General features: G+C 30.2%; 4 protein-coding genes across 9 annotated transcripts; 2 read left to right on the top strand and 2 right to left on the bottom strand.

The window, feature by feature from the left end:
• Positions 1-10508: 10508 nt before the first annotated feature.
• On the top strand, positions 10509-23633 carry LOC118043606 (probable RNA-dependent RNA polymerase 5). Of its 4 annotated transcripts, XM_035051631.2 has the most exons (20): positions 11977-12846; positions 12995-13157; positions 13232-13367; positions 13557-13631; positions 14030-14222; positions 14924-15119; positions 15216-15303; positions 15436-15579; positions 16312-16371; positions 16470-16541; positions 17672-17778; positions 18107-18255; positions 18641-18863; positions 19086-19132; positions 19235-19311; positions 20382-20527; positions 21065-21230; positions 22438-22582; positions 22738-22898; positions 23282-23633. In XM_035051631.2, the coding sequence occupies exons 1-20, from the start codon at positions 12834-12836 to the stop codon at positions 23516-23518; spliced, it is 2598 nt and encodes an 865-aa protein (XP_034907522.1). In that variant the 5' UTR covers positions 11977-12833; the 3' UTR covers positions 23519-23633. The 4 variants fall into 4 exon arrangements, with proteins under 4 accessions (XP_034907521.1, XP_034907520.1, XP_034907522.1 ...); XM_035051630.2 differs by lacking the exon at positions 11977-12846 and adding an exon at positions 10509-10752 and having other exon boundaries at positions 13030-13157; positions 19086-19311; XM_035051629.2 differs by lacking the exon at positions 11977-12846 and adding an exon at positions 10509-10752 and having other exon boundaries at positions 19086-19311.
• Positions 23634-34949: 11316 nt separating this feature from the next.
• LOC118043605 (cytochrome P450 78A7) lies at positions 34950-36907 on the bottom strand. Its single transcript, XM_035051627.2, has 2 exons — positions 35873-36907; positions 34950-35786 (listed from the first exon to the last, which is right to left on the bottom strand). Exons 1-2 carry the CDS (start codon positions 36860-36862, stop codon positions 35172-35174), a joined length of 1605 nt encoding a protein of 534 aa, XP_034907518.1. The 5' UTR covers positions 36863-36907; the 3' UTR covers positions 34950-35171.
• A 13480-nt stretch (positions 36908-50387) lies between these two features.
• On the top strand, positions 50388-54254 carry LOC118043604 (F-box/kelch-repeat protein SKIP6). Of its 3 annotated transcripts, XR_012170368.1 has the most exons (3): positions 50388-51586; positions 53194-53299; positions 53518-54254. XR_012170368.1 is itself a non-coding variant. In XM_035051626.2 (2 exons), the coding sequence occupies exon 1, from the start codon at positions 50474-50476 to the stop codon at positions 51563-51565; it is 1092 nt and encodes a 363-aa protein (XP_034907517.1). In that variant the 5' UTR covers positions 50388-50473; the 3' UTR covers positions 51566-51586; positions 53570-54254. The 3 variants fall into 3 exon arrangements, 2 of the variants coding, with proteins under 2 accessions (XP_034907517.1, XP_034907515.1); XM_035051626.2 differs by lacking the exon at positions 53194-53299 and having other exon boundaries at positions 53570-54254; XM_035051624.2 differs by lacking the exon at positions 53194-53299 and having other exon boundaries at positions 50389-51586; positions 53519-54254.
• A 1393-nt stretch (positions 54255-55647) lies between these two features.
• LOC118043603 (shikimate kinase, chloroplastic) lies at positions 55648-59981 on the bottom strand. Its single transcript, XM_035051623.2, has 12 exons — positions 59658-59981; positions 59296-59560; positions 58736-58797; positions 58460-58514; positions 58300-58372; positions 57799-57886; positions 57413-57495; positions 57171-57300; positions 57011-57089; positions 56800-56864; positions 56314-56597; positions 55648-56146 (listed from the first exon to the last, which is right to left on the bottom strand). The coding sequence occupies exons 2-11, from the start codon at positions 59513-59515 to the stop codon at positions 56568-56570; spliced, it is 885 nt and encodes a 294-aa protein (XP_034907514.1). The 5' UTR covers positions 59516-59560; positions 59658-59981; the 3' UTR covers positions 55648-56146; positions 56314-56567.
• Between the last annotated feature and the right edge of the window lie 10327 nt (positions 59982-70308).

Raw genomic sequence — 70308 nt, 5'->3', positions numbered from 1 at the left:
CACTTTACAATGTTTGGTTATGTCATGAAAAATGAGTTGAAAAATAACTTATTAATTTTTATTTTTCTCAAGTTTATTAAAATAATGATGAACAAATCTTACAAATTACAAAGTTGAATGAGAATGAAATTGAAAAAAATATAATTTTTATAAACTATCTCAAATAAAATAAATAATAATTAAAATAATAGAGATCAAATCTAAAAAATAAAAAAAATTAAAGATGAAGAAATTAAAATAATAATAATTAATATTTCATAAATTATTTCAAATAAAATAAGTAACAATAAAAAGAATGAGGATAAAATTTGACAAATAAATTTTTGTAATAAAAAATTATAAGGAAAAAGCAAATAATAATTATAAAAATAAGGATTAAAATTAATATAAAAATTAAATTTTAAGAGATGAAATTGAAAAATAAATATTCAAAACAATATATATATATATATGGCAATTAAAAGTTTGAGGACCAAATTTGATATAATTAGTAAATAATATGATATTTTTAAATTTTTCACAACTTTTAAAAAAGTATTTTCCGTCTAAATTTTTTAGAAAAATATTTTTTTAGAAACCAAATCAAAATTTTTTTTTTATTGAAAAAATTTTTTATTAATTAATTTTTTAACAATAAATAAACACAAAAAACTTTGAAAATTGATTTCAAAATAATAAACATAGCTGACTAACGGGGTGTTTGAGAGTGTGGTTGATTGTTTTTTCAAAGTGCTTTTCATTTAAAAAAAGCATGCCAATAATGTTTTTTTTATTTTTTAAAAATTATTTTTTGAGATTAAAACATTAAAATGATTTAAACAACATTCAAAAATATATTAATTTAAAATTAAAAAAAAAATAAAATTTCAAATTTTTTTCAAAATATTTTTAAAAAACACTTTACAAAACATGCCTTTAATGTCTAGCTGAATTACAATTACCAGGATTCAAAATCACAACGTGTGTAAATGTCGCCATTATTACGAAGGGCGACAATCAGTCCTCCTCTCAATCTAAACCTGTGCAAAATCCGACAGATATTGCGTGCAAAATATTTGTTTGATTTCAACACGAAAGCATGCATGAGAGAGAGATATATCATTCATTACCAGACAGCAAATAATTGCCATTTTCACATGGTTTTGTTCCTTCTTGGTCCCTGAGCTCAGATGGTCTCTGGCACCCTCTTAACCCTGAAGTAAACCGACGTCGTATACTAGCAGCTACCGGGCGTTTGCATGCTTTCTAGGCCTTAAACCTAGGTTGTTCTCAGCACAGATAATGACAGCAGCAACAGTGATAATTTCATGTGGAGTGTACTGATGAGATCGTACGGCCATTGTTGACGAATCTTTGGTTGTTCTACGCTCTGACAAACATGTGTACGTCCAGCGAAAGTCTTTTTTACTCGGAGACCTGGTTCGTTTTCAACTATCCCAGTTGAGTCTTAAATGCGTTGTCTTACATCCATAACAGAATACCACGGGTGTTTAGGAGATTAAAAAATGTAGCTATATAAAAAATATTATAGATGCAATTATTATATTGTAATCTTCACTACTACTACTACTGTTGTTGTTGTTGTTATATATTACCTACATAGTTAGAAATTTTTTTCTGCCTTGGACTATCAAGCAGATATACATAAATTATTTTTCAAGATCAATTATTAAATTATATATATAAATTTATCAAATTAACAATTAAATTTTAATACAAATTTAAAGTATTTAAAATTAAAAATAAATTGCACTATCGAAGTTGCACCCTTCCATATTTTATAGAATAAAATTTATTTATAATTAAATCTGAATCAATATCTTCAAAAAACTCTCATTCAATGTAAATTATCATAAAATATACTAAAAACCCATTTTTTTATTTAATTGCAAAACACAGTTTTAACATGTTTTATTGCTGAAAATGCTCGCTTTGTGGTGACAATGAAAATATACAAAGTCAAAATAAGATGAATCAACTTGTTAATCAAATGATAAAGCTGCGACTTATTTATTTCAACTAATCCTCGACATAATTCAGAAATGGTAGATATATTCTAAAAACTCTTATGATGAATTACATCAATCTAATAATACTCTATCTGAGATCTCAAATAATACATTTCATGTTCATTGAAATATTCAATATAAAATTTCTTAGCAAGCTAGCAAATAGCATCAACTTTAAATGATTAAAAGTTTTCTTTAGGTTCTAAAGCAGAGCTAAGTACAATGAGTTTCATTGTCTCATCACTAAATCTAGAATTTAATTATTCAACTAAAAATCTATCATTGAATTAAATATATAATAATAATAATGCTGGTAAACTGTTACTGATTTTTGTTATTGACATAAATGACCTGTAAGTCTTTTTATACGAAGCATTCATATATAGTATGTCAATCTCATATTACATATAAACAGATTGCACATATGCAAGGAGAAAATTAAATCTAACATCTCTCAAAGTTCAAAGCAATGTTTTATTAGTTGGTAAAAAATAAGATATAATTAATCAATTTTAAAGTTCACAAGTAGGAGTTCTTTATCCTTTTAAAGAAGACAATATTTTTTTTTCCTCATAAAAGATAGACTATTCATATCTAAAAAGATATTTGGACATTGTATTGATAATTAAAAACAATCATTATTGGCGAGCAATTAAAAGGTTGATTGATAAAAATGTTCTTACCTTTATTAAGAAATGGCTTAATTAAAACATAATAAAAATAAAAATAACATATAATAAAAATAATTATACTACAATAAACTCTGGAATAATTTAAGAGATGTTAAAGTTTATTTTTCAATAATTTCTTGTCTAATAATTTAATAAAAAAAAATATGCAATATATCAAAAACCAATTAACATATATATCATAAACACTTAATCAATTTAAGTAAAAATAATTAATAACAATTATATAGAGAATTTTTCACTTGAAATTGGCGATGAAAAAAAATTCTCTATCAGTTTCTTTCCAAATTTCACCTCAACTTTCAGCACCTAACCCTCTCGACATCCAAAACCCTTATCCTACCAGTATAAGCAAGGGCCAAATGACGAGAGAGGCTGCATAAATAAATAGTAAGACCTAGAATGTGCATGAGAGGATGATGCTGCAAAAATAGAAGTCTCACTGGAAGGGAAGGGTGAAAGAAGAGAAATTAGATGATGTTGTTGAAAAAAAAAAAACGGGTTGTTACACTGTGCTGTCAGGCTACTCAAAACATATCAGAGGCGGAGGTGGCTCAACAACCCGGCTTATCGCTATGATTTATTTTTTTACCTGGACTACAACCCACCTTAGCCTTGTACACCCCTCCACCCTTATATATATATATATATATATATATATATATATATATATATATATATATATATATATATATATATATATATATAGAAAAGGTTGGCTAACCAATAGTTCTAGCCTCCTAATTATTCTCAACTTGGTATCAGAACCTTTTGTCATCAGAACTCTTCTTTCCCACCCCCCTTTGCAGCCGGCCTTTTCTCTTCCTCTCTTAAATAGACTCTGTTATTGCTACTGCAGAATTCTCCCTTATTGCCGATTGTGCAACTTAGCCGGCCAGCCATTTACAAGCTCCTACTGATGGTGTCTTTCCTCCACAATAGCAGCATTCATTTGTGGGACACATTAATGACCCCTCATTGCAGGTTTCTGTCATTCCTCTGCACATTATAGGAACACAAACTCTAACTATCATTGCTCTACCAAACACCCACCAAGTTGCTTTGTTGAAACTTACAAACATAAATTATCTTTGTTGGCGAATACAGATGAAACCCTATCTTCTTGGTCAAGGGTTTTTCACTTCGTTGACAGCCTAGTGTCATATCTTCGATCTCATATTTCTGGCAGTTCTGCTGGTTCTTCCTTTACAATCAGCTTTTTTTTTCTTTGTTGGAAGCAACGTGATCAACTTATTTTGAGTGCATTACTCTCCTCTTTCTTCGTGGATGTGTTGCATCTCGTGGTAGATTATCATACCCCGCAATGTGTTTGACACATTCTTGAGAAAGCTCTTGCATCTCCGTCTAATTCTCACATCATGCAACTTTATCATTCTTTCAAGATTTTTGGCAAGGTGACTCATTGGTAAGTATAAACATGCAGTAATCCAAATCATTATTTGACGAATTGGTTACTTTTGGTATCCCCATATCCCTTGAAGACTTCAATTTATATATGTTTTGTGGCCTTCGTGGCGAATTCAAATACTTGGTAACGAGTTTTATAACCAAGACAAAACCGTTTTCGTATTCTGATCTTCATAACCACCTACTAATCAATGAATTTCTACACAATAACTCCTTTCATTCCATGAACGCCACTCCCTTTTTACTGTTTTCATCTCTACTGTTGCAGCCACCACAACTGCCCACACCACAGCCCTCAGCTCATCTTCCTATGTCTCATCACAACTCAAGTTTCAGTCGTAACAGGGGTCGTTTTTGTGCCAATTGGAGGCCAAACAATTGGCAGCAAAATAGACGCAACACAGGGGTTGGCTAGTGGTTTAGATAGCAGCATATCCACTGCCAATTGTGCTCCAGTTTTTGTCACACAACTTTTTATTGTCCATAATTTCACAGCAGTACCCAACAACCCTCTGCTCACCTTTGTTGTTAGGAATGTTTTTATTGCGACTTGGTTCCCCAATACCAGCACGAATCAACCCGTCACACTTGATCTTGTAACTCTGACTGATTCTGCACCTTATTTTAGTAATGATCATTTATATATTGATGACGGTAAGGGCCTTAACATATCATATATAAAACATACTATGTTACATTCCCCAAAACATATTTTTACAATATCTAATGGTCTTCATGATTATTTTGAATTTCACGGTTCTATGTTTTATGTCAAGGATCTCATCACTAAGAAAGTTTTCATTTTATGGTCAAAGTAATGATGATCTTTATTTCCTCTCTGAGTTTTCTGCCATATCAATTCCTCAAGCTTTTTGGTTTGTTTGCATCTCCACAACTGCTGACTTGTGGCATCGTTGTTTGGGTCATCCAAACCCTTACATTTTAAATTTGTTAGTTCATGGCAATAAAATTGTATGTACTTCTAGACGTTCTCTTTCTCAGTGTCAAGCTTTCCTATTATGTAAGTCATCATGTTTATCGTTGCGACCTACGAGTCACAAAACTATTGCCCCACTTAATTTAATATTAAATGATGTTTGGGTTCTTACCCCTATGTTTTCTTCTAATAGATTCTGTTACTTTGTTATATTTATCGATGCGTATACCAAACATATATGGTATTATCCGCATGTTGCCAAATCTGATGTGTTTTCCATCTTTCATCATTTTCAAATACTTGTTGAGTGCCAATTTTCACTTAAAATTAAATATGTTTAAACCGATTAGGGCGATGAATATTGTAAGTTAAATAAATTCTTTTAGATCATTAGTCTCACACCCGGACATCGCAGCCTACCTCTTCACAAACCTGCCCAAACAACACCTCTGTTCTACCCTCTGTCGCATCATAAATGACCCCCCACTTGCCATAGATTCTGACTTCATCACCGTCCAACCCTGCTATATTGGCACCATCTACTTGTTTTTCAAACGATCACTATGTAGATTTGTGTAATCCTCTCCTCGTATCCTTTCCAACAACCTCTAGGTACAAGCTCTTCTTCTCCACTCCCAACTGTTTATCAGCATCATATGGCCCTCCATCCTAGACAATATTGTCCACAACAACTACCATTGCCTCTGTTACCTCTTTTAATCGGGTAGTTTCTCCTCTTACTTATGAGCCACCTGTTTTTAATGATGCTAAAAGGTATGAGGTGTGGTATAGTGCTATATGCAAGGAAATTCAGGTCTCACTCATTAACAGAACTTGGATCTTGGTGTTGTTTCACCTTTTGATGAATATTGTTGGTAGTCAGTAGGTGTAAAGATTAAATGTAGAGCTGATGGCAACATTGAGTGGTATAAGACACCTCTAGTTGTTAGAGGTTTCACTTAGCAAGAAGGTATTGATTACTCTGAAACATATAGTCCTGTTATCAAACAAGTGACCGTCAAATTGGTCTTTTCCATTGCGGTTTTGTGTGATTGAAAAATTCATCAGTTTGATATCCATAATGCCTGTCTCAATGGTATTCTTGATGAATAGGTCTACATGAAATAACATTCAGGTTTTTGTTGATTCTACTTTTCCTCTCATGTGTGTAGATTGCATAAGTCTTTATATAGTTTAAAATAGGCTCCGCGGGCTTAGTACACTCATCTAAATGAGTTCCTGCTATATATTGGTTTTCATACCTCTAAAGGTGGATACCTCATTATTTATCTTCTCTGTTGGTGGTTATATTTGTTATCTTCTTGTCTATTACGAGTAGCAACTCCTTTCTGCTTCAAAACCTCATACAGCTACTGAGCTTATAATTTAAGCTTCGCGACTTGGGTGTCGTTCATTATTTTTTAGGTATTGAGGTTCAGTCTATTGATATGAGTCTTATGCTCTGACAACATAAATATACACTTGACATCCTCACTCAGGCTTGCATGTTATCTTGCAATACTCCTATCTTTACATCTAAAGCTACTATAATGCTAGATCCTTTGTTTTCTTATGCTACACAATCAATTATGGGTACTCTTCAATATCTCACTTTTACGAGACCAGATATTTGCTTTACTATTAATAAAGTATGTCAGTTTATGCATACTCCTACAAATTCTCATTGGATTGTCGTTAAATGCATCTTGCGTCATCTTAAAGGTACGACAACACATGGACTACATATTACTCGTAGTTCTTCATTTACATTCTATGGCTTTACAGATACAGATTATGCAGGTAGTATTGATGATAGAAAATATATGGGTGGTTATCTTGTGGTCTTTGGTCAGATGCTAATTTCATGGAAAATCGGGTAAGCAATGTACAATTGCTACCTTTTCTACTGAAGCTGGGTATAAAACCTTAGCCAATGGCATTGCCGAGGTTATTTGGCTTTAGTATTTCTTAACAAATCTTCAGATTTTATCTATTTTTGCTCCTATCATTTGGTGTAATAACCTTGATGCCGTTTATTTATCTGTGAATCATGTTTTCCATACTCACACAAAATATGTTGAAGTTGATTATCATTTTTTCCGCGATAGAGTTACGAAGAAGGAGATTTAGATTTGTTTTATTTCCTCTCAGGATCAACTTGCATATGTCTTTACTAAGCCACTTCCTACTACCTCATTTACTGCTTTTCATTTCAAGCTTCAGGTTAATCCTCCATCCTCAGCTTAGAGGGTATATTATAAAATGTACCTATATAGAAAATATTATAGATATACTTTTATATTATAATTTCCACTATTACTATTATATATTGCCCTACATATAGAGGTGAATATTTTTGGTTCGGTCCGGTCCGGTTTCGAGCCAAAATAAATAATTAAATTGAAATTATTTTTTTCAAGTTTTTGAACCGAACCGAATCGAAAACCTGTTTGAATTGACCATGTTCGGTTTGGTTTTTCCCTTTCAAACCAATTTAAACCAAAATTATTTCAATTAAGTTTTTTTCTTGGTGATTTTCACTGACCATATTTTTTCAGGAATTCTATTTTCATATTATTTTTGTTTTTTTCTTGGTTTTTTCATTGGCCATATGTTTCAAGGATTCTATTTTCATCTTGTTTCTATTTTTCACAGTTCCGTGCTTATTTTCTAAGAAATCTTGGCTTTCTCAACAAGCCATCAAAACAAAAGGAAATAACAAAATATATCTATTATTAAAATGTAAAACCATCAAAACATTATTATTTGAACAAAAGGAAACGAATTAAAAATAGTTTTCATAGATACTCACCATCCATCAGTGCCAAACTTGATTTTAAATTATTGTCCTCACAATACCAACATCAAGGAAAGCATAGAAAAGCCTTTTACTGGTTCAACATAATAATCTTCTTTGGTTACATATGTATGGAAAATTATACAATAATTACAGGATTACGTGAGAAATGAGAAGAGGATGGATAAAAAAATTAAAAGCAAAAGTGAAGAGATGTGTGTTTTTGATAGTAGGAATAAAACAATCAAAAGCAAAAGTGAAGAGGGGTGCCGCGCACCTTATATAGAAGAAACATGGAGCAGGAGCTTAACAATTGTGAAGCATAAAGGAAAATCAAATAGGAGAGATGCAAAGAGTAAAGGGAGAAGAGAGATGCAGAGAGCTTAAGGAGGGGGCAACTAGTTTTGTATTTAGGGAATGCTGATTTAGGTTTAAGGTTAGAAAAAAACATCCATATTTATACTTGTTTTTTTAAGTGCTGGCCTGATTGAACCGGTTCGGTTCAATTAATTTCAAACTTTGAAAACCAAAATCAAACCAAATCGAAATTTTTATTATTATTTTTTAAATAATTTAATTTAGTTTTTTTAGTTTAATTTTTTTTAATTTATTTTTCTCAATTTAATTGGTTATTTGATTTTTTACCAAACCTAGTCTACCCATGTAGTCTCCATCGTTATCATTAATTAATATAACACAACTTCCATTAGAAAAACAAAAACAAATCCTTTACATTCGCGATACAGAATCCAGCCAAAGGGTTCCAGCAAGTGCTTGAGTGGAAGTTTTGTTAAGGACTATATGTTTCTGTATTTTAAAAAATATTTTTTAAAATATTAAAATTTTTTGATTTTTTTATTAATTTTAAATTAATATATTTCTAATGTTTTTAAATCATTTTAATGTGCTTATATTAAAATAATTTTTTAAAAAAATAAAAAATACATTAATATGTATTTCTATAAAAAAAAATTATTTGAAATAAGCTATACGACAAAAGTACTTAATTAATTTGAAATGTGACTGTTGCGTGTAAAATACTTTTTAGATTTTTCTTCATTGATTGGTATAAATATTCTTTATATTGTAACATCAAACGTGTAGACTTAATTGTACGGATACATGTGAAAGTGTCGTCTCACGCTCCTGAAAAAGGAGGTCGGCAGTGCACGGGGCAATATCTACAGATAAAATAGAGTACGTTTTATTTTTTTTAAAAAAATATTTTTAAAATTAATATTTTATAATGTTTTTATATTATTTTAATGTATTGATAATAAAAAATAATTTTTAAAAAATTAAAAATATATTATTTTAATACATTTTAAAGTTAAAAACATTTTAAAAAAAGTACTCTTAAATTTAAAATATGTTTAATTTTATGTTTTAAAAGTGTTTTTAAAAAAAATAATTTTTTTTATTTTTTGTTTCAAATTAATATTTTTTTATATTTTCAGATTATTTTAATGTGCTGATATTAAAAATAACTTTTAAAAAGTAAAAACAATTATTTTAATATATTTCCAAACAAAATATACTTTAAAAAAACAATCATTACAATATTCTTAAACACCATTTTTATAATTTTAAAGAAAGTAATATTTTCTTGGGTAAATTACAAAATTGCTCTCACCTACTTATATTTTAGAATTAATATTTTATAGTTGGTATTATAGTTGTTAAAATCTGAGTTGACTCAGTAAAATTATATAATTTTATGAGTTAAAATGTATATAACTTCTAAAATCAAGTTAAAAACTCAAAATTAATTAAACTCGGTAAAATTAGTAAGGTGTTGTTTGATATTGTGGCTGCAGGTGAGGTTCACCCGCAACCACAAATATTGTTGCTTGGTATTGCAACAAATGTAATTATTTTTACTGATAGGATCCACCATCAATTGTCGCAGTGTCGTAGGTTTACCAAAATCACAAGAAGCAGCTCTTTGCTGCTTCTTGTGCAGAGAAAATACATGAACAGTGGAGATATTATTTATTGTTCTGGTCAGACCGGATCCGGTTCAAAGCTAAAAATACATTGAACTGGGTCCAATCCAGCAAAATAAAAAAAATTATTTTTTATTTTAATTGTGTTTTATTCAAAAAACTAGTGCCTTAAATTCGATTATTCAATGACACTACATAAATTAGACGTGGATCGCTTGATGACATAACATTTGCAGAAATTTGACTGCAATCCCAATTTTTATTTCATGATTATATTTTTATGATATTGTTGCACTCTTAAAAAATTTGTGAAAAACTGTAATCTTTGTCGGATGTATTTTATACGTGATAAAATTGTAAATAGTTTAATAGAATAATAAAAAATATTTTATATAAAGTATTATTTATATCATGATATAATAATAATAGTTAAATCTACAATATTTAAATTAAAAACCATCAATATTTATATATATATATTTTTAAATTATTTTATAACTTCAATTTCAAAAATATTTTTAACCAAACACATTAAATTACTTTTTATTCAATTTTAATTTTCAACCATAATTTTAACTAAACATATATTTTTTCAAACCAATTTTACCTAAAATTATCTTTTATAAAATATTTTTTTAAAAAAAATTATAACCACAATTATAATAACCTGTGGAAAATCAAACACAATCGGAACAATTTCAAGAGTTTGATAAAAATTAAAAAATTTGCGGAGCCCCCCTCTGCACCCCGGGTCCCCGACACTACACCCACAGTATCCCCTTTCCCCTTTGCTGAAATCTCAAATTCTCACTCTAGCAGACAATCAGCCGCTGTTAAAAAGTGAGAGATCGCGAGAAAGAGACGGAGTCGAAGAGGAGAGCAAACTCCCGTTGTTTGAGATTCAGACACATTATCTTGGCCTTCTCGCTTCAGATCAGCTAAAAAGGTATGTCATGTGATTTTCTCTCTTGTTTTTTACTACCGGTGTCTATGATCTCTATTGTGTCTGAATGCCTGATACCAGCTTTAAAATATGAATTCTAAAATATAATCATCATTTTAATCGCGATTTTCTCTGTTGTGATCTCATATTTTATATGTTCCTGACATGAATTGTGTATCACTTAAGATGATCTCAAAAATAATGAATTATAATGCCAGAAACAGAAAGATGAACAGATTCGAAATACAGGGAAACAATTATTGATGATTATTATAATTCTAGCAAGTTTGAGATGACCCTATTTATATTCCAGAGTAGCTGTTTTTTTAAATATTTTTAAAAAATTCAAAATATCTAAAACAAGAAGGGCATAAGAATCCTTAAAACATTAAAGCCTAGGCTAATTATAAAAAAAAAAATACAAGTTAAAATAATTAACTATATCAGAAAAAAAAATAAAGGTATTAAAATTCTTTATAAAAAGAAATTATATTTTTAAAAAATATTTTAAAAAAATAAAAATTAAAAATCTTGGGTTTTTTTCTGCAAAAATTATAACCCAAAATTGTAACGCCTGACCTAAGAGTAATATTTATATAACTTTAACAAACTAAACTAAATGGAAAAAATAACTCATTAAATCAGGTTAGCCAATCAACCTGAAAATTCATTAAAAAAAATTAAAAACAAAAAACTAAAACATATATAATATATAATATGAAAAGGTGGGGAAAACTAAAGCTAAAGTCACAAAACTCATATTAAAAAAATAAATTTAACAAAGATAATTTAAAAAAAGACATGTGGGGGCAGCCAAACAAAAATCATGTGAAGGAAACACTATAGTAATCCATAGTGTTTTTTTTTTTTTTTTGAAAAAACAAAACTAAGTTCTCAACCAACTTAATATAGAAAAAAAATTGAGATCTTATGATAACTAAATAAAATTTTTTTTTCACATTAACAAACTAAATTAAACAAAAAAAATTCATTAAAAGAAAAAAAACACAAAGAAAAAAGGAAAAAAAACAATAGGCAAAACGAAAAAAAAAGTTAAGTGTTTCCCTGTGCACAACGATATATTATATGTAAAAATAAAAGAAACAAAATGAGGAAAAAAAACAACACTGCTACAGTGAAAAACCCACGCATAAAAGAAAAAAAAACTGCTACAGTAAAAAAAATGAAAAAAAAAAGCCACATGGAAAAAACTGAAAAAAAAAAACTGAACAAGAAAACTGCACAGAAAAAAAAAACCTGCAAAAAAATATAGTTTTAGCTACAGTGAATTCCCACGTTTTAAAGTTGTTATTAATATACAGAAAAAAAATATAAATAAAAATTAAAGGTACTGGATTCCTTAAAAGAAAGTAAAAATGGTATAAAATTCTATTTAACAAGCATACAAGTTGGTGTCTTCTTGGATTGCCTTTTGGTCCGAAACCAAAGAACCAAAACTATGTTAAAATGCCTTAACGTTTCAATTTTAGCACGTGACATTTCAGATCACCACCTCTGACATCCACATCAGCTTCTATGAAGCTCTCTGGCACTCCAGCGGGTCTTCCCACACATGCCGGGTCATGTGTGATGGCCCACATAAATAACACGAATATCATTTCCAACCATAAAAAACAAAAATCTAAGATGCTCACTTACCGAGTGGAAAATCCAGCAACTCTCGCTCAAAGTTTCAAATAGCATTTTGCACTGCCGCTGCCCTTCGTTAGTAGATCAATAGAGAAGAATCCAATGGCAGAGATAAATAATGATAAAATAGTGCCATTGCCCTGTGTAGTGGAGGAACTGATAGCCAAAATCTGTAGGGAGCAGAATCGAAGGCCGCTAGAAACCAATACGAGGTTGACACTGGCTTCGTTAGGGGAAGAAGTTGCTTTAAATATTCTCTGGAGAATTTCTGGTCAAGAGATTAGAAAAAGTTTTGACGGTTTCGTTCTGCACTTGGCCAAACAGTTCTCTCCTAATATCAATGCTTCTTCTTCTTCTTCCCCCAAAACTCCTCCCTCTCCCCATCTCCTCAACAACCCCAGAATCGGAGCCCCATTACAACCACCCGTTTACTGATGAATTCTCAAAGTAATCTACTTTTTTTTTTTTTACATTTCGAAATGCTAATCATCATCACTGTTTAGAAAACTTTGTTGTCCGTGAAGGTCAAAGATGCAATTCAGGTTCTGGGTTGATTTTTTTTCTTGTTTTTCCTTCCGTGGGGGCAATAATATAGGTGATTCTGGTGCTCAATCTCCAATTTCATTGAAGCTTGAAGGTTCATCAACCATGGATTCACAGAGACAGAGAGGAAGTGAGTCTCCAACCAGTCAACATTTGGTGGCATTGGGAGAGCTTGAGTTTCGAAAAGCCTTTCTTATCCTAAGTTACCTTGGAGGGTAAGCTTTGTTTTGTGGTTTCTTGTGTTTTGTTAGCTGCTTGGTTGATAAATATATTCTCAAAATATCTACAGAAAAAATTTAGAAGAGGTGGTATCCGCGGATCAAATTAGGGGGTATAAGGATTTGCCAATGAGAACATTTGAGTCAAAAATTTGGGAAGCTTTTGGATGTAGGAGAGATTATATAAAGGAAGAAGATCGTGTCAAGGTAAATATGTTATAAAACTACCTGGGTTTTATGCTCTTTAATTTGTTTAATTTTGAAATTTGAATGATTTGCGTGCTGGAGTCGCGGGTATGTAGTGAATGTGTACGTATATATTGCTTATCTAGAATTGTAACTGATTATAATGCACTGTTTTTTTTTTTTTAATTATTATTTGTTGCTATACTGCAGTATCTTGATTGGGATTCTGGGAAAACACATATCTATCATTGCCATGTTGATCCGGATGGAAGTCATAGGTTCAAGGTTTGAATTTCTCCTTAATAACATGCTTATGCATGCATGATAAAGAGAACCATCAATTGTTTTACTCTACTGAAAAAAAAAAAAAAACTGCTGGTGAGTCATGATCAAAACTTTTCTATGCTGGAAATTTTGAATTTGGATGCTTTTTTTCCTTTCAACTTTATGCTTGTATTATCAATTCTATGAAATTCTCTCGTAGTTAGCCCTGTATCAATTCTTTTATTCCAGATGTTGATAACATGAAATGCTCCTTTCCAAGGGTTCGAAAACAATTATGTTATTTATTGTGATATCCTACTGTTGCTTATTGATTACTGAGAGAAACTACTGATGTGTTTGTACTGAAAGAAGACACAATTTTTGGGTTAGCATTGTCATATTCATTAAATTTATTTCAGGGACCTTACCTCTCCAAGCTGAGAAATGTCCTGCAAAGGACCTTGGGAGATGACAATATCTTGATGGTAAAGTTTGGGGAGGTAAAAGATGATAGAGATTCAGGGAGCAGTTCTCTGGATTATTATTTTTCCAAGTACAACAAGGTTCTTGGAGAAGGGATTCATGTTGGTTTGCGTTGTTACCGCTTTTTTGGTTAGTCTATAGATTGCTTCTTGTTTGATGAATATTGACTTTTGGATGACCCTTTTTGAGACACTGTGCATTCTATATTAATAACATACATTATACACTTGTAAGCGTAAGTTTAAGATAACTACCATAGGATATTTGTTCCTTGTGTGGGATAATTTACTTTGTACAATGCATTTACATAGATAATTGTCAAAATCACTATAAACGAACTTTTACTTTCCTATGTTGTTATACTCTTAAGTCCTTTCGGTGTAACGAGATACCAGTGCAAGTCAAATATTTTTCCTTTCTTGTTTATGTCCTTCAATGATAAGGCATTAGCTCATCATCTAATTATGATCTGTACCATGCATTTCAAGAACTGTTTGTCATTGGGCCTCAGTAATAGATAGCTAATGGAGTCTTGTACAAACTCATCTTCAAGAAAAAAAGATTGTTTTTGATCCATGCTCTCAGATCCATTGCAAAATTGATTAGTTTCAATTGTTTTGTAATGAAATTAAGTATTACAACCATTTGTATCATAGTTTCACTTCTAAAAGTAGATATGTGGGCAAAACTGTCACTTATATATGTCACGGTACTGTGGCAGGTGATATTGTGTCGTACATGGTCTTCTGAACATCTTTTGTTAGTTTTTGAATCCTTCTAGGATAATCATTTGGTTTAACTGACATTGGTTGTTGACCGTTGTTGACCAGTGTTTAAAGATGGAGGCAAAGAAGAAAAAAAGAAAGACCCAACCACTTCTCCTGTCAAGTGTTTTTTTGTCCGCATGGAGTCTGTTGCATCGATTGATAATCAAGATAATATCTTGAGTGGGAAAACAATCCGTCAAGCTAGATCTGTTTTTATGCATTTGGATAATTTGTCTAGTTTGTCCAACTATATGGCTAGGTTGGTGACACTATGATCTCCCCTCCCATATTTGAGAACCATATTTAAACATGCTCTGTTAGCAATTTGATATTAACATTCTTTGAAGAGACTCAGGTTTTCGCTGATTTTGTCAAAGACCATGAATCTGGAAGTTGATTTATCCTGTGTAGATATTAAGACAATAGATGATGAACCATGCCGGGTGCGATTTATATGTTGAATTTTTTTTTTCAAAACATGGCTTGTTATTTGCTAGGTATGTGTGGACATACACAGATTATTGCTTGTTTGTCTATTCAATTTGCTGTTCTTTTTTATGTTTTTGTTGTTGCAGGATAAACATGGTAATGTTGTTTACGGTTTAGATGGGAAACCTCTTATACATACAGATGGAACTGGGTTTATATCGCATGATTTGGCTTTGAAATGCCCAAAGAATCAATTCAAAGAAACTTGCCTCCGAGCTTCCAATATTGAGGTTTGTGGTTAAGAACTTGATTTCATTGTGCAATATGTTAAGTAAATTCTATTTAAAGGACAAGTATCATTTTCTCTAAATTAATATGAACATAGATGTTTGATGATCAAACTTTAGCTTTTATAATTGAATGTTTTGTTTTGTGTATATGGTAATCAGCCACTTTAAGTTTGACAATGATCCATTGATAATCAAAATTCAAACTCTAGGAAAAGAAATAGAAAGAAAATGGGTGAGTCAAAATAAATGAATATCTTCTCTTTATGTTTTCCACAAACTATTTTTCATTTAAGCTTGTTTCTAGTCATTGAAAATACTTCTTCCAACACAAGGGTAACCAGTGGAACTTTCACATTATTATTAGTAATCGCTGAATAATCGAGAGTAAGAACTATCTCATTGCTTCTACCATGTAGGAGCTCGCTAGAGGGGGGTTGGTTAAATAATTTAGATGTTTACGTGTTTGTTCACTATTTTCCTTTTATGATGTGTATGCTCGATCTCATTCCTCATATTTATAGCATTATGTTTACTTATGATTTATCCCATATGTTTTTTTTTCCTTTCCCTAGAACTGATACTGATTCTTTTTTGAGTATATAATTTATGGAGGCAATGTTTTACCTCTTTGCTGCTTTCTTCCATCCATATGTTGATGTTTTTGTTTGTTGTTTTTGGATAAACAGAAATTTCATGTTTTGGCTCATTTGTTTTTTTCCCCTTCACTGCTAGAGATTAAATGTTCATAATGGAGTCATGGAGCAATATCCAGAATGTCGCAATGGGGATCCAGTATGTGCATCTCAGTGATTGCTAGCTTCTTTGGTTTTAAAATTCTATTGTTTATTTGAGGACTTGGAATCAATTATCTTTTCATTTCTTTTTTCAAGCCTTTGCTGATCCAGTTTCGTCTCTTCAATAATGGTAGAGCTGTCAAGGGAACTTTCCTTGTGAATAAGAAGGTATAGTTTTGGAATTCTGTATTCCATTGAAATAATAATGAGTTGATTTTTTGGATTGATGTCCTCTCACATTCTTTTGCATCATGTTTTGTCATGTTCGTGAGATCTAAACTATTAAATTCAAAACAAATGGGCATTATTTTAATGCATGTTAAAATGATCATTATATTTTTTGCTTCACCAAATCTAGTTATTAAATTCAAAATTAATGGTGACATTTGGAAGATGATTGGTTATATTCCCTTAGGAACACGAGAGGATCCAAACATTACTTTTTTGTCCATATTTAAGGTTCATTGAAGTCAGTCTGGTACAATGATGATTTTAAAATTTTAGAGAATTTTCACATGTTGATACAGTTGATGTACTATCTCTGAATCATAGGAGGTTTCTAAAACTTTGAAGATTATTGGATCTTTACTTTGATGCATAGGAGTGATTGTAATTTCTCTTGTTTCAGTGAAGTAAGGACTTTTGATGTAAGATTATTAGGGTTGGAGAGGGATTTGATCCAAACAATCTATATGCAGGTGGACTTATTGTCCAAATGACTAGAAGTTTCTAAAGAAAAGTACATCATATGAAATCACATACTATCTATTTATCTACTTTGGGACAATAAATGTTTGGTTGAATAACTAACAATTATGGTTCCGTCACTGTCAGAATGGAACAATTTTCTTTGAGGCTGGAGGGGTACGAAGCTAAACTGATGACCTTGTGAACATGATGATTGCAAAGTTGAATATTATGCAATTTACATTCGCACTCCCCTTTTGAATGCTTTGATCTACTTGAATTTTCTGCCGCAAAATTATCCTTTCTCACCACTATTGCCTCCATTTCTGATCTAAATTGCATACAACAATACCTGCATCAGCAATGTAGTTTGGGTTGATATGACCTTTGAATTGAAATTGGTGGACCTTTATGCCAGATTTTTCTGTTATGACATGACATAATAAATCATTCACATCACTTCAAGAAGAAAGTTTTGAAATCCAATAACTGGTGGTTATTGATGGTCCCAGCCAGAGTTTGTGGATAACCTGGTTCCTATCTAGCTAATTTCTTTCTTGATCTTGTTTGTGTTTTTTGATATCTGATTATTATTTCCATGTATTTTATAGCTTACTCATCAAACTCTGCACATAAGGCCTACTATGATTAAGGTTAAGAAGGATCCAAAACTATCAAGTACTTTTTCAATAAATTCATTGGAGATAGTTGGAACCAGGTAGTTATGATTTTTGTTCTTTATTATTTCCTGCTTGTATGTTCTCTCAGTTGATGTTATGTTTTGGTTTCTAACTGAACAACAGAAGTACCATAATAATACAAATTTTTTTATTGTAAGTTACAAAACTTGATATTCTGTTCAGTAGTTTTTGCAATTATGTTTGAAAGAAGCTGCCAGCAAGTTGGAATGGCTTGGAAGCTTTGTGATGTATCTTGATAAATAAACTTACTGATATAGAGAGCTCAATGCTCTGCCTTTTTTGCCTTAACTATGATTTATCCAATGAAAGAAAAATGTGGTGACATTCTTACTTTCCATCTTGCAGCTCTCGACCAAAGAAAACATTCCTTTCAAAGAATTTAATTTCACTTCTTAGCTATGGTGGTGTTCCAGAAGAGTTTTTTATGGGAATATTGAATAATGCTCTGGAAGATGCCCATGGCATTCTCTCAAACAAAAATGCAGCTCTACGAGGTAGTTTCCTTGATAAGAAGTGTTTGTTTTAGGTTTTCCTTCTGATTCTGGTTTCTTCTTTGAAGATTAAACTGGTCAGCAATGCCATTGATTATACATCAACTTCTTCTGTTTTGCTACTTCTTTGTGGATCCTTGTCTGACCATTTCAGGAAGGATTTTTATGCTTTATTATCTTTATTTTATTTTCATGGATTTTACTCGTTTACGACTTAGTTTTAATCTTCCCAGGAGGTGGTTTATAATGACAATTCTGGTGTTCCTCCATTGAGTTGGTCATTCATTGATTTATTTATCTATATTTGTGTGTTAATTTATTTTTTATTCTTAATGTTTCCAACTCCTATTAAACAACTGTAACAAAAGTTTTTCTTTGCACTGATCAGTTGCCCTTAATTATGGGGATATGGATGATAACATTGTGGCAACAATGATTGGCTGTGGTATTCCACTAGAAGAACCGTATTTGCAGCATCGTTTGTCAATACTGATGAAGGAAGAAAAGAAGAGTCTGAAAGGAGGAAAAATACCTGTGCCTGAATCATATTACTTGATGGGGACAGCTGATCCAACTGGACTCTTGGAGAGTGATGAAGTTTGCATAATACTGTACGTTTGTTATTGGCATGTTTCTTTACTATTAATGTGACAAATATATACATACACATTAGCATTTAACAAGCCGGATTTGAAAGTCACAAGATTTGTTCTATGCCTGGTTATTATGTATGTGCGTAGTTTACCCCTACACACACCCCCATAGTTGCAATTTTGGATTGAAGTTATCAATGTAATTATGAGATGCTTTCTTTCTTGATGGAAAACATGCAGAGATTGTGGACAGATTTCAGGGGAGGTATTAGTCTATCGGAATCCAGGTTTACATTTTGGAGATATACATATTTTAAAGGCTACATATGTAAGGGAGTTGGAAGATTTTGTTGGAAACGCTAAGTATGCTATATTTTTCCCATGCAAAGGACCACGGTCTTTGGCAGATGAGATGTCGGGTGGTGATTTTGATGGTGACATGTTTTTTGTATCAAGAAATCCTCAGGTCAGTGTTATTTTCTTGGTCTCTAGATGAAACTAAGCGTATTGGAAGAATATCCCTTTTACTTATTTATTTTATTCCATTTAGGAGGAAAACAAAAAAAAAATTGCTTTGTGTGTGTTTGGGAGATGTTTTTAGGAGTCAGGTTCTTCAGCCATACTCTTATTTCCATTTATTTGTGTAAGTTTAGTTATTCCTTTATTCTGGAACATCTTATTACCCCATTTGGGTATTCATCTCATGTTCAGGTAGTGCTTTCAAAAAACGAGTTGGTAGTTTATTATCTCATCTCTTTCAAGTGACGTCGAACTTTCAGGACCTATTCAGTAGCAGAAACTGAGGCTATTAATAGGATCTCTTTTTCAAGTTACCAAATTTGGAAAACTTATTTAAGATGCTTTCTCAGTTTCAATTGTTTCACAAATGAAGAACAAGGATGTGATATGCTAGGATTATTTTGTTGTTTGGCCTTTTCATACTTGATTAATGTTGTTTTTTTTATTATATAAATATAATAAAATTTCTTTTTTTTAACGAGTTAATGATTAGAAGAATTTTTTGAGAATATTATTTAAGTATAAAGTTAAAATGATATGCAAATAGGAAAAAAAGATTTAGAGCATTGTTTCTTGACTATTCTCTCAATTTTCTATTGAAACAACTATGACATAGACGGCTTTTTTAAATGAAAATTTTGTTTCCACTTCATTTTAACTTTTTACTAGTGTCTCTGAGGAATAATTATAGTTAGTGTCTGTTAAAGTTACAAACTATCACTGCTTTTATAGTGATAACCTACTGGCAACTGGCAAATAAAACCTCTAGAAACTGTTGCTTTTAATTTGTTAACGCTACCGTGTTTACTGATGATGGAACCTCTTTACGTATATTTTCCTTCACTCCTTAAGGTGCATCTCTTTGAGACTCCTTCATGTGCTTGAGTTTTATTTCATACCAGTGATCAACTGAGAACTGTTTGTATGTCTTTGAAAGTTCAGTCTTGTGTAAATAAATTTTTAAGTTCTGTCTTGTATAGTCCAAAATTAATCATTTGCACTCTGTTATCTCTACAGCTTCTGGAAAACTTTAAACAAATGGAACCTTGGACACCTTCTACTTCAACCCCTAATGTGCCTAACAGAGAACCAAGTGAATTCTCTGACGAGGAGTTGGAGGTTGAGCTTTTCAAACTATTTTTGAGGAACAGGTTTCAGCCAAGGTAGACAATTGATTGCATAATATGATAATCCTTTGCAACCAGCCAGCCACAATGCTTCATTTTTGTCCATCACATGTCTCTTGTTTTTATTGTTGATCGGAAAAAAACAATTTTTTTTTTGAGTTAGGATGCTACACTTGTGCCCTCTAATCTCAATATATGAATTTATTTATTGATAGAAAATTACATTAGTGATGTAATGTTGATATTGTACCTTATTTCTTGAGTTATATGGGTTGTTTACCCTTTTGAAGAGGTCCAAGTCTCAAACATTTCTTGCTCTGGGGTTTGAAAATTTGTTTTCATACTTGTATGAAAGATGAAAATCTACTATGCTAGCTTAGGTTAGAGTACCCGGTCCTAAGCCTGGATAAAAGAGTAGGGTTGGGGTAGGTTTACAGCCAGCGTAAAACTGTCATTTCTATGGTATGGATCCTTTTGATCGAAACTTGTATGAAATATGAAGGCATGTAATCTATTTTAGTTATGTAGCTTCATCACTAAGTTCAATGCTTCAAAGCTTTTGTCTACTTTCAGTTCCACTGTAGGGGTGGCAGCGGATAGCTGGCTGGCAATGATGGACCGGCTTCTAACATTGGGAAATGATTGCGCAGAAGAGATAGCTTGTCTGAAGGAAAATATCAAACTGCTGATTGATATATACTATGATGCTCTAGATGCTCCAAAGAAAGGTGGAAGAAGGGTTAGTTTTCCAACCTTACTGGCTGTCAAATGTACACTAACTAAAGTTTTCTTATTTCTTCTAAACTGGATGAAATGAATTATGGGTTAAATTTACTTTGTCCCAATATTTTTGTGAACATGGCAAAGGAGATTGAATTCCCTGATGCCTTATCTGCAAGCATTTTGAACTTCTAAGTTTCTGCTTCTTGATATAATATGAAGATCAGCTTTTCTGATTTCATGTGCTTTAAAATATTATTTAGTTCCAATTGCATATTCATTCTCTGGAATCTGCACATGGCATTGAGGGTTGTGGCATTAAAGATGGTTGATGACTTTTTGAAGACTTTTGTTTTATCATCTGAACACTTGAGCTCTACAATTATTGGACCAAACATTGATATTTGGTTAAATTAAGTATACTTGTGATAGTTAATACAGTGAAAACGGAAATTTACATTTGAAAGTGAGTGACTTGTAAACAAATAAAATTACAGCTCAATTCCTTATATTTAGTTGAACTTAGTTTCTTCTTTAACCAGTGCCAAATTTATGTGTTTCATTCTAGCTCCGCACTAGGTAGCTATTATTTATATCCTTCTGAATATATTTCCACACTTTGAGGACACTTGAAGTTCATGGAATAGCCTGACAAATCAAAGTCCTTGCCCGCACTTGAGAATAATGTTTGAGATCTGCTTTCTGCAATTTTTTGGGATCTTTTAACCTCTGTATATCAAGCTCTTCTCGTCTACCGTTTAGTTAATCATTAGCAGGGGGGGCTACCTTGCTGGAATGAAACTAATCGCTAGATGTGGTTTTCCTTACTGGCTGGCACTTGGCGGTACTCAAAGGAGATGGACGGATCTTAACTCCGCACATTTTAGCACTTGTGATTGTTTCTTTTCCTTTGATGTAAATCATAAAAATTACTATAAATTTTTTTTGGTGGTTGAGGAATAAAAAGCACTGAATATATGCAGAATGGCTATTCTTCAAATGAGCAAATAAAATGCAGATTACCAAATACTCAGCCATTTGAAGGGATTTGATGTGTAGTGGTCACAAAGTTTATGTTCTTGGTGATTATGTGTATGGATAAAGATTGTTCTAATTTGCATTACTCCTGAGGAATCTAGTTTGGGGTGGTTTCTTTGATGATATTCAATTTGAAGTAATTTATTAATATTTTGAAATCAACAAGACTCTTTCCTCCTTTTAAACAGATTGAAGTTCCAGAAGGCTTGAAGGCAGAGCTGTTCCCACATTTTATGGAAAAAAACGAAAAGAAAACCTATCGATCTACTTCCATATTGGGAAAAATTTATGATAAAGTGAAAGCATACGAAGACATGGATCTGTCATCAAATGGTGAGGGTTTTATGAGTCTAAAGATTGAAGCTATGAACCTCATGTGGCGGTTGAAATTCTCAGGACATGAAAAATATTTGAAGATTTTTTCTTTTTTAGCATCTACAAACATTATCATTAAAATGAGTTCTATTGATGCTTTTTCAATCTGTTAGATGTTTGGAAACTCCCTTGCTTTGATGATGAAGTTCACGAGCTGTACCTTGTGAAGTGGAAGGAACTCTATGGTCAATACAGGAAGGAGATGTGCAATGCTCTAAAGGCCGGTGAAGAGAGGAACGACAAGGCTAATGAAGTCATAAGAAAATACAAGGAGGTCAGTGTATTATTTCTTATTAATCCTTTCCTATTGAAACAGTTTTTATAATTTTTATTTCCTTCAAATCAAATTTATAGCTTTTCTTCATTAGTAATAATATTTGTTTTTTAAATTTATTAATAATAATAAAAATAATAATATTAAACTTTCATAAACCAAGTTCTTATAATTTTTAATGTTACCCTTCAAATTAAGTCTATGGTGTCTTTTCAATAATAATACATTTTTTTTAAATTTAACAACAACAATATCACCTTGTGATATGTCATGTCAGACCCAGACACGGGTCTACAGACCCAGGCGCGCGGGTCTAGCTCGAGTGCCTAGGGTCTGGCAGACATGCATCCACAGCTTCACTGACTTGTCATCATCTCATATAGTTCTTATATGAAGCTGCGGAATTTAACTTGAGCAAACGAAGAGATGAGGAAATCTTTGAGGAGGCCATGGCTCTATATCAGGTTTCTTACAATCATGCCAAGAGCCAAGGAGTTGTCGGAAACTGCAGTTTTGCCTGGAGAGTCGCAGGTGTAGCTCTCTGCACGCTCTACGTTTTGAAGAATCAGGGTGAAAGACCTATGATATGTTCACCAGCTGCTCTGAAAGGGATTTTGTAGTAATTTAGCATAAAGATTTATGGCGATATAATGGATTTGTGTATTGTACAGGAATGCGATATGTTACAGCCTAACACGTGCTCAGTCATTTATCTCATCAGTAAATTATGTGAAAGTTTGTCTAGGGTTTCATCACCCCATTTTGATGAGTTCATCAAGATCATCATCTGTTTTTTTTCCCCAATACTAATCACGAGGATGCAAATGCTGTTAATGTTGGGGTTTTTTTTATAATATATATATATATATATATATATATACACACAATAAAAATAATAAATTAATTTTGTTTTTTTGAATACGACATTGTTACATGGATCTCAAGGTATTTGTTGCCATCATCCCTGTCTTTAGTTAATTAATAAAAGGAAAATTAGTGGAAATCTTTGTTTATAAATATGTGTACTGCTTGCTACTCATTCAATGGGATTTCAAAACTTGGTCATAGCCTACTTGGAGAACCAGGATCCTTCGAAGTACCCTGCTTACTGTTATAATTTTTATTTTTATTTTAATTAATATTTTTTAGCATTTTTAAATTATACTAATATTAAAAATTAAAATAAATTTTAAAAACTAAAATAATATATTATTTTAATATATTTTAAAATAAAAATCACTTTAACCAGAGAGGCTGTGGCTACAGCCTTACGTGCCGGAGTTCACACATGTTGCCGTCGTCGTCAATGTCAATTGACATGTGGTGATCAAAGAATTAACATGTGTCCTCAATATTCTTGTTAAAATGATAACTAACTAGTCGTGATGGCCAATTAATATATTAACCTCATATCTGTTTTTGAGTTTCTTTTTAAAATTGATGGAATTTAGTCTCATAATTTTATTTCATTTCCTTTCAATGGAGTTTCCATTATCTAAGATCCTAGTTCATGGGTTGAATAGGGAAATCTAAATTAACTAGAGTTTTTTTATTGTTTTTTTTTTAAATTGGATTTATTATTTTATTTTCGCTCTTCTATAATAGATTGTTTGATATTTAAGTTTTGTTATTTTATTTAATTTTTTTCTGGGTGGTTATTTTGTTTCTCACAACTAGGTCATATATTTAGTAAGATAGTTTAGTGGTCTCAACTTATTTTTTTAATTTTTTTTTTTTTAATTTCACTTTTCCACATTTTATTTGTTGGAAATTGGTATTTAAATTTTATTTTTATTTTACTTTCTATGAAATTATCACATTTTTATTTAATTTTTATTTCGTTATCAAATATTGGGAGTATACCCACCTTTCTAATTTCGTTAAAATTTTGAATTTAGAAATCTAATATTAGGTTTGAAAGCACTTAAAAGTATCATCTACATAAGTTTAATTGATTGAGTGTTTGGTATTCTCAAAGAGTTTTTTAAAAGTGTTTTTCACTTGAAAATAATTTTTTTATATCAACGAATCAAAATAATTAAAAATACTATAAAAATAATTTAATATATATTAAAGTCAAACATACTTTTAAAAATATGTAAATACAATTCCAAATACAAAAACAAATGATGCAACAATCCTAGTTATGCCTTCAATAAGTTGTTCCATTTTTATACATTTTTAGGTAGAAGCAAATGGTGTAACTCAATTAGTTAGATCCTGGATTTGCTTCCCAGATGTTAACTGTTCGAGTGCCATAAATTTCAGGATCACTGGAGGTTTACTTGATTATTAACTTTAGAGTCCTAGAAGATTATTCAATGTACATGTAAGTTGGCCTGAATATCCATGATTACAAAAAAAAAAAAATTGCAATGTAGAGAAAAAATAGAGAAATTCAATAAATCTTAATTGCTTATATATGGACCCCAAAAAATACCGCCCATATAAATTAACTAAAACTTAAATACCAAACTTATATAACAAGCACAAGATTAAACATAAAACTAAGATATTTCAAATACAAACTTAATGTAAATAGTATAAACAAGTAAATTAACACCTGATAAGTTAAATTCCACACTTACATATTGAACACACAATTAAACAAAAAAAATAAAATAATTAAACATGAACAATTAATATAAGCTCTTTAAGCCAAGACCTCCTCCTAGTACACGATGTTTTCATAAACATTCTTCTCCGATCAACATCTTTAAACCAATCATCTTAAACATGTGCCAGACATCCTTTGCAGCAAACACTTGAATTTTTAGATGGTATATATAACATCTAGCAAACCTTAATACTAATAATTTCCTTGCTAGCTATTTGTTTCATATTTTTGCCCAATATCTTAAAATAATTTCTCATCCGTCGCATTCCAATTTGTTAGATTAAACTTTAAAGCTAGGTGTACCATTTGGATTAAAAGTGAGAAAAAAACGAACAAGTTCATTAAATCGAGAAAACAAAATTTTCTTTATAAAAATTGAATTATAAAAAAGAAACGATTAGAATATTAAAAAAATAATATCTGGCTCGGTTTGTTTTTGGTTTTATAAGTCTGAAACTGAAAAACTTCAACTGAACAGGTTTAGTTAAAACTAAACCGATCCAAACTGAAAAACGAATCGAATCGAAACCAAGCCCGTCAGAGAGAAAAAAAAAACCCAAAAAATAATATATTTTTTTGTTTTTAATTTAAAATAACTGAACATAACCGAAACCGGTCGGTTGGAACCAGTTTTGGTTTGATTTTTAATATTTTACAAAATTTTAATTTTATTATTTTTTCAAGTAAAAATCAAATTGAATAAAAAATAATCACTTCTAATTCGAATCATTTTGAAATATCTAGTATAAAATTTGCTAAAAAATAATCCTCGACCATTTCATAACTTCTCCATTATGATCATTATTTGTCCTCCCACCTGAACAACAAACATTGAAAAAAAGGAAAGAATACCAAGGTGCCACATTTAATCAAACAATTCATGTGAAGACTTATAAGAAAATAATAAAACTATTAATTTATTTTCAAATAAATGGCGTGGTGCCTTATGTCATTCACGCCATTCCTACTTGCTTACAATGTGATAAGAGGATTTTGGCTAGAGAATATGCTTCTTAATCGCAATGTCTAGTTGTCTTCTAGCATACAGCCAATAAAATAGCTTAAGAGTATAAGTAGCATCAAACTGCTACTGACATTTCTACCAAGTTTAGTGGGACACCTCTTATAGATACAACAAATCTATTTAATTCAAAGAGGCATATGTAAAATAACAAAAAAAAATAATAATAAGAAATAAAACTATAAATTGACCAATATCAACTTCATAGAAAAATAGATATTTCACCTAGCACGAAAAACATTGTTAAAGAATAATATAAATTATATATATTATAATTTTGTCTAAAATTGACTAATATTAACTTCATAAAAAAATAGATATTTTACCGAGCACGAAAGCATTATTAGAGAATAATATAAATTATACATTAGAATCTCATATAAAAGTTTAAGCTATTGAGTTAAGATGGTTCCTTAACATGGTATCAGGACTTTAATAACCAAGTGGTCACGAGTTCAAATCTCATCATCCTTATTTATTTAATAAAAATTAAACACAAGGTAATATGGACATGTGAAAGTTTCAAGTCTAAAGAGTTTCCACTTGAAAGGGTGTTATAGAATAATATAAATCATATTCTGAAACCTCAATTAACAATTTAAACTATTAAGTTGAGATGGTTCTTTGATAAGCATACCAAAAAGTAAAATAAGTTGACCATTTATTTATGTTTTTTTCTCTTTTCCTATAATACCCAACTAAATAGGCTTTTGCAAATTTTTCATCTATTCTTTAAATAAAACTACAAAAGATAATACATTTTTTTTCTATAAACAAAAGAGAAAGTGCACAAAGTTATTGAAATATTTATCTGCTCGTTTATTTAATACAATAATTAAATCAAGATTTATGATGTATTTTTAACTATTGTTCTGTCTAACACAACTAAATCTCTTTCTAGATCTATATTCATCGCAACAAATGCATCCATAATGATAGTTATATAATTTGTTTAGAGAAGATTTTTATCTAGTTATAACATAGTCATGATTGTGTAATATCAAATAATAAATTTTTTATTTATAAATTAGATGAAAATATATTTTTTTAATTCATAAAGCATTAAAAAAAAAACATAAAATTACAGTTTTATATAAAATAATTGATCAATTGTATAACTTTATCTAACTAACTGTCTAGCTGGATTACAATTATCAGGATTCAAAATCACAACGTGTGTAAATGTCGCCATTATTACGAAGGGCGACAATCAGTCCTCCTCTCGATCCGAACCCGTGCAAAATCCGACAGATATTGCATGCAATATTTTTGTTTGATTTCAACACGAAAGCATGCATGAGAGAGAGATATATCATTCATGACGAGACAGCAAATAATTGCTATTTTCACGTGGTTTTGTTCCTTCTCTGAGCTCAGATGGTCTCTGGCACCCTCTTAACCCTGACGTAAACCGACGCCGTATACTAGCAGCTACCGGGCATTTGCATGCTTTCTAGGCCTTAAACCTAGGTTTGTGCTCAGCACAGATAACGCCTGTAGCAACAGTGATAATTTCATGTGGAGTGTAGTGATGAGATCGTACGGCCATTGTTGACGAATCTTTGATTCTTCTACGCTCTGACAGACATGTGTACAGTGTAGGTCCAGCGAAAGATCTTTTTTTTACTCGGCGAGCGAGCCAGCCACCAACCTCGTTCGATCTCAACGAGCTGCTCGTCTCCACTAACTAGCTGGCTGGTGCGTGGTTTGACCTGGTTCGATTTCAACTATCCCAGTTGCGTCTTAAATGCCTTGTCTTATATCCACTACAGAATATTAAGCAGCACGAGTGTCGAGATAAAATATAAGCAGCACGTCGTGATGAGATATGCATTACGAGTAGGTATATATGTTTGTTTTTATGTTTTAAAAATATTTTTAAAAAAAATTTAAATTTTTTTTATTTTTTATTTACTTCAAATTAATATATTTTTAGTATTTTTAAATTATTTTAATGTGCTTATATTAAAAATAATTTTTAAAAATAAAATATATATCATTAACATGTATTTTAACATAAAAAATTATTTAAAAAGTAACTACAACTACATTAACAAACAAGCAACACAAGTGTTGAGATAAACTGGCAGAGTGTTGAGATAAAATATCAAGCAGCGTGATGTTGAAATAAGTGTTTATTAAAGTGTTTTTTAAAAAAAAAAATATTAAAATAATATATTTTTAATTTTTAAGATTTATTTTAATGTGAGTAAGATAGAATGATATAAAATTACCAAAAATAATATTAATTTAAAGTAAAATACTGTTAAAATAAAAAAAACAAAGATACTCTAGAAATAGTAATTTAGGCTATCTATAGATGATTCCCCCTTGCACGGCCGACCAATGAGTTTGGTTGCTGACCAAATCAATCATATTATAAAGTAAGTTGTTTAGGTTTATCTAGGATGTAACGAAAGATTCTTGAAAAAATTTTAAAAAAAAATTACAAGGAGCGTGGCATGATATTTTCACATGTATCCGTACAATTAAGTATACACGTACACCAATCAATGAAGAAAGATCTGAAAAGTATTCTACACGCAACAATCACATTTCAAATCAATTAAGTACGATTGTCTTAACAAGCTCCCCCCAAGCACTTGAATTGTAAAGGATTTGTTTTTTGTTTTTTTTTTTTAATGGGAGTAGTGTTATATTAATTAATGAAATCCGTTGACTTTTACTTCAAAATTGATTCCTTGCTTTTTTTTTTATTTTTTATTATTATTATTTAAAGGGTTGGGATATCAGTAAATTTTTTAAAGTATATTTTATTTTCAAATATATTAAAATAATATTTTTTATTTTTTAAAAATAATTTTTAAATTTAATATATTAAAATTATTTTAAAATATAAAAATATATAAAATAAATTAATTTTCAAGAATAGCTTGATAAGTATATCTGCGAGATAACAAAGCAACGAAAAACACAACTAACGACAACTCAGAACAATCAAACTTAAAGCCTTATTTTTTAAAGTGTTTTTTTTTAAATAAAATTTTTTATTTTTTCTTTACTTCAAATTAATATATTTTTTAGTATTTTCAAATCATTTTGATGTGCTGATGTCAAAAATAATTTTGTTTTTTTTTTTAAATCATGATTTTAATGAATTTTCTAGCGAAAAGTACTTTAAAAAGAAACTGAACGAAATTATCAAAACCTCCTTCTAATTTTGAAGAAACTAACCTTTTTGTCTGGGATAAATTACAAAATTGCTCTCGTCTTATACGCTTATACTAGATAGGTTACCCGCGCGTTGCCACAGGTTAGTTCTAGAAACGCGCGCTGCTTTTAATTGTAAGACAATTGAAAGAAAAAAAAAGTATTTTCTAAGCATGATCGCCACGTCTTGATCTACGTCTACTTGAATCTGATAAACATGTCAGACCTATGTTATTTTGAATTTGACTAACTGTAACGTCCATGCTTTATGAACTTGGCTAGCATCAATTCTAAGTGTCTTGGGTACGCCAACCATGCCACACCCCATGTTTTTTAGGTTTGACAAGTATGTCAAACCACTTTCCTTGTCTTTCATAAGAAAAGCATTGCAAATATAACGCATAATAGCAACAATAACATTGACCCGCATGCAAGTTTGTAATGGATCTACATTTCAAATATAGTACGAATGACAAAATAAAATCATTTCCAACAAAATAAAATTAAACTTGGAGTATCTTTTAAGACTATGATGAAGTACTAAATAAAAATGAAGTGTGTTGGTATGATCAACGCACATGGACAAGTCACGCATCTAAGTTTAGAAAGCCAACGATCTTGTATTATTTTTCTTGTTGTTAGAATTTACACAAAAAATAACTAATTGTGAGCAAGACTAAAGAATTTTTTTTTCTTGAGACGCAAAATTCAAATAAATAAACAAGGGATTAAATATAATAACATGATGTGTTTAAGCCACGTTTAAGAAAGTAAATGAAACACATATTGAAGACAATGAAAAATTAAGATGTTGAGCTGCATTGATTAAGTAATAAAACACATGTTAAAGGACAATGACAACACCTCCAAATTTAAGGAGTAGGCATGTGTGTTTTCTTCGACGATAAAAGTGCACAACTTGGGATCTTGATAATGATTATTGTATTTAAAATAAGAAATAATTGATCAACTGCTTGAAATATGATTAATAAACCTTGAAACCAAGCTCATATATTTTAAACTTAATCGGTATCTTGGATCTGACAAACATATTAAGCTTATATTACTTGGATTTTATAAATATGTCAACTCATTTTAATGTGGCCTTAGCTTTTTTGATGCATTTTGGACTTAACAATCTATAAAATTCAGTAGTTTTAAATCTAACCAACATGTCATATTCACGTCATGCGGATTTGGCTGATTTTCAAATCCATAAATAGTGGCAATCAAAACATTTTTGAAAAGAAATAAAGCAATAAAATCCTTGATAGATAACACAAGCAACAAGAATCCAAAACAGTTGTCTAATCTCATATTTGTATAAAAGCTTAAAAATAATTACTCTTAGGACAAAAGGAAATAATTAATAGCTTAAACGGAGGCATAGAAAACAGAAATAAAATTTAAAATATTTTTTTTTAGAATAATAAAAAAGATTTGAACAAATTCAAACTAACCAATTATTAATAATTAAAATCCTTAAGGAATTAAAAAAAAAAAAAACATTCTTTGAGTTTTAGCTAATTATAGGGGGCGAAACACACCTATTAATAATTACCTTAGGAAAAAAAAAAAGCAAAAATGAAATAAAATTATTGGAAAGGGTATAAAAAGAGTAATTAAAATCCAATAGAAAAAAAAATAAAACAAGAAGGGCATTAAAATTCTGAAAACATTAAAACCAAGGCTAATTATAAAAAATAAAATACAAGTTAAAATAATTAACTATATCGGAATAAAAACTAAATGTATTAAAATTCTTTATAAAAAGATATCTTATAAAAGACAACATCAAATATTTAACTAGTAGTTACATGACCCGTGTGATGCTGTAGGTTATTTTTTTTACATAAAAAAAATATAAAAAGAAAAACTAAGATTTAAAAGTGTTAGGTTTTTCTACAAAGCTATATCCAAAAGTCTTGGGTTTGGATGTAACGCTTGATTTAAAAGAGTAATATTTATAATATTAATAATAACATTAAACTTGCATGACCCAAATTTAATGTGAGTCTGATTATAACACTGGACCCAAGAGCATTGGATGTGGGTCTGGCTATAAAGTTGTATTATAAAAGTGTAATAATTAAATATATTAATTTAAAAAAAAAAAAAACCAACATGAAGAAAAAAAACTAACGAAGAAAAAGAAAAAAAAATCTGAATTAATTGGGTTAACCCTTCAAACCAATTTAACCCGTCAAACCATAGGATTCGTGTTATTAAAGTTCGATAACTGAATAGAAAAAAAAATTAACGAGTTTATTTCCAAAATTAACTGGAGTTAACCCCTCAAACTAAGTTAACCCACCAAGCCTAGGATACATGTTATAAAAGTCTGATAATTAAATAGAAAAAAAAATTAACATTAACAAACCAAAACTAAAAAAAAAATTAATTAAAAAAAATTCAGGTTAACTTGTCAAACCATGTTAACCCATCAAACTCAAGATCCGTATCATGAAAGTCTCATAATTAAATAAAAAAAAAATTAACATTAACAAACTAAATCAAACAAAAAAAATTCATTAAAAAAACAAAAATAAATAAAAATGAAAAAAAGAAGAAGATAGTTCTATAATTTAATATAAAAAAAACCATAAAGGCATAAAAAACAAAAAAAAATAATAAAAATAAAAACAGGAAAAAAAACGGAAAAAAAAAAACAGTTAAGAGTTTCACTGTGCACTGTGTGCACTGTGAAACACTGATATATAAAAGGCACGGGAAAGCTACAGTACTTTTCCCACGCCTGTTACTAATGAGGAAAAAAGAAAAAAAATCTGAATCAATTGAGTTAATTCATCAAATCAGATTAACCCATCAAACCTGAAATTCACATCATGAAAGTTTGATAACTAAATAGAAAAAAAAATCAACGGGTTAAACAAAAAAAAATTAACAAACAAAACGAAACGAAAAAAACTGATTAAAAAGAAAAAAAAAAAAAAAAAGAGAATTCTGGGTTGACCTATCAAACCCGAGATCCATATCATAAAAATTTAATAACTAAATAAATATTTTTTTTCACATCAACAAACTAAATTAAACAAAAAAAATTTCATTAAAAGCAAAAAAAAAAAAAACCATAAAGGCATAAAAAAAAAAAAAACAGGAAAAAAAAAAGTTAAGAGTTTCACTGATATATTGCAGAACCAATCTTCACTTTTCAACCTCCCTAATAGAATATAATAATAATAATGTGGAAAAAACTAAAAGGATACGTGGGAAACAGAAAAAATAAAAACAAAAGGTTGTATAGGGAAAGCTACCGTGCTTTCCCATGCATCTTAAAATATTTTATAATATATATAAAAAATATTAATAAAAATTAAAGGTACTGGAATTCTTCAAAGGAAGAAAACAAAAATGGTATAAAATTCTATATATATATATTGGTGTCTTTTGGATTGCCTGTTGGTCCGAAACCAAACAACCAAAACTATTTAATATGCCTTAACGTTTCAATTTAGCACGTTACATTTCGGGACTTCAAATATTCAAATAGCTTGTGTATTTTTGTCATAGTGTCAATTAACTAATACTCTAAAACGTTTGGGTACAATACTATAGTTTCCCACATGTTTTTTTTTTTAATCCCCCCCCCCCATGTTTTTTCTTCAAAATTATCTTCTTCTTTTTTTCATTTCATTGTTTTTATGTTTTTTTTTTCAAATTATTTTTATCGATTTTATTTTTTATTTACTATTGAACTAGTTGAAAATTTAGTTTTATAGTTTTTTTTTTCTTTGAAACATTGTCGATTGCTACAGTGTTTTTCCACGTAATTTTTTTTGCCACAATGTTTTTTTCTAAAGTTATCTTTGTTGATTTTTTTTTTAATATTGAGATGGTTAAAAATTTAGATTTGTAGCTTTTTTTTTTTTAAAAAACATTGTATATTGTTACAGTATTTCCTCACATGGTTTTTATGTTTGTTTTTTATGATCGCTTCCAAAATTATCCACAACTGTTTATTTTTTTTAATATTAAGTTAGTTGAGAATTATAACTATAGTTGTTTCCATAAAACATTATGGATTACTATTTTGTTTTCTACATAGTTTTTTTTTTCTTTTGTTTTTTTTTATATGATTTTTTTTAAATTTGTCTTTGTTGCTTCTATTTTTGTAATATTAAATCGGTCAAGAATTTAACTTTATATATATTTTTTTAAAACAGTGGATTACTACAGTCATTACTCATATTATTTTTTTTTTGTTATGATTTTTTTTAAAATTATTTTGTTAATTTTATTTTTTTAGTGTTGAGTTTTTTGAAAATTACAAATATATATTTCCTCACAAAAACACTCTAGATTACTAGAGTGTTCATTTTTTTTTTTTTTTTTTCAAAAATGATCTTTTTACCTTTTGTTTTTTTTTATTATGTATTTTTTCTAAAATTATCTTTGTATTTTTTTCTTAAAAATATTATAAATTGCAAGTCTTTCCCCATATCATTTTTTATTGTGTTATTGTTTCTTTCATAATTTTTCATAAATATGTCATAAACCTGCACTGCCGGGCATGTCATCTAGGTTAATACAATAAAAATTACTTTTGAAAGTATAATATATTTAAAAATATAAAAAAATAAGTTTTATTATCTTTAAAAATTTATATCTCCATTAACACTTCAAAAAAATTTAATTTGTTTTGAAAAACATTAAACTAAAAATAAAGATAAGAAAGTATAGAAATTTGAATGAAGAAAGATAGAGGAGAGACTACAAACATCAATCTTCCAATTTCACTGATTACGGCAACAACTTCATACTCCTAGTAGAATATCATAATATAATATTATTGGTTCCTATAGTATTTTTTTATATAATGTCATTTCTTGTTTGATTTTTTTTTAAAATTATTTTTATTAATTTTATTTTTTTAATATTAAATTGATTAAAAATTACAAATATATTTCATCACAAGATATTTAGAATACTCCATTTTATTTTCTTTTATTTTTTTCTAAAATTATGTAAGTATGTTTTTTTTTTTTAAATATTGTATATTGCAATAGTCCTTTCCCGCTTGCCCAGGCATAACATTATTTTAATACAATAAAAAATACTTTTGAAAATATAATATATTTAAAAATATATCAAAATAAATTTTATTATCTTTAAAAAATCATTTCTCCGGTAACACATCAAAACAATTCAATTTTTTTTTTTAAATAAAACTGAAAAAATTATAAGAAAACATAGAAATTTGAATGAAGAAAGATAAGAGGAGAGACACTACAAACATCCAATTTCATTGATAACGGCGACAACTTCGGACTCCTAGTAGAATATCACAAAATTGGCGCCATTTAAAGAGTTACATAATACCGAACAGAAAACATAGCCATACTGATAGAAATAATCATAACATATAATAGTAGGGGAGAATAGTCAGTATACAGCTAATTATAATAGAAGTCCGCAAACCCTACACGGGAAAAGCCCTAGATACTTAGTTGTTCATCTGCAAAGCCACAGCATGAAGAGGATACTTCATCTCACAAGACAGCTTCAAGACCTCACTGAGATCCACTGGGTGCTCACCATCGTGAACCCACTTGAAATGGTGCACTAACTTTGCCACCCACAGGGTCACGGTGACTAACCCTAAGTTCTTGCCAGGACACACCCTACGCCCGGCCCCGAACGGTGCCAGCCTCAGATCACCACCTCTCACATCCACTTCAGCTTCTATGAACCTCTCTGGCTTGAACTCCAGCGGGTCTTCCCACACATGCGGGTCATGTGTGATGGCCCACATGTTGACCATGGCAGTGGTGTCGGCGGGGATGACCATTCCATTGCTGAGCTGGACGTCCGAGCTGCACAACCTGGCCCAGGATAACAGTGGGCCCGGTGGGTGGACCCTGAGAGCCTCTTTCACGACCGCCTGCAAATAAGGTAGTTTTGCCACTTCAGAGTCGGTCAACTCAGACAAGCTCCTGTCCTTCACAGCCATGTCAAGTTCCCTACGGAGCTTTTCTTGAACCTCAGTGTGCAAGACCAACTCGGCCATGACCCACTCTGTTAACAGCGCAGTTGTATCTGTCCCTCTAAATATCATTTCCTGCAAGAACAAACTCCGTGAGTCAGAAAACTTTCAAAAAAATATCGGTTAGTAATGGCTCTTGATGCATAGTAAAGGACACGCACCCATAAGACAGCAACCATATCATCATCTTGAAGTTTCTCTTCACCTTCCAAAGACAGAAGAACATCAACAAAATCACCATCATCACCAACTTTTCCCGGCTCACCGAGTCTATGCTCTTCGATTATGTCCTTGACGAGCTTCCTAACTCGAGGAACGAGTTCCGAGCAACGCTTTTGTATACGAAACGGGTCGTAAAAGTAGTTGAGCCATGTCAAATAGTCACACCAGTTGAAAGCACCTAATAGCTCAAATCCTTCGCGGACCATGTCTCTCAGCTCCTCAAGCTCTTGCCTATCTTGCGACATGTCGTATATCTTTCCAAAAACACTTCCCATGATGTTGTTCAACGAGGCAAACTGCAGGTGTTTTCTTAGAGTGACAAAACCGTTGAGTCTTTGTTCGTTCGTAATGTTACGCAGCATGGTCGTACATTCTAGCTGGCGAAGAGATTCATGGGCTAAAATGCGCCGTGGAGAAAATAAGTGAGTGGAAGCTATTCTCCTTAGTAGCCTCCAGTAAGTGCCACTAGGCGCAAAGCCTATGGCTCGGCTAAACATGAGACTTTTAGCCGACTGTTTAATAGGGCGGTCTGCAAAGGAGGGGGAGGTCAAGATTTCTCGGGCAATATGAGGGTCAGAAGCCACAACAACGGGGGTGGAGCCGAGGCTGAATGCCATGAGCTGAGTGTTGGCTCGGCTCCAAGCCATGGAAGCAAGAGTGCGGTGAGCCAAGCCACGGCTCAAAGTGAAAAGGCTACCAAAGACTGGCAAGCCTCGAGGTCCAGGAATGGAGCGGTGACCTTTTCGGTTTCTGCCATTTTTCCATGCAATACCACCCACAGCAAAAGCCCATGTCAAAAAAGCAAGCGACACGAAGGCCATAGCGAGAGAGAACAAAATAAAGCCATCTAAAACACTTTTGGAACCTAGAAATGCTGGAAGAGTGAATACCCACCAGCTTGTGTCTTTTGTTACCAAATTCAGTTCCATTTTGCAAGCAAAAGTTCAAGAACTGAAGGATGGATGAAAAGAGTTTTCTTTGACACCAAGCAGGAAGCTAGGGGGGTATATAAGCGTGTTGGAGAAGGATGTTGTGGTCCTTTGGACAAATTAGGAAATTAACATAAAAAAATTATAAAAAATAACGATTTAACACAGTATAAACAAGTTTATGGTAAAATGGCATATTTTTTATTTTTATGGTTAAGAATCATAATATTTAATTGGGGTCATAGTTTTGGCTGGTCGCGTTATACTGCGGGTTAATTTTTTTATATAAAAAATATAAATAGCTGAAAATTAAGAGTTTTATGTTTTTTTGTAAAAAACTATACCTAAAAATTTTGAGTCTATTGCAATACTTGATCCAAAAATAATATTTATAATATTAATAATAATAATATTAAGCTTACATGATTAAAATTTAAATGAGTTTGGCTGCAACATTAGATCCAAGAGCCTTAAAATATAATAAAACAATAGAAAAAAATTTAATATTACAGAATGAAATTAAACAAAAAAAATTAATTGAAAAGAAAAAAATAACAAAGCAAAGCACTATTTCAATGAATAGTTTTTTGTGAGGAGGGACACAACAAAATCTCCTCATGAAATCATAATAATCTAATGAAAGGTAAACAATCTGAATCAACTGGGTTAACCCGTCAAATCAGGTTAACCCATCAAACCTGGGATTCGTGTCATGAAAATATGATAATTAAATAGAAAAAAATATTTAATATTAATGAACTAAATTAAAAAAAAAAGATTAATTAAAAAGGAAAAAAACAAAGAAAAAAAGCCTACATGAAGAAAAAAAAAAACAAATCTAAATCAATTGTGTTAACCCGTCAAACCTGGTATCCATGTTATGAAAGTTTGATAATTAAATAGAAAAAATTTAATATTAATAAACTAAAGTAAAAAAAATTAATAAAAAAACTTAAAACAAAGAAAACAACCATAAAAAGAAACTAAAGGCATCAGCTTTTTTACTGTGGATTGCAATGTGCAATCTATAGTAAAAAGCTTGAAAAAAAAAAAAAAAAGAAGGTATAGGTTAATTTTTTTTTCTTGCATAAAAAAATATCAAAAAGGCTAAGATTTAAGAGTGTTGGGTTTTTCTGCAAATATATACCTAAGAGCCTTAGGTCTAGCTACAACGCTTGACTCAAGAGTAATATTTATAATATTAATAATAATATTAAACCTACATGACTCAAGTTTAAGTGAGTCTAATTGTAACATCAGACCCTAGAGCCTTGGATGTTGGTCTGTCAGTAAAGTCATGTCATAAAAGTGTGATAATTGAAAAGAAAAAAACAAAGAAAAAAAAACCTTTGGGAAGAAAAAAAACTAATGAAGAAAAAGAAAAAAAATCTGAATTAACTTGGTTAATCCTTCAAATCAGGTTAACCCATCAAACCTGGGATTCGTGTCATGAAAGTTTGATAACTAATAGAAAAAAAAAATTGACGGGTTAACGTATTTGACAGGTTAACCCATCAAACCCGGGATATGTGTCATGAAGGTCTGATAATTAAATACAAAAAAATTCAACATTAACAAACTAAACTAAATGAAAAAAATTAATTAAAATTAAAAAAGCAAAAAAATAATTCCAGGTTAACTCGTCAAACCACGTTAACCCGTCAAACCCAGGATCCGTGTCATGAAAGTCTGATAACTAAATAATAAAAAATTAACATTAACAAACTAAATTAAACAAAAAAAATCATTAAAAGAAAAAAAAATGAAGAAAAAAGAAAAAAAAAACCCGAAAGGCATAAAAAAGAAAATAAAAGAAAAGAAAAGGATAACTCAACCTTTTTACTGTGGACTGCACTATGCAGTCCAAAACCAGGTTAACCTGTCAAACCTGGGATACGTATCATGAAAGTTTGATAATTCAATAAAAAGAAATGTAACATTAAAAAACTAAACTAAACGAAAAAAACTAATTAAAATGAAAAAAAGCAAAAAACAAAAATCCTAGTTAACTCGTCAAATCAGGTTAACCCATCAAACTCGGGATACGTATCATAAAAGTCTAATAACTAAATAAATTTTTTTTTATATTAACAAACTAAATTAAAAAAAAATTCATTAAAAGAAAAACAAACTTGAAAGGCATAAAAAAATGGGGAAAAAAAACAGCTAAAAAAAAAAAAGATAGCTCAACGTTTCACTGTGCAGTGCATTGTGAAACACTGAGTAGTTTTAGTTTATTAGATAATATATAATTGATAATAATGATTTTAATTAAATATTTCATTTCTTGTTACAAATAATAAAGATTACTTCAGAAAGTTTTTATATTACATAAAAAAAAATATTTATATCTAGTATTTATATAGTGGAATTTGATATGAAAAAGTAACCAACAAAGAATAAATAGTGGGCTCGTGCACACAAGGTTGAGCCAAGCAAGAGGAAAACCTCTGATTCCACTCCTCCCTGCACGCGAGGCAACCCCTATACTCTCTAAATCTTTTGTCTACTAAAACCACAATTTTTGAAACACTTGGAATTAATTTTCTAACAGTCATAAAATCCTAACAACTCTTTTATTTTAATTTTTTTTTTGTTAACAACTATAATTCTTTAATTCCCTAACATGTTTTTAATTCTCTAATTTATTTTATGCCTCAATGTTACATGTTAGTAGCCCGTATATACCATGCACTTTTATAGTTAAAGTGTGTTAAAAAACTGTAGTATTATTTTTTTGTGTTTGCAAAGCTTGCTGGTATTTCTTTTCGATCTTAGTTTGGTTGTTTTTGTAACCCTCATTTTATACACATTTATTAAACCTAGACTGGCACGTCAACTCAGGACCTGGTCAACTCGGTGGTTGGACCGATCTGGGTTTGTAAAAAGACCTTCTGGTACAACAATCCAGCAAAACCCAGTTGACCCATGAAGTCAAAAGCAAAAAAAACATATAAGATTTTTAGGTGTGCACACACACAGTAAGCGACAATTGAAGTTATGCCAATATGTCCCCTTTTCCCCTTAATTTCTTGGTTTTATTTTGAAAATTTCTCCTTAAATTATTTAATAAGACACTATTTGAAATGACATAACCTACTTCTTTTCCTTGCTGTTTTTTTAGAAAGTCTACATCTTATCAAGTATCAATCCTTATGGCGACCTTGACGAACTCGGACAAGACCCAGTGTTTTTCTTTTCAAATATAGTTTTTCTCCTATGCCCTTTTTTTCATTTTTTTTATTTGGATATTAAAAATATTTTAAAGTTCATTATATAAATATTAAAAAAATATTTTATTTTTTTAAATATGGGATTTAAAACCTTTTAGTATATATACTCTATGTTCACAAGAAAAAAAGTTATGTTTTTTCAATGTGGGATATAAAAAATTTGGTTTAAATACTTTAACTTAAAAGGATAACATAATATTTTTTTAATGTGGGATTTGAAGCACTTTAATATATATACTCTATGTTCACAATAAAAAAAGTTATTTTTTCAATGTGGGATTTGAAGCCTTTTAGTACATATACTCTATGTTTAGAAGAAAAAAAGTTATGTTTTTTTTAATATAGGATAAAAAAAATCTTTGATTTAAATACTTCAACTTAAAAGGATAACATAATATCTTTTCAATAAGGAATAAAAAAAAAATTTAAAATATTCTTTTAAACTTCATTATTTAAAACATGTATAACCAATATTCATATGATTTCTTTCTTAATTTTTTCATATAAAATATTAAAACTTTAAATATATACTTTTTAATTTTTCCGTGTTGATCCATTAAACCTAGAATGCAGCCCTTTGGCCGGGTCAACCCTCGAGCCGGGTTTGATAACTATGGTTTTAGAGGAGGAACTTGTTAAATCCTAAAGGATAGCCTTGTGTTGAGGAAACATCCTTAAAGATAATGTTTGTACATGCCTCAAGTTATATTTTGTTTATGTTTATTGTATTTTATCACAACATTTATCAATCGTGATATTAATTAAAAGTTGTGGCTCTCAACCGCGACAACAATTAAATATCGCGGTTTTGAACCGTAACATTAATTAAATCCAAGTAGTCATCGCAACCATTCCATAAAAAAAACTAGCAACAAATTTTCTTGCATCTAAATCTAACAAAAAATAGTTCTAATGGAATTTATTATTTAGTTTGTTAATCTGACATTTAATTTAGTTAATGATTTTAATAAGTAAAAAAAAATAAATTTTAAACAAAATTTAGGCAAAGTTTTTCCCAAACAGAAATTATACCTAAAATTTTATCCCGCTTAAAAAGACTTGCAAAAAACTACAATAATCAAACTCAAAAAATTCTTACATTGCATAATTACAAGTAGCCCCAATAGGATCTTAGAGAATAATCATGTTGCAATATTACAAGGATTTTCTATACTAGTGTGATTCCATTTAACTATGTAAAAAACTCGAGTTACTTAAGGCACTTGAGTTAGCCTCTATCTTACCATGATATTAGAGAGATATTTGAATTAAAAAGTAGATCAAATAATGAATTTTATTGATTAGTGCAAGTTAGAATAGAAAAAAAAAAAACAAGTTGTTCAATAATGTATAATGGATAGACATATAAGAAAAGATATTTTATTTGTAACTTTTTGGTTAAAAGTCCTGAAGGGACATATTTTTTTTTTTTTCATAAATGGATACCTTTAATATGTCCAAGATTGTTGATAAAGTATTTGAGATGGTGGATGCTATTCTGGAGAGGATTGAGGAGAAAAAATTTGTGCAAATTTGCAAATAATCATCAATAATGCTACAAATCATAAGGAACAAGACACCATGTGTTAATGGAAAAGAGAAAGATATTGATTTGAACACTATGTGTCTGCCATTGTATCGACTTGATATTTGAAATATTTGATAAGAATCTTGTAAGTTATAAATTTAAATTTCTTATTCAGGTTCATATAAAAACAAAGAAATTATTTGCACCTAAAAAATGAATAACATGGTATTTGTAACGTGTAATCTAAAATTAAAAGCAAACCAAGTCAAAAATCAAGTTGGTGATTTTGGTGTAGTTTTATATGATCTTTTATCTCATGATGATTGGATAATTAAAGGAGAAAAGCATGATGGTTCATCAAACTTTGATTTGGTCGGTGTCATTGATAGTGCAATACGAAGAAAAAAAATAATAAATAAGATAAAAGTGATGAAGAAAATTTTTCTAATGATAAACCATTTCGAGATGAAAATTATGGAAAATATGAAAAATTAGACTAATAATTAAGTTTAACAAGTTAATGTTTGAATTTGAAAAGTTTTTAAAAATCCAATAATGGTTTAGGTTGCAATTAAAAACTTAATTGAAAAGAGAAAGAAAAAGAAAACGGCTTGATTTGGCTCAATTGGTGAATATGATCAAATTAAAAAGTTAATTAGGAGCTTAATTAAAAAATAAATTCAACATTAGGAGTCAAAAGGGTTAAAATTGCATAAATTTACGGTCAAATGATGAATTGTAACAATAGATTAAATCTTGGTGTCTAATTGATTTAATTAGGAACACAATTGAAAAGAAAAATGAGATTTAAAAAAAAAATTGATCTAAAATGCATAATTTTAAAAACCAAGGACTACACTGGAACAAGCCCCTAAATTCAGGGCTTTGATTAGTTCATTCAGGGATTGAATTGAAAAGAAGATCTAAAATTAAAACCCTAATTGAATAAAAATTGAAATATCCAAAAAGAAAAGGATTGTAGTGAAAAAGTTATAAAATTCCAGAACCAAATTGAATTATTAACCTCTCCAAAAACGACGTTGTTTTTATAAGCTGAAACCAAAAAGAAAAAAGAAAAAGAAGAATAAAAGGGAGCAAGCGAAACGACGTCGTACCACCTGAAAAACTCGCTGGAATGCATTTCTCCAGCCCTTTTTTCAAGCAATCTTCAGCCACAGTCCTCAGTTATGATTGATCTCCAGATACGATACAATCACATTGAAAATGATTTTCAACATTCCAGCTATATTTTTAACGTGGAAGATTATGTGTGAACGCCCCAAATCACTCCCCAGATCCTTGCAAAGCATCAACCTTTAAAGATTATTCTGAAACGTTCCATGGCTTTAATGTGATGATTTGAGTGATTGCTGCCCTGGATTCCTTCTTTTTTTGTGCCTATAAATAGTAAAGATGAGAAGAAGGAAATAAACGTACGGAGACACAGAGGTTAGAGGGGAGAAGAAAAACAGTGCTAGTAAAGAAAAGAAACAGAAGCATTCATGCTGTTTGAGAAAAAAAAAAAAAAAAGACAGCAGAAAACTGTCCCTCTTGTTGCAGTAGCATTAGTGCCATAACGGGAAAGATTTTTTTTGAGATCTACAATAATATTGAACATTCTCGCTGTAGCAGCAGCAACATTACTAAGAATAAGAGTTTTTGAAGTATGTTCAAAAGGTTCTACAAGCCAAAAAGGGGTGACAGCAGCAGAAGTTCATCATCAAATTCTAGATCGTAACAGCAAGTTGTTGATTCCACTTTTGCTTCTCTTATCCTGGACTGTAGGTACCCAGGAAACACAACAAACCTACTTGTTCTTTACTAATGCATATAGCCTTACATTTTGCTTGCTTGCTGGTGTTTTAATATTTTCATTTCCCGTGAAGATTGCCACGAGACAAAAAAAGATAGAAAACTAAAGCTATTGCAAATGTTGTTTTAATCTTCTGTTTAGCTGAAATCATGAAAATGTAGACGAAATTATGCAAAATCAATGCTTGGGTACAGTTGTTGGAAACACAGGTGTCATTCCCATCTGCAGATTTTCTGAGGAGTTTTGAGTGATTTTCTTTTGGATTGCATCTTCCTAGATAAGATTCTTCTTTTGACCTTCAATGACAAAGTTGATGATCATTACATACCCTCTCAAACTCCCGGTTCAATTCGGAAGAAAGCATTTCTATAAACCTTCTCAGCTAAACCAGTTGCATCATGTACGTTTAGCCTTAATGCCTTATCCCATGTTGCCTTGCTTTTGAAATTACGATGTCATAATGATTAATGAGCATATTTGTTATCAAATTAAAAATGTGATTTATTTATTTTTTAGATTAAAATTTTATTGGAATTTAATCTCAACATATGCTATTTAATATAAAATATTAACATAATTTAAACAAGTTACAAGTAAATAAAAAATTAATCATAAAAAATTCTTAGTTTACATGTTTTGGTAAAATTAAAAATTCTCTTAAAACTTCTATCCCATATAGAAAAAAAAAAAAACAAAATTTTCTTGTTGTTTATGAAGTGAAAATTTAGAAAGTTAAAATTATAGTCAAAGATTACCTAAATTTGTAGAGGAGATATGTCTTAAGTGAAGTGAGCTTTAAGTGAAGTGGGCTTTAGACTTAAATTTACATGTGTAGCTTAAGATTAAGTTTGAATTAATTGTAAAACTAAAATTTGGACTTGGGCATGGACTAAGAATAATTATTTCTTTTAGCATATGAATGTTAACAGTCTATTCCAAAAGTATTTTATGGTGGCTAATCAAAAGTTGAATAATATGAATAAATTATTTAATATTTTAGCTTTCAAAATTCACTAAAAAAAGGGGGGGGGGAAGCTTCCAAAATTTACTATAAAAAGGTCAACTTATATTTTTGTGTTTTTTTTATGCTTTGATTTTCATTCCAAATTTAAAGCCATGTTATTGAGGGATATTTGAATTACATAATTTTTAGTTCAAAGACCTTGATTGGAAGTGCATCTAAACCAAAATGGTGATGTTGAAATCTTAGGAGCTATATTATAAACATTATATTTACACAAATGAGAAGTAGTAATTAAACCTTAAGGACAAAGAACTCATATTTGACAACAACAAAAGTTATATTTTAAACACTTTTTTTTTTAATTTAAACATAGTTATTTTTATTATTAGCATGCATTCTAGGACTTTAATTTTACATCAATTGCAAGTATTATATAGTCCATTGAAAATCTCATTATAGTTTTCTATAAATTGTTTTTCATCTACTTGTTATAATCCCTTATCCAACCTAATTATACAATAACAACATAACTTATTAAAATCACAACCACAATAATAAATACTTAATAAAAAAATATATGATGCATTATAAAGGAACAACAAATATCTTAATTACATAATGTTAATTTTACTATACAATGATGTTTTACATATAAAATCAGTTCAAAATCTTTTTCTTCAGAATCCTCCTCGTCTTCATCTTCATCATCGTCATGTCTATTAACATATTCTTCATTTAATTAAAGCTGGTTAATCTCATTAACTTTATTATGTCTATTGGTACTTAATATATCATATCAACATCAATATAAATATGCCCAGTAACATGAAATTTGAATTTTCTCCTAACTCAATAAATAGAGTAATTCGATATGGATCAATTAACTCATCTAATTGAAATACATCGTCTCTCATTGTTACTTTATCATTACCATCTTTAACAACTTTGAAACGACTTCTAAGTTTAGTTTTCATAACGAAAAACCAATCGACTCTATTACTATCATTTGTAAAGGAATGAATATATGTATAATACACTTGTTGGTACTGTTTGGTAAAAACAAAAACATTATTTATGTTGCCAAGTCTATCTTTTTTTATTAATTTTAACCAAACCATGGTGGTAAGAATCTACTATAATTCCTCTATTGGTATCATATCAATATCATTTAAATAAAAAGATTGTATTGTATGCCTTATGATATTGCAACTCAATCACATCTTCTAATTTACAATAATAATTAACATCAAACTCATTCGAAGTTGATTCTTTAACAGAAACCCTACTAATATAAGTATTTTCACCCCCACCATACTCTTCAATATGAAAGACATATCCATTAATGAAATATTTGTTATAACATATATCTCTCTTTATGATATAATCAAAGTAAAGGTTAAACAAGGAAATTTGGATTCTAGTATAATTGTGCATATTGTCTAGTTTTATATTATCAAACACAACTCTCAATTCAACCATTAAGTTGGGCTAAAATTATACTAGGAGTTTTCAGATATATTGTTGTACATTAGGTTTAACTTTCAGCTCGATCCAATGGTTGGATTGAAAATTATACATTGGGTTAAAATTTTAGATCAATTGAAGTTCATGAATGTCTTGTGATACAGGTTAGTAGAAGCAATAATATATATATATATTTTTTTTTTTTTTCAACTTTTTATTTGGAAAGAATTCTTTTTCTTGTAATACAAGAATATTCAATAACTTGTTTTTAGGAGTTTTCTAGTTGTAAAAGATCTTTAATAAGCAATAACATGGTTTCCAAGTGTGACAATGATTTCTTTAATATTCTAAAGTTCTTTTCTTATAAGGATTCTTATCTATTCTAACTACACAAGAAAGAAAAAAATGGGTTGGTGGTTTTTAATTTTTTTATATAAGAATTTCTTATTCATCCTAGTTACATAAAAAAAAAAAGGGTCAATGATATTTAATTACAAAATATTTTAAGAGTTTCCATATTCTATAAGGAATCTAAAGAGTAACAACTATTACAAAAATTTTCATGGGGTTTGTATCCTTTCTTTGTATAGTTAGGATAGATAAATAATCTTTATAATAAGAAAAAAGATTTTGGAATATTAAATGAATCCTTGCCACCCTTAAAAATTATGTTGTTGCCCACTAAAAATTCTTGTAGAACTATGAAACTCCAAAAAATAAGTTGTTTAATGTCCTTGCATTATAAGAAAAAAAAAAAAGTATCTCCAAATAGAAAGTCTACAAGTCAAAAGAAAACAAATAACAAAATCTATATTGCATCTATTGTCTTATATTATAAGACCTTTTAAACTTCAATTGAATTAAAATTTTAACCTAATGTATAAAAATATGTCTAGAAACTCCTAGTAAAATTTCAGCTTATCTGAATTCAATGTTTGACAAATATCTTCTTGTTGTTGCATTATTTGACAATCACCATCCAAGATGGAAAAATATTGATAAATTCTTACTCGAAGACACTTCACCATCACTATCATATCTTGGGATGCGGTTGATTCTTGTTCTTAAATGAGACTTAGAATAATGTAAGATATATGTTGAAATCTCTTCAATAATATAAGATTCACATATCAAAGCCTCAACATGCATCTTATTTTTAACCATTTTCTTAAAGTTAAATGTCTCTACTTGGAAGTAAATAAAGATTCAATAACCAAATGTTTTTTTTTTTAAATATAGATGATTATTTAGGATGCATATAATCTATAACCTCTTGAATGGATACATTCATTTATAGGTTGATGCTCCATTGAGTTGACAAAAAAAAGAGGAAAGATCATTTTAAGTTTATAGATTATCTCATCAACGTTCATTTTAAGTTGCTCTATGTGTTGGATATGCAACTTATTTGAGCAAATATCTCTAAAAAATTACTAGTATCCTTGAATGCATCTTATATCTCTTTTAGACTTTTCATTTCATTCAATCTTTATTCCTCTAAATTCACCAATCTAATTATTTTCAAGGCATATTTATTAGAAAATTATGGACTCTTAAGTCATTTGTAAATAAGAAATTATGTATTCTTGTATAAGATAAATATGGTTTTGGGCTTTGTGACACAATTTTTACCAATTCCATATAACATGGGTCTAACATGCTTGCTAGACCCAAGATAATGGACTTAGGCATATTGGGTCGTCATCTTGGGTCTAGTGTAGTTACCAAACCCATGGTACTTAGGTCTGGCATGAGCACTTAAACTTAGCATGGTTGCCAGACCCAAGGCTATTGGATTTGGAATGGTTGTCAGACCCAAATACCTTGGGTATGACACCTAGAATTTGCATAATTTTTGTGAGCCAAGCAAAGTAATGGTTTTGACGAAGATCAAAATACTCGTGCAAATGTGTTTAATGGTCTTAGGACATATAACTAATAATTTCTTGTGAACTTATGATGAATTGTTAAGAAAAAAACAACAAATACCTCTGTTAAACACTGTTGAATTTTAATAAATAGATGCAAAATTTAAGCTAAACTATGTTATGTCAATACCAATTGTTCTTTGCAATTCAACATTAATCTTGCAAAATATCACAAAAGTAAGGTAATGATTTATCCATAATGAGCTAATAAATGCCAGGAAAAGAGTTTCTAGATCATGGTAAAAACAAAGCAGTGTTGAGGCAAATAACAAACTAAAAATTTCTTTTCAAAAGTGAGAGTCAAAATCCATTTTGAGCTAGTTGCCCTGCGTGAATCAAGTAAGCCAGGCCAAGACGTCGAACCTATGAATTGTATTGTAGACTCCACTGTGATTATAATTTGTTTTTTTAATCTACATTTTCTTGAATCACATGATATCAAAAGTAGATGATTGTAAAATCAAACATTAACTCAATACCAAGATGTTTTTTTAGATCACGATAATCTCATAAAAGACAAAATGAAACCAATTATGAAATTGAATTTTCAATTAATCTAGTATTTAAGGATGAATATAACATTAAATGATGAATTATAACCATTATTACTATAACAATTACTATTATTATCGTTATTATTATCATTACTAATATTGTCATTATTATTACAGCTACCACCATTACTACTATCAGCAATAAGTAATGTCATAATTGTTATTAGTATTATTATTGTGATCACTGTCATTATTATTATTATCATTGTTGTTGTTTATATTATTGTTATAATTATTATCACCGTTACTTTAACTAATATTATCATTATTTTTTTTCTTATTACTATCATAATAATTATTATTACTACTGTTATAACCATAATTATTGTTGTTGTTGTCGCCTTCGCTCCACAACGACATTTTGTTTTATGTCACTATGCTAAACTTAGTTCATGTTTATGCTCAATATGTAAGATAACATAAACTTTAACAGCTAATAATATAAAGAGAAATTAAAAAAAAAACATAAGTAGTAACATAGATATAAAGGTTTTACGATGTAGAGGAGTTAATACACAACTAAGACAACGAGAGTGAAATCCAAATAAAAATCAAAGCTTGTCCATTGCAATTTTTTCCAAGTCCACATAACATGAGTTTAGCATGCTTGTCAGACCCAAGATGCTAGACTTGTGTAGCTTGGGTCTGACTTGATTGCTGGACCCATGACGCTTAGGTTTGAAATGGTTGTTAGACTTAAATAGCTTGGATCTAGCGCCTAGGATTTGCATAATTTTCGTGAGCCAAACAAAGGTAATGGTTTTTTTAGGACTAAAATACTAATGCAAATGTGTTCAATGGTCTCAGGATATCTAACTAATAATTTCTTGTAAACTTCTAATGTATTATTAAGAAAAAAAAAAACAACAAATGCCTCTGTCAAACACTGCTGAATTTCAATAAATAGATGCAGAATTTAAGCTAAACTTTGTTATGTTGATACCAAATGTTAAATACATGCTTGCACTTTTGCAACTTTAAAAAACTCTGATTAAGAATAAAAAAAAATTACTCTTGTAAGCTTCTCTTATTAACAATGCAAGGATATACTTATTGTCCTCCAATAAAATGTTAATTCAACATGCTCAAAGTTCTCTTGTTTTGCTCATTAATTTGTTGTCCAAATTTTCTATTACCCATCTTTAATCCTTCTAATATTATTAAAAAAAAAAAAACAATAAAGACATGTTAGATCTTTGAAAAAATCCCATCGTTGATGTTAGAACCCATAAAATCCATTACTTTTCATTAAAAAATTATGGGTTTGATAGTGAGATCAAGAATGTTCTCATTAAATACATCTATTTTGTTAATGAAAGAATAATTTATCACATCAAACTCTTAAGAACAGGCAAAAGCAAACCACACAATTTTCTCACCATTAATCATAGCATAAAATTCCACTCTCTTTGTTGTCTTTTTCTCTCTGTCATGACTATGTCCTCTTCTCTGTTAATTTGATGCCTTGTTTTCTTTTATTTTTTCTATCGATTTGGTTAGGAAGAAAGAGAAAGATTGAACATAGAAAGCACTATTTTTATCCTTTCTTTGCAGTTTTTTATTGTCCGATTCACTTTCAGTTTCTTTATGATCTAAGTTGTAAAAAGTTAAAAGAAAAAAGAAAAATAAAAAGAAGAAACAATGAATGAGAATAAAAGAAAAGCCAAATAATTTTTTTTTTGCTAACTATAAGATGAGAAATTAAATTGAAATTACTATTATAATTCATAGTAAAAAATCTATTAATCCATATAATTTTCTCACACTATTTAGTTTTGGTTATAATTTTATATTAGAATATTTTAAAACACTTCAAATACAATTTAGATAACAAAATTCAAATAAATTATAAAATTTATAATCATATCAACATAACATGAGAGTACGGAATTAAAAAATTAATGTTCATTTTTTTAATAAATTTTAAAGAATAAAGAAACAAAACAATTGCAATATAGCAATTAACAGTGAAATTGTTTCCCAATCCAAGCTCAATGCCCGTTTCTTTATAATATTATATAATACTAATATGTCACTCTGATGTAATCTTAACTACCAATGCTCCATTTTAACTCCTAGGTCTCAACTACAGCACGCGCGCACAACTCCCAAGCCAAACCCAGCGCCATGTCAACGACCACCACCACCACCGAACCACCACCAACACCACCACAAATCCTGATACCCTCCCTCCCAAACGACATCGCCTTAAACATCTTAGCCCGCATCCCAAGGTCCTATTACCCCCGTCTTACCCTCGTCTCCAAACCTTTCCGTTCCATCCTTTCCTCCCCTCTACTCTACACAACTCGCTCTCTCCTCAATACCTCTCAACACTTTCTCTACCTTTCCCTTCGCATCCCCACCACAACTTCCCTGCAGTGGTTCACGCTCTATCCAGACCATACAAAGAATTCCTTAATTCCACTCACTCCCGCACCTTCCGCTCTCGTAGGCTCCGCTTTCGCCGCTGTGGGACCCAAGATTTATGTCATCGGTGGCTCGATCAATGACATCCCGTCCCCCCACGTGTGGGCACTGGACTGCCGGTCCCACACGTGGGAGGCTGTCCCTAGCATGAGAATTTCGCGTGAGTTTGCTGCTGCTGGGGTTGTGGATGGAAGAATTTATGTGATTGGCGGTTGCGTGGTGGACACGTGGGCGAAATCGAGGAATTGGGCGGAGGTTTTTGATCCGAAAACGGAGAGGTGGGATTCCGTTGATAGTGGAAAGGATGATTTGTTACGCGAAAAATGGATGCACGGAAGTGCTGTAGTAAATAAGAGAATTTATGTGATGGCGGATAGGAATGGGGTTGTTTATGAGCCGAAAACGAAGAAATGGGAGAGTGTGGAGAGTGAATTGGATTTAGGGTGGAGAGGTAGAGCATGTGTGGTTAATGGGATCTTGTATTGTTATGATTATGTGGGAAATATTAGGGGTTTTGATGTGAGGAATGGGGCTTGGAAGGAGCTGAGGGGGGTTGAAAAGGAGTTGCCGAGGTTTTTGTGTGGTGCCACAATGGCGAATGTAGGTGGGAAGTTGGTGGTGGTTTGGGAAAGAAAAGGGAATGTGAAGGAAATGGAGGTTTGGTGTGCGGAAATTGAGGTGGAGGAGAATGGAGAGGGGGAGTTGCGGGGGAGGGTTGAGTGGTGTGATGTTGTTCATAAGGTTCCCATTGGGTCGTCTATTGTTCATTGCTTGGCTGTTTCGATGTGAGGATCTATCGCAGCGCGGCAAGTATGTTTGTTGTTGTTGTTGTTGTTTTTAGCTGTTCATTTGGTCTTTTGTGTGTGCTCTTTGCAATTCAAATGTTCTCATGAACATATTTTAATTTGTTAACTTGATGTGATGCTTGATTTGTCGGGTCTGTAAAGTAAGCTTCCATGCACTTGAAATAAATACATGTACATTTCAGCTAAATTTTACAGTTATTTTTGCTTCTGCAAATTATGAAATTAGTTTTGAGAGGGAGAGGTGTTGGGAAATGGTTAGTTAATTTACAACCTATACAAACAATCAGGGCAAACATACTTTAACTATGTCCTCAATTGTTATGTTTCTCTATGTATGGCAGTCATTTAACCCAAAGGGTAGGGCACAAATTATTTTGGCTTCTGCAAACTATCAAATTTGTGTTGAGAAGGAGATAAATGGAGAAATGGTTAGTTAATTTACGATCTATACAGACAATCAGTGCAAACATGCTTAAACTATGTCCTTAATTGTAAATATTTCATGTTTCTCGATGAATGGCAATCAATTCACCTAATATGATGGTAGAGCGCAAATTATAATGCAGCTTTCATGTCATAATGATATGTATGACAATTTATTGAAACATCTTATCAAAACACTTGCTCTAGTGGCTCTCTTACCTTATTCCACTTTGTTCAACTTGAGTAACAACTTTTTGGTCACTGGCAATGGGAAAGCATAAGAAGAACAGGGGATCACGACATGAAAAATTGCTTAGGAGATTCACTATTCTAAAATCAGCTAGGAGATGTTTCTTTCATGGATTGGAGGAAGCACTTCAGGAGAGGATCAAGGATGTATGCATTAGGCCAAATCCATTCTTACCAATTTTTTATATTTACATGGACAAGGAACTGATATTTGGCTCTTTTGTCACTTGAGTTTTGTGGCAAAGAAGACTAGAGGAAAGACACCATTTGAAAATTAGTCGTCCGAACTTGCTTTAAAGATATATGAAAACCTTAATCTTTTAGCTTATTGTCTTCCCGTTTTTGCTCTACAATTTTAGCATCTTCTTGAATATATAAAGAGTCCCCTTAGAATGCATTTAAGCCTTACCAAACAAGTCATGCAAAAAGTTATTGTTATAATACATGTCCATTTCTTCCATTGCATTACAAATTATATTACATGTTCATTTCTTCAATTCCATTATGAATTTTTTCATTGAGAGTAGAATGAAGCTAAAATATATTTCTTTTTCATGTTTGTGGCCTGTTGCTATCATTTCTAGTTTCCTACCTTTTGCTTATTTTAACAATCCATTATGTTCTTCTCTTGCTGTTGCTCTGAACTGCTTTATTTCACATGCAACATGTTTAGAAATGCAGTTATATGTACAAGCATTCACATTACGTTGCATTAATCCTAGTTATCTGATTATACGTACTTGTTTTTACTTTTCAATCTTGATTTTAGTTTGTGACACGATTTCCAGAATTTGTTATTAACATATTTTTTTAGCTAACAGTTCTAAATTTGAATTTTTGCTAATTTGAACTTCAATTCTTGTTATTGTAACAGTCATTAGTTCTGCAAGTTTAAGCTAATTTTGTTCCATGTTTGTCTTGATATTTAAAATTCACTAGATATTGCAATTCGGAGATGCCTTGAGCAAGATTGGAAGAAAAACGAGAGTAATAGGAACTGTTAAGTACAAATATCAGATGGGAAATTGCCATCCTGATTGGGAATAGGGAGAATCAGCTACGCTTGCAGAAAAATAATTAGTATCTGATTGGGAGTGTGCGTGTACCGTTATTTTTTATGTTGAAATGTATTAAAAAAAATTATATTAAAATGATATTTATTTATTTTAAAAAAATTTAAAATATATAAAAAAAATTAATTAAAAAAAAATTAAATTTTCAAGAAACTTGATTTTCATAGAATTTTCAAACTGTGTCTTGACAGGGAATCTCCCTCTTTAAAGAGGAAAAATAACTGAGGAACTTTTTATTTCAGACAAGATCTATGGAAGATTTTGCTTGAAGATGCTGCCAGAAAAAGAAAAGGAAAAGACAAAAGGCTTGATGGGACTGCGAGCTTGAGGATGAAATTGTGAGTGCACACCATGTGGAGAAGATGGATTTATAATTATGGAAGACAACAAAGATTGAAGCAGTATGAGACATCTAGAGAGCGTGGAGGTGCGATACGTGGAGATGGTAATTGAAGGTTATAGTAGTTATTACCTTGCTCTTGAGTGGTTGTATGATCCATGTTAATAACAGCCATATTGAATTGGTGCTCACCCCATAAAAATGGCACAAAAAAGTAGTGATATATGTTCCTAAATTTTGACGGGATTGAGGATCCGACCAGGTATGACACATAGTGGGGAGAAGTACCTCTATCTTCATTTTTCATGGAAATCATCAAGTGAAGTTATGGTTACTATATCGTACCATTGTGCTAATACTTGTCGTACCATTGTGCTAATACTTGTCAAATCCACTATCCCATCAAGACTTTGGAGCACATATGACAGGTTCTCAGAATGGCCACTATTCATGGGGTGAGCGCGATATCTCAATGGCTCTTCTGGACTGTTTTTAAGAACAGCGAATAATGATCTGTAATATTCTTCTGTCCTTTTCCATTGTTCCTGTGATTTTCTTGTTTCTGTTCCAAGCGTTCATTTTTTTGAGATTTTTTCTTCTTATTTCATATTGAAGTGCAGCGCATCGAGCACACAAACTATGCTTGTTTAATAATCATACTCAGACTACTGATCCCTGAGGTTAGAAGCCTGGAGAAAATTACAGAATTTAAACCTATTAGTTTATGAAGCCTTGTATAAAATCATCTCAAAGAGTATTTGCTATCAGGCTTAAAACTTTTTACCTGAGATTTGGACAGCTAGCCATATGAAAAGATTGAATGGATGTCCGGGTTAACTTCGAGGATTGTCATGGACAGTAATGGGTATGGAGGCTGTAGATCTGATGGGGTTCCTGTCTTGCTTCTTTGATGAAATAGAAATAGTGTAGCTTTTGGCAAACGAGTTCTGTCAGCACAAGAAATTGATTCAAAAGCTTTAGCATATCTGAAGGGTTTTCCTTGAAGCTTGTGCTTTTCGAGTACCTACCATCAGCTCATGAGGATGAATGATGGTGGGACGTGGTGAAATTTGAATTTTATTTTATTTTAAATTAATAATTTTTATATTTTTAAATTATTTTGATGTTTTAATTTTAAAAATAATTTTTTAAAAAAAAAATATTATTGATATGTTTTTCTAAGTAAAAAGTACTTTAAAAAATAACAACAATCACACTTTCAAATATGCAATAGCAAAACTGCCAGATATGGTATTTTCTTTCATGGAAAAGGCGAGTTTCTGGCTGGTTTTTGAAAGAAGGATCATCTTCCTTAAGACATCGACTAAGAGAGTGTTTGGCTGTGTGTTTTAACTTGCGTTTCGCTAAATTTTGATTTATTTTTTTTACTAAAATTGAGTATAGTTTGTATTTTTTGGATCGTTTTGATGTGCTGATGTTAAAAATGACTTTTAAAAAATAAAAAAAACATCATTGACATGTATTTCAGTACGAAAAGTTATTTGAAAAGCAACCGCTATCACACTGTCAAACACACTCTACGAAGATATTACTGTTTTCGTCAATATCGACTACCAGCGCAAACTGGGGGCAGCAATTTGGAATTGGAGGCCAAGCTTGTCGCTAGCTTATTCTGCATGCAAGTTTCTTTGGAAGTGCTCTCTTCTTGCAAGTGCCAAGACCCTAATCCGTACTGATCGAGTAAGCTATTACTTACAAGAAACGCATTTAACATGCACTTTTAAAGAGCAGCAATAAGATAGTCATTCCCTGGTGTGTTGAAACAATATCTGTACAACTTTTTTTATTTTTGAATTCGGGGAAATCTTGCCTCCAAAAAACGCATTTTGTAAACTTAGGTTAGGTAAGTAAATAAAATCCCGGCTATCCCAAGCTCTTATAAAAGATATATGTCCTAACTCGAACTCGAGATCTACTGTGCAGATTTCAAACCTTTTACCATCACGCCACGCTCCTTGAAAACAATATCTGTACAACATCAGTAAGGTTCTCATTTTTTTTTTGTTTTGGAACACAAGTGCTGATGAAGTGCTATATCTCTTGCAGAATTATGCGTATCCTGCTACTCATTACATTCATCCAAGTGTTGTTCACTTTTTGCTGAGAACTACACGAGCTTGATCAGCATCATCCTTTCAGAGAGGTTTGTGTTTATACATGCACAATAACTGGTAATGTTCCTTTTTAGCAGAAAAATCCAATCGAATGAAACAAACAAATCCACCATCGCTAATAAATTACATCTTCAGAGCCAACTCCCATCACGGCTCCTTTCAAGTCAGCTGCAATGTACCGACCAGTTGGCCATACCAAAGCTTACAGTGACGAGCATATTATAACAGCTGCTGGGGTTGCATGCAAAGATCATAGCTGCATTATCAATTACTTTCTGACTCCCTTGTATCTACCACTCCATGTGTCCATAGTACTCAGAAACAGTAACAATACGAACTAAACCCTTCAGCAGTGTAAAAATGAGAAGATTAGCCTAGATCTAGGGCATCCAAATGAAATGTCCAACAAAGAATTATATTCATAGAAGAATCATATTCATAGAAAATCCTTGCATACATTGGCTGGGCAGGAATCCAGGAAAGAATCAACAGCAAGACATTAATCTCTAACCTTTATTTTGATCACATGGCATCCGGCGAAGTGGCACCTCGCCATATGTACAAGTCAACATTACAACATAGATCTTACACATCATTCGCATCCCAAATCCTGCTGGTAATAAATGGAAACCTTCCACATAATGCATCACACAAGCCATGTTCTGCTACTAGAAAATAGAAACATGGCATGGAATGCCATCCAACTAAGCACCATAATCAGAGCTTGTTAAAATAGAATCCCATTGCAGCCATGCCACTGATGTCCTATAGGACATTTCCAATTTGTTCAAGTGCCTGCAAAATTTCAGTTCAACTAGTCAATCCACCAGACAGCATGCTAATTATGAGGCATGTAACAAAAAAGAAAAAAAAAATCACAGCTCACCAACGCAGAACTGTTGTCAGTGAAATTTTAAAAATGACGGAAAAAAACTGATGTCCTAGTTTTGCAGAAATAAAGAATGCATGAAAAAACATGAAAGAGACAGTAAAAGACCTCAATCGCAATCATAGCAGGTGTGATACTGGATACATCTTTATATCCTAGTTTGGCTGCAATATCTGCACAGTGTAAACACTTATCTTCAGTATATTCACTTAACTAACATGTGAAATCTTAGCAATTACAAAGACTAGCAGATCCCAAGAACTACAAAGCAATAAGAAAACACATGGTAGCTGCAAGTTGTGGTTTCAAGCACACGTACTTTCCAGAGAAACCGTCGCCTTGGCATTTTCATAAGCTTTATGTCTCTTCTCAAACAGAGTAGAAAGGCGTCTGAATGCCTGTAGTGAGAATAAGTTTCAAGACAAAGCATAAGATATGACATGTTAACAAGAAAAATGTTTAGATGACAAATAACCTACATTGTTGTATGCATCTCCTGGTTCATTATCCAAAAGGGGGCGAGACTTGGTACCTACAGCCGCGATCCTCTGTGCCAATTCTTCCAAAGGCACATCTAACCAGACACTAATCCCCTTCCTCATGTATATCCTGATAAACAAAATAGAAAATCAAACACTTTCAAAACCAACATACATAAAGAACTCACCAAATAATCAGAAGGTAAAGAATTTAAGTTTCAATTGTTATGTCCATATCATACCAGTTTTCATCCCGTATCACAGCACCGCCACCAGTGGAAACAACAAACCGGTGTTCTGTTGATAGCTTTTCTAATGCCTCAGTCTGAAAGGTACGATTACAATCTTTAAAGTTTGAAGCCGCAACCAAAAAAGATAAATATAAGAGCATATGACTGTGGTCAAGTGTTTTTAGTGTGGCTACATATTTAGATTAGCAAATAGATAAAACCCAATGGATAAACCAAAGAGCACAACAACTGAATTAGCAGTCACTGCTTCAACTTATCATCAGTTCTCTTTTCAGAATGACATATTTTGCAATGCTAGTAACTAAATATAATCTGATTAAATGTGCATGAGTAAGTTTTGCAATGGAGAGATTCAAAATGCAAACTACTTAAAACACCTCTTTATCTCTGAAGAAATCCTCTCCGTATATTTCAAATATTTCAGCTACAGAAGGCACACCAACATCCTGCTCCACCAGTTTGTCACTGGAAAATCCATGAAAATGTAGAACAATACAATTATTATTTAACATAAAAAAAGATTTTTGGTTATGTGGATAACCTGCATTTAACAGACAGATATAGACAACATAATAGCACATCCAGTGCTCAACATTTCAACAAGAACTTCTATACCATTGCAAAATCAGATCCCACAAGATCGGGGTAACATTGCCACGGGCCATATTTAATAATTTGGTTCATCATCTATGAGTGCCCCCACTCAACGACCATGTTGTATTGCTGTCAGTTGAGGATGTACTTCAAATGGTATAGAAGTTTTTGTTGCATTATGAAGCATACCTTTTCTTTCCTCTCCCTCAATTCTTTTTAAGATTGGAGAGGCATACTAAAATCTTTCCTAGAACCCCAAATGAAAGACAATCACATGTACTAACCAGTCACAGAATGAATAACGAATTGATCGCGAGAGAATCTTTCCCACTGTAGTTTTTCCAGAGCCCATCATCCCTACATGTTTCACAATCATTTAGTTTACTATCAGAGTAATCAAATCAATTTCTAACAGAATACATAAGACTAGACAAAGAAACTGACCAACAAGATATATACAGCGTCCATTTAAATATGGCTCAATCTCTTGTGACTTATTCTGCAAATTTTGTTCACGTCTAGTAAGATACACATCCAAAGAAATTTGATGAGCAGAAAACAGTGTGAAGTTTTAGATAGTTAAAGGGAGAGGAAAGGAAAAATTAAGGCAAAGTTCACAGTTTTTAAGGCAAAGTGGATGCAAAGATTGCAGAGCAAAATAAAATGCAACATGTTATTAGATATCTCATTCAAACTGGTGAGGACAGAAGCATTTCATACCTTCAAAATCAAAGCTTCCTCGCCAAACAAATCCTGGAGACTTTCAGATTCCAACGTTGAAACTACAAAAGTTAAAAGAATCTTTGAAAATCCAAAAGGAAAATGGAAAGGAAGTCAAAACTTATGCTGAAACAATAACCTCGTGATTCTTTTACATTATGTAAGCAAGATGTATTCTCAATTTAAGCACGGTTACACCATCAATATATTATAAATTGGAAGTACAGACTTAAAAAAAATTCAATAGATTACCCATGCAAAGTCTAAAGATTTTCAAAACCATTTTCACTTACCAGCTAAAAAAAATAACATATATTACAAATCACCCAATAACACTACAGGAAAGACGCCAAAAAAAAAAAAAAAAACAGCTCCAACTGCACCTTCAAATAGGTTCTTACCAAACTAAAAGTAAAACCAAAACCAAAACCCAGATGTTATAAATCCAAAAAAATAAATAAAAAATAAGCATCTAACAGTAGCCCATCGTCTAAAAATCTCCAACCAAGACTAATTTCACAAATTTAAAAGATGCAATGACAAGGACTTAGATAGTGTACCTTGAGAACTGTTACAAGAACAAGAAACCTCAAAAGAAGCCCATCTATGTCGATTTTCATCCCTTACAGGCCGATAATGAGCAGAAACAAACACTTGGAGTCTCTTTTGTTCCTTAAATCTCCCCGAAAACCGCAGGGAACCAGTTGATTTTCTTGGAAACTTGTATGAATCAACCCATGTTGTCGAAATTTGCATTCTTTGTGCAAGACTTGCCTCCATTTTTTACTGGTTTGCAAATCAAAAACTTCGCCAAATCTATCTACTCTGTATTTGATTACAAAAAAAGAAATGAGTGAAAAACTAAAACATTGCAAATGCAAAAGGAAAAATTAAGCGGCAAAAATTAGAGAATTTAACTTACCAGTTACGAGAAAGAGACCGAAGCAGAGAGAACAGCAGTTTGAAGTTTCTTTTAGTTGATGTGGTTGGATTGGCCTTATTTTTTCTTGTGATTTATATTGTGCTTCAGTGGTGGTTGGGTAGAAATCTCATAAACAAAAAAACAAACGGTTGTACAGCCCAACATAATAAACAGAATGTGAAAACACACACACACACGTGTAATTGTATTTTTATTTTTATTTTTTTTATGGAAAAAGAATTCCCAATTTTTAATATCAAGAAAATAATTATGAAACCAAAACCAATTTTCTTTGGATATGAAAAGAATATCGGAATCTGAACAGGAGTGAGTTTTAGACTTTTGGGATGATAGAGGTGGTTTCGGGCAAGGTCAAAAGAAAAGTTGGGACGCCGCGTTTGGTGTATATTCTGATATTGCGTTTGTATAATACTTTTAAAAATTTTAATTTTTTTATTTTTATTTTAAATTAATTTTTTTATATTTTTAATTTGTTTTGATAGGACAATATCAAAAATAAATAATTTATCTTTTTATTTTAAATTAATTATCTTTTTATGTTTTCAGTTATTTTGATACGATAATATTAAAAATAAATTTTAAAATATAAAAAATATATATTATTTCAATACATTTTTTAAATAAAAAATACTTTTTAAAAAAAATCAATCCCATATTTTTTTTTAGACTGTGCAGAATAAGAAATGTTGAATATAAAAAGAAGATATAAACGAAAAAGAAATGAGTTTTGGGTGTGTTTGGTATAATAGTAGAGATGACGATTCAAAGTGTATTTTTTGTTTAAGAAATATATTAAAATAAAAAAATATATATTTTTAAAAGATTATTTTTAATAATAATATAGCATATCAAAATGATATAAAAATATAAAATAAAATTATTTTAAATAAAAAATAAATTTTAAAAAAATATAATTTAAATTATATTTCCAAACATCCAATAACATTTTTAAGGATGACGGAGATGGCTTGGGGCAAGGTCAAAAGAGGAGTTAGGACTTGGGATGCGCTAGATACCGAACACATGTTAGGTGGGGAGTGAATAAAAAACTGAGTATTTGGAGGAGGGTTTACCCTGTGTTATAGCACCTGTGGCACGGTGACACCGCCATCTCACCAACCATTTGGGTCCTTTCAAAAAAAAAAAAAAAAGAATCAATTTTTTGGGTTGGTAAGGAGGAGATTGTGTGGTGGGTGGCTAGTGAGGAGGTCAATTTCGGTGATCCCTTTGGGGAAAAAAAGAGGAGGCTAGATTATTAAATTAGTATATTATAAAATGTAAATTAATATGCATCAAAGGCTAAAGACTTTGAAGAGAAATTGTGTGTGCAATCGCTACATAAATTGTTGTTTTAGGTGAGATGTCTCCTTCATTAATGAGGAAACTGATTTCCTTTTTTTTTTTTTCTTTTTTTTCTTTTTAATTCAATAGCAATCTATTGGGAAGAAATGAGGAAACAATGTAATTTCTATTATAACCTTTCGGTTTGTGCATCACCGCGAGTTTCCATTGAACCCTAAACTTTATGAACTTCCCAATCAATTAACAAAAAACTAAAAAATCGGATCTTATATTACTCTTTCTCACAAAACAATATTATGTAAAAAATACTATTTACTAAAATAGTGTTTTGTTTCTTTTCTTTGTTTTTTTTTAATTTATATTTTTTTAATTTAATTTTATCCTTTAAAATAAAATTTATTAGGGATTAGACTTCATGATCTTTTTCGATTTATTTTTTATTAGGTTATATTAGTCTTACGACTTAAACCATGGGTTTGATGAGAAACTTGGTTGACTCGGGTTCTTTTCTCTTTTTTAAATTGATTTTTTTTTAATTTTATCATTTAATATTAGATTGATTGAGAATTGAACTTCATGATTTGTTTTAGTTTGATTTTTATGAGGTTATTTCCGTTTCATGACTCAGATTCTAGGTATGACGGGTTGACTCGAATTATTTTTAATATCCTTTTTTAATTGAATCTTTTTTCAATTTCTTCTTTTAATATCGAGTTGATTGAGAATTCATATTCATAATTTGTTTTACTTTGCATTCTATTAGGTTATCGTGATCTCGTGACTTGATATACATATTGACAAGTTAACATGAGTTGACTATGCTCCTACGTGTTATTTGGGTTGCTTTTGGACCCATCAAGTTGATTGGGTAAATTCACACACAATTTAAAAACAAATCTACTAGAAAAAACATTTGTAACGCCTATATTTTTTTTTTTACATTAATGTTTTTTATCAAACCCTTGGTATAGCCTGGGATGATGATCTAGTTTTATTTAAGGCATAAAATTCAAAAGCTAAAACCATTAAAATGTAAAGTTTGTTGCACCTAAAACAATTTTGATTTTGTGTTTTTAAAAGGTTAATTTTTTAGTTTAATTGGCATGAATTTTTATTGTTGATTGTTGATGTTTAAAGAAAAAAGAGCTAAACAAAGAGAAAGGAAGAAGAAACGGGAATAGAGGAGAAAAAGAAACTAATTTATCATTTTATGTGTTTGTGTTATATTATATACAATAATACATTTGATTGCTTAAAAAAATACTTAAGGTGACCATTTATAAAATAATGGAGGGAAAATATTAGAAAGTGCACACCTTTAGAGACAAGAGCAATCTTCTCAAGATAAGATTAGGGAATTGTTACATATGAAATAGGATAATAAGGGTGTCTTAACTAATAGAAAATAGTTTTTATTTCTCCTTTTTAGTTTTCATTTTCTTTTTTGGTAAAAAAAATTTAAAAATGTGTTTATTTGTTAAAAAATCAAAGCTATGAGTTAACCTAAATTACACACTGACTTGCTCTACCACCTCCCAAGGGCTTCATCAGTGTCTAGAGACTAGTGGGTCGACTTATCCTTTGAAGATTGTGTGAGATTGATGGGTGACCATTTGACAATGTTGTGGAAGTTGATCCCAGTTCGCCTCTCTCTTTTAGACCTTTTTTATTTAATTAAGTTTAGCTTAAATTAGAATGGGTTGATCTAGCTACCCTAATTGATTGACTGGTTGAAGTTCACTTGATGACTCTCTTTATATCCATGGTTGAATGGTTAAAACAATGGACAATAGAGTGGGTTCGATTCTTGCTAGATGCATTTTAAATGTTTAGTTCAATCGTTGCTCCCTTATACCATTCTCTCATCTACCGTGGTCTTTACCCATAGAAGAAAGAAGGTCACAATTTGTTTTCACCAAAAAATAAAAAATACATTAAGATTACAACTATTTTTTACAAAAAATCAAAACTATAATTTACAATAGTCATCTTAAAATTTTGTATTTGTGATAATCTAATCATATAATATTAATTTTACTTCATTTGAATAAAAAATTATCATGAAAACATTATATTCTTTGCTGAAAACAAAAACCTTTAAATTATATTTACAATAAGAATTAAATTTATGACACTAACTAAATATAAAAAAATAAAAAAAACTTTAATATTTTTATATTGGTAAAAAGTGCTTGTATATAAAAGAAAAAAAATGCATTGTTTATGTTTTTTTTTTCATTTGAAAAAATTGTAAGAAAAAATTTGAAGAACCTCTAAAATATATTTTCCAAACCAAGTATAAATTTGAAAAACTAAAAAACTAGTTTTCTAGATGAAAAAAATATTTCATTTAAACATGAAGTTCTATTTTTCTAACTCCATTCCAAAAAAATAAAATATTATTATGCTCTTAAATGATTTTTGTTCCATCTCATGTCATATATATATATATATATATATATATATATATATATATATATATATATATTATTGATGAAGCAAATAAGTAAATAAAATTTCTATTCTAAACATTTTTTTGAAACTGAATAAAATAGTTATTTATTTTTATGACCTGGAAATACTTGATTATATTTATTTATAAAAGTTCCATACAAATTTGATAAACATAGAAAAATTAATTATTTTATTTAAGAAATTATAGTAATAAATTAACTTAATAAAATATCAATTAAAACTTTGTTTCTGAATTAATGTACAAATTGATTACATTCATAATTTACAAAGAATTAAATTATTATTTTTAAGTTTATTATCCTTCTCCCATGCTTACCAAACACAAACACGCATATATATATAATTTAGTGATTGCCCACCAAACAATGAACAAAGTACTTAAATATCATATTCCCCTATTGCTCATTGTAATTAAGTCTCTCTCGTGCCACCAAAACGTACCCTTTGATAGTTTGATTTAGGATTGGCTTTTGTCAATCCCGTGACATTTTACATGTAAAGCTAAAGGGTTGTTTGGTAGCATTTTGTTTTTCGTTTTATTTCTCGTTCTTAAATCTTTGAAAACAATATATAAAACTTATTTGTTCTTTTTTAAAAACAAAACTGGAAATAATTTTTGAATAAGAGATTGTCTCAATACAGTTTTTTTAAGTTCTAAAAATTCTCAATTAATTTTTTCATTCAACTGAATTTCATACAAAAATTTGTTTCATCGTAGGAGTGTGTTTCTTTTAATGTTTAAAAAATATTTTTAAAAATATTTTTGAAAATAATTTTTTTATAATTTTAAATTATTTTAATTTATAATGTTAAAAATAAAATTTTAATTTTTTTTAATATAATTTTTTTAAAAAATAACTATTACAATCAAAATCAAAACAATGAAGATTATATTGCGTTTTGTTTAATATTCTTTGGGGGCTCAATGTTTGGGATTTGTCCGTTTACTTGTTACCAGCAGTTAAGCGCACGTGACTTGCGCTTCCTAACCATAAGACCTGATGCATGCAACTGGTCAAAGTCACCTGCTAGGACGAGCTGACGTGGTCTTTATGCTTGAAGATTAGACAAGAGCAGCATCAAATTACTGTTCCGCCTAATCCTGACCCCATTATTTTTTCCTCACCAACCCATCTAATGATTATTCATTGTACTTTAAAAAAAAATCTAATTGACCAGCCTCGTATTTTAAAAAACTGTATTTTTAAACTCTTATGACTTAGTTCTCTCACAATTTCATATTTTATTCAATTTATTCTTGTGGTTTACTCTTTGAAGAATAGAGGGAAAAAGGAGAGAGAAGTTGATAAGATAAAAGAATCTTGTTAAAAAAAGAAGAACTTTTGAAATAAAAATATTATAAAATAAAGATAATCAATTTTAGTTGACAGAATATTTACCTAACTAATTAATTATTCTTTAAAAACTATAAAACCAAATTATAATTGACTCAACTATGAAAGGTCGCAACTTAATGTGTGTTTGTTTTAGAAGTAAAAGTTGAGTTTTATGTGTGAAATTCATATAAAAAACTAAAAAAAAATTAGCTTTTGTGGTTGAGTTTTGTGCATAATTGAGTTGCACTTAACCACAACTTCAACCACAAAAACTAAAACAAAAACAAGGAAGCCAACAGCTTAGTTTTATTAGATAAAAGCAATTTTATATTAGCACACAATGAAAATCCTAAATGATTAACAACCAACATTATACTTCTTTGCAATATTAAAATATTAAAACTTGACATATATATTAGTTTAACTGTGTATAATGAGATGAGATGAGACTATAGAATTCTACCGAGCACAAAATTATGAACTACTAATTATAATGCCATTACTAAAGTGGTGGATAAAATAGATCATAAATATATAATAGGGTAATCAAGAATTAAATACATGCAAGTAAACTTTGCATTTAAATACCATATTACTACTTTAAATGTACACACAAATACAATTGTTTGTTTTTATTATAATGACTCCTTTTTTAGTATAAACTTTTTCATTATGGCTAATAAAATTTCCTATATAAATCCGTCATTATAGCTCATTCATTACCACACATCTAGTTTTTGCCTGGACAATCTACTAAATTTACGCAACTAGTCTACATTAGAGCGACTTACTTTAATTATTCAAATAATTTTTCACTCTTACTATTGATTTGACCTTTCTTAATGTAATCTCTGCTCATACGATCAACTAACTGAGTGCTTTTTTAAAATCATTAGCCCTTGCTAATGTTGTTGGTTTAATTATTTTTTAAAATTATTAGCCCCAACTTATGTGGGTGAATTAATTATTTTTACAAGTGAATAGCCTCTGCTTATACAAATAACTTAATTATTTCCATAAACTAATAGCCCCTTGCTTTTATAGCCAACTTATTTCTTTTAAAAGATGATTCTCTATATTCCATCCGAAGACTTATTTCATATGTATATAGATATATTAGAATGACATTACTATTAATAAAAATTTAAGAATTTACAGAAAAATAGTGTAGAAAAAACAAAAATTCCAAGCTTTCTCTTTGTATATGCCGATGGGTTTTTAAAGGAGAGGGAGAAGGATTTTTCTTTATAATTATGACAATGTCATTCTTTTAATATCCCACATGATATTTTATAAAATCTTCGATCATTGGTATATTTTATACAAATTTATATTTATTTCTTTTTTCCTTGGGATTCTAACTGATTTGCTGGGGATTTTTACCTTCTATTAATAAAGATTTTTCTCTTAATTAATTTTTTGTTAGTTGAAAGTTTTGTTATTCAAACGTGTACAACTAACATATAGAACTTCTTGAAATTATACTCAATAATGATATAAGTGTATTTAGAGATCGAGAAGTCTCCAAACCAAGCTTAATAATTTGCAATTATACAACCATTATTATGGCAAAACTAATAAAACCAAAGAAACAACAAAAGGGCTACCTCTATGTATAATCCCGAAGCTATCTCAGCTATTTTCTAATTACCCACTAAACTCCCATCAATGTCAATCTTAGTATGTGTTTGATAATATGGTGCAAGGTTCTTTTCAATTGAAAATATATCAAAATATATATATATATATATATATATATATATATATATATATATATATATATTGATATTAGCACATCAAAACCATCAAAAAACACTTAAAATCATTAATTCGATGTCTTTCCAGATGAAAAAGCAATTTGAAAAGCGTAAACTACCACAATGACAAATGAGTATTTAATGCAATTATATTATAGAGCATACCAAGAGACAAAATGAGGGATATGATGTTATTGTAGTTCAATGAGATAAAAGAGAATGAAAATGAAGATAAATCATGCCATATAATAAAAGAACATATACGGTTTGGTAATTTAATATAAGTTCATATGGTTGCAAAGATTATACCATTATTGATAGACTATTGCAACAATAATTCCATCAAACAGTGCCCACACACGTACATCGATTCTAATACTATTGAGAATATTAACACACCTACAAATACAACAAACAATGAGCATGAGTAAATAAAATAAACCTAGCTCCCCAAATAAGTCCAACAATTCTCCTGCTTAGATACTAGTTCAACCACTGACAACATACCATATGCCTTGAATAATATTCATCTTTACAACTCATGGTGTAAAATCTCCAAGTTAAAAGACCAATTGAAGTTCATATAACCTTAATTTCTTAAATGTAACAACCTATATTGACATGTATGTTGGATTCTTGCTTCCATAAATATTTTTAAGCATTAAATGCTCATCATTAAACAAATCTCAAATGATGTGATATCTAATATGAATATGCTTAGTCTTGAAATATAATGTCAAATTCTTGGAAAGAAAAATTGTTCTATAACTATCACTAAAAAAAGTACCCTTCTTATTTTTCTTTCTAAGTGTCTTCAAAAAACTTTGCAAGCATATCATCTCCTTTGTAAATTATGATATTGTAATATATTCAACTTTTGTGGTTGAAAGAACAATAATGTTCAATAAAGTAGAGCTCCAAGAAAAAATAGTATCACTTATAATGTATATAAAACTTGTACTACTCTTTTTATTATCAACATCACCTTGTGGATCAACATCTATAAAACCCTCTAGTTTTAAACCATATTTGTGAAGTTAAACAAGCATTTGAACCTTACCCATGTAGTCATGTTTTTGCTCTATTTTTTTTTAATAGTCCTTACCAAGTTTAAAATGACTTTTTATTGGTGTACTTGGAGGTTTAAGATTATCCATTTTAATCTACCAAGAATAATCTTAACACATTATATTTGTGAAAGTTTTAGTATGTCTTCAAAATTTTCTCAAATAATTCACATATTAAAGATTTGCTTTATAACTCCCAAACCTTTCATTTCAAATTGTTTTGACAATTACTTCTTCAAATTATTGATATCATCAATGTTTGACCTTGTTACGAGCATATTTTCCACATATTATAATATAATGATATAAGAGATATTAAAATGTTTGACATAATAACAATAATATTCTTAGCATCTAGTGTATATGAAATTGTACATAAAGCTATCAAATTTATTATACCATTATATTAGAGCGTGCTTCTAATCATATAGACTTCTTTTTAGTTTACAAACAAGGCTGGCCTTTATTGGTACTATAAACTTTTTTAGTTGATATGTATAAATGTTCATAGATACAAATATGAGTAGACATGATCTCTATTTAAAATATTCTAATAAAAATAAACAATTCATTACTTCTTTTCTTGATTTGATTTATGGTGACATGATTTATTTGTGAAATTAAACCAAGATTTATACTTTGCAAGAACACAAATTTAAAAATGTATTGTAGTGCAAGATTTTATGATTTGATACTTTCTTCAAAGTGTTGTTCAATAACTCTTATAATGCGTTTAGGCTTGATCTAACATAGTTTTATTCCTTATAGACTTAAAGTGTAGATAAAAAAGGCTTGAGAGCTTTTGATAGAGCTTCCTTGTTTGAAGAGCTTGTCTAGAACAAAAATTTATATCTCTAAGAGTTCTTTTCTTTATGTCTAGGGTGAGGCATTCTATTTATAAATATTTGTAGAGGCACTTAGGTATTTTACCAATGTTGCATGATATTATTTTATTGGTTAATTTTTATTTATTAGATCGTGTGTGTGTGTGTGTGTGTAAATATCGCATCACATGTGTCAACCTTACATTAACCAAGTAACATATAAAGGCCCTTTTATTTTTCATGTCATTTATTTCAATTTTATTTTTGTCATTTTATTTTGAACTTCAAAATAAGTGGACATGTCTTGGAAAATATAATAAAAAGGGTTTTATATTTTGGATATATTTCCCACTAAATTAGTACATTGTTGATTGTATTTAACGCAAACTAATACCATTTAACTAAAATTTGATTTGATCATATTAAATTCTTACAATAAGTTAATATATATTTTTTATTATGAAAATAAAATATAATTATCAACATTGAAATTTTAAAGACCAATTTTGAATGAAATTTATCAAATTAAATGATAGAATCAAAGTTTTTGAAACAATTGCAGATTTTAGATACCAAAATTGAAATCATAAAATTTATCCTTGTGCTGTAATAATGAATAGTAAACAACTTTGATTGGTTTTTAGAATATTTTTCATTGAAAATGGTTATAGTGAGATCTTGTTTCAAAAGTCTTGTCATTCTGAATCCAATGACACAATCTATTTATAATTCTAATTGCCGGTTCATGAGTTATTGGCAATTATTTAATTCATTTACTCTTTTTTATATTGATTTTTGTACACTTATATAATATGAATTTTTTTCTTCTAATTAGGTAAGAATTTTTATGCATTAAAGTAAAGTGTAGCTATAAAGTGAGGTTAACTCTTCCTTTTCTTTTACTAGCAGTCCATGATTTTCACCAGCCAATCAATCCTTGCAAGATTGTCTCTATAGGTACCAAACTTTTTCCTTGTGCGTGTATGGCTTTTTTTACCAAAAATAAAAACATATTCAATTACTCAAATTTATTGTCTCATAACCATTCAATAATAAATAATAAAACAATGTTATATATATATATATATATATGTATGTATATGTTGATAGTTGAGGATAAGATCCCTAACCTATCCAACAACCTCTCTTGAGTATTATTGAAATTACTTTCATATATTAACCCATCATATCTCTATGTGAATTCAAATAAATATAAGCACATTAAGTTTCATGAATTCTCAGAAGAATAATCATATAAATCGTGTTTTTCTATCTCTAATTTTCTTTTAATTTATGGCATTTATCACAAGAAGCAACTATCATACATCACCTTTTGGTCTTAATATGACCATCAAATCATTCAAATATTGGTCAGATATTCAAAAGCATTAAGATTAGTGATGAATACTCAACATGAAATAAATAAACTTAAAATAACATTGAATAATGAAATTACAACCTCATGGTTAAGCTACATCATAACCCTAGAAAAGAAAATTAGTTCATGCTTAATTTAAACAAAGAAAAACAAATTTTAAAATTTAAACATAATGAAAAGAAGGAATTGAAAGAAGATTCTTATGAAGTGAGCAAAATTTCTTTAAGATTCTTTTTCCATTGATGCTTTCTTATTTTGAGTTGTATAAGATCTCTTCCTTTTTAAAACCAAAGAAAACTCGAATCCCTCTTATTAGCTGTCATAAGAAGCTTTTAAACCCCTAGTCCCTTCCTCTAAATGAAAGAAAATATGTTTTCTCACATGTCAATTATAATTGTACTCTAAATTGCAAGACAAATTTCAGATGGAAAATGTGTGAATTATAATTTTTTTTGTTTCAGGAACAATTATTACCTATTGAGTAAGCTTT

This window comes from Populus alba, chromosome 7, assembly GCF_005239225.2.
Source record: "Populus alba chromosome 7, ASM523922v2, whole genome shotgun sequence".
Classification (NCBI taxonomy): Eukaryota; Viridiplantae; Streptophyta; class Magnoliopsida; order Malpighiales; family Salicaceae; genus Populus; species Populus alba.
This window is presented reverse-complemented; position numbering and strand designations above follow the sequence as displayed.

Excerpts from the sequence above, each read along its gene's own strand:
- LOC118043603 (XM_035051623.2), bottom strand. The coding sequence starts at position 59,515 with ATGGAGGCAAGTCTTGCACAAAGAATGCAAATTTCGACAACATGGGTT. Across the intron at positions 57,496-57,798 it reads ATTTCTTCAGAGATAAAGAG|ACTGAGGCATTAGAAAAGCT; the intron begins GTGTTTTAAGTA and ends CGTACCTTTCAG. Across the intron at positions 56,598-56,799 it reads CTGCTATGATTGCGATTGAG|GCACTTGAACAAATTGGAAA; the intron begins GTCTTTTACTGT and ends GAAATTTTGCAG.
- LOC118043606 (XM_035051628.2), top strand. Across the intron at positions 16,542-17,671 it reads CTTTCCTTGTGAATAAGAAG|CTTACTCATCAAACTCTGCA; the intron begins GTATAGTTTTGG and ends TGTATTTTATAG. Across the intron at positions 21,231-22,437 it reads CAAAGAAAGGTGGAAGAAGG|ATTGAAGTTCCAGAAGGCTT; the intron begins GTTAGTTTTCCA and ends CCTTTTAAACAG.
- LOC118043604 (XM_035051626.2), top strand. The coding sequence starts at position 50,474 with ATGTCAACGACCACCACCACCACCGAACCACCACCAACACCACCACAA.
- LOC118043605 (XM_035051627.2), bottom strand. The coding sequence starts at position 36,862 with ATGGAACTGAATTTGGTAACAAAAGACACAAGCTGGTGGGTATTCACT. Across the intron at positions 35,787-35,872 it reads ATATGGTTGCTGTCTTATGG|GAAATGATATTTAGAGGGAC; the intron begins GTGCGTGTCCTT and ends TTGTTCTTGCAG.